This window comes from Perca fluviatilis, chromosome 2 (genome assembly GCF_010015445.1).
Source record: "Perca fluviatilis chromosome 2, GENO_Pfluv_1.0, whole genome shotgun sequence".
Lineage (NCBI taxonomy): Eukaryota > Metazoa > Chordata > Actinopteri > Perciformes > Percidae > Perca > Perca fluviatilis.
Genome location: NC_053113.1, coordinates 16,074,369 through 16,146,457, shown reverse-complemented (window position 1 = coordinate 16,146,457; position 72,089 = coordinate 16,074,369). Strand labels below are relative to the sequence as shown.

The following is a 72,089-nucleotide window of genomic DNA, read 5'->3' as shown; positions in this document are numbered from 1 at the left end:
ATAACTGTCAAGTAATGTGAGTAAAAACTATTCTGATGCTCATACTCACATCGATGAAGAACTGAATGACGTATTTATCACTGGTAGACAGAAAAATCTGCAAAAATTGTATGAATTTGGCATAATTTGGTTTTAGACGCACACAAGTTTTAATGTTACATAAAGTACAAGGTTCTGTGGCTCCATTACCACACCATGAACACACCGTAAGAAGGAAAAGAAAAACAAAAAGAAAAACACAGATCCTAACACAGCACTGTAGCCCTATTATCTTCTAATGATAGCTAGATAGATAGATAGAGTCGTTCAGGAAATGTTGATGTTATAACAGCTTAGAACATAAAAGACAAAGAAAACATACTTAAAAAGCACAAAAACAACACCAAAATACTATACAATACTTAAAGTGGCCATATTATGCTCATTTTCAGGTTCATAATTGTAATTTGAGATTGTATCAGAATAGGTTTACATTGTTTAATGTTCAAAAAACACCATCTTTTTGTTGTACTGCACATTGCTGCAGCTCCTCTTTTCACCCAGTGTCAGGTCTCTGTTTTAGCTACCTCTCAACTTCTGTCACATCTTTGTTGTCAGTCGCACATGTGCAGTAGCTATGTAAGGATTACATGAGCTAGCTAGCTGTTTCTCCAACTTCCTGAACAAGGCAGGATTAGCCGGGAGACTTCTTCTAAACGAGGGCGCACTTCCAACTTTGCGTGGAATACCTGCAGAAGAGGGACATGTAAGTAGTTCTATACAATTTATTTTGTAGATTAGGATGAATTTGTGTGTGTTGTAGCAGTGTTTTGCCATTGAGAACGAGCTAGCATGCTAACGGTTAGACCCCTAGGCCCCTCGTTTCGGCTAGTGACGTAGAAAGCCGTGCAGATATTGAACAGCTCACCCGGAGACTGAAGGCAGGACACATTCAGAAACCCGTATCTCACTCAAAACAGCATGGATGTTTTTTTTCAAAGTTTGTACGCGTGTGGAAGCACCAGAGACACAAAATAACACCCCAAATCCCAGAAAAAAAGTGATTTTTTCATAATATGGGCACTTTAACAACAACTTAAATAATATCATAATCATAATATGATATAATATAATAGTTCTAACATCTGTCATGAATAAAACAGAAAAAAATATTCTATTTTGGACTGTTTCAGGGTCACACTCAGGAGTTACAGAGGTGTAAAAATGGAAGAAGAGAATTTGGCTGCACTCACTTTCCCCTCAGATAATCTGTTCATATTTGTAATAGGCCTAATGATGAAAATACATTACTGCATGTGGATGGTGAAGATGAAATGAGCTCATGTTCTCTCTTTGAAATCTGAAAAACAAAGGACCCACAAGCATCTCTTTTATTTCACAAGCTGACTTCATCCATCTGGTATGTTGTTGTTTTTAATAAGATGCACCACTTTCGAGCCCACCTTGACTCAACACATGTCTAAAATCCTGTCGTCACCTGATACCCCATGAAACATTGTGTAAATGTTTTTCAAAGATGTTAACTGGAGGGCTAACATGTCCCTGGAGGAGACGATATAACGCTAACATTATGTCATCAGGGATGCATTAGCTCCATGTATTAGATTGACAGGAAGGACAAGAATGCACTGGAACACAATGTGCTCTACATTCTGCAGGTGTGTAATGTTATACTGGCCATTACCCATCCAACCAACAGCTCATCAAAATGTAATATCACCCATAATCCCTGTGTCTAACACGTATACTTATTGAAATTTCATCGGTTTCATCATTCAAGTTATCTGCTGTTTCAAATGATTGATTACGGCCCACTGATGTTTTCTTTATGTCCTACAACTGTGGCAGATTAGGTAACAAACATTTCTCAAAGAATCTCGCTGGCCAAAGAGGTAAAAGGAACTGTAGCTCAACACCTTGTCCGGGTCTGGACACATAATAACTGTCTGAATTGTTTCTTTAGGTGCACCATTCTATTGCTTTTAGGGTGATGAAGTCATAGTGTAACAGATCCACATTTAACCAGACTTGTTACACATTAGCCTCTCTTACAATTAACCATTGTGAAACTATTGGCCCAATATAATAACCTGACTCCACCAGATGGATTGCTTCGCATTAGCTCGGCATATCCATCTGGGAACTTTCCATTGGAGAACTTTTGGGAAGGGGCGAAAATACTGGTTAGCTGATTGGATAAACCATCTGTCTATCACCACCTGGTGATAGACAGGCCAAATCAACCATTCAGATCAAACTCTTGCCAAAACCAGTCAGGAGAAGAGCAAAAACATCTTTTCCTTCGAGAAGAGCCTCCAGTGCCGTTTTTTGCACTTCTTTCAATGAAGGAATATTTTCTAATTCGGATAAAACTTGCGCGATAGCTACGCTCATCTCATCCGTGGAAGCTGCCATGTTGTTTAGACTAACAGTCGCTTCTCGTTGCATCACACCTAAACCCTCCTCAAAACCAACGCTGATTGGTTGGTCTTTTGGCGAACGGCTCCAAATTTTCTCTATCTCAAGATGCCAGACTGATCTACGAGTGGAAAACTGGAGCTCGCAAGATCAGGACGGTCTCACGAGGCTACCAATATAAGGTCCTTTTTCAGATTTTTTTTTCTTCTGTTTTTTTATTTTATTTGAAGGAATACAGATGGGACCAACTAAAGGAATTAGAGTCTACAGCTATGCTATGAGGCTAAGGTTAGCATGCTAAAATACTCACAATGACTATAGGCTCATTCGAGATGAGCCAGGTCTGCGTAGAATCGATCACCGGCGATCGCCGCCCGTTGCATGCCGGTTAGATTTGTGTCCAACTTGATCCCGACCTGCTCTGACGTCATGCACACGTGGGCAATGATAACCTCACGAGATCAAGGCGGCCGCAGTTCTGAGACGCAGGCAGCGCAGTTGCTTTTCACTGACTGCAAGACCCAGGAGGACCCAGGGCATGCTGGGAAACGCCAGCCTCTCAGCTGATCTAACAGCTGATTGATTCAGAATCGACTCAACGTGATGACGTTTTATATAAACTTTTTATTGGGATTTTAACTGCTATTTGTCTGATTTAAAGGCTTATTCTGTACAAACCACGTGTGGCTGAGAGTTACATTTAGAAGTCAGAGAGACTAAATCCGTTCAGATTACAGATCATCTACAGTCTGTTAATTAACATCAGCAACATATCGCATGTAGAGCATTTTGGGAGCTACTCTGTCATAATAAAAACAACTGGAGACTGTGTACAAGCTGATATATGGGTCTGATAACATTTTATTAAATCAGAATCGACCCACAGTGTTTCTGTCACTTCCTGTTCAGCCTGAAGGCTGCTGGAATTGGCTGGAAACTATCCGACCTAACAGCGGATTTTTGTCACCGCCCCCTGTTGCTGTCGCCTGCTCTCGTCCACTTTACAGGCGAGGCGCAGTTCATCTCGAACGAGCCTAATGTTACCATGCTGATGCTAAGCAGGTATAATGTTTACCATCTTAGTTTTAGTTTTAGCCATCTTAACATTTGCTAATTTGCTGTTGACACATAGTACATCTGAGATTGATGGAAATGACATTAGTTTTGTATTCAGTCATGAATCAAAGTATTGGGTAAATTGAAATATAGACCTGATGAAGGTTCTTGATTAAAACTCCCCAAAAAGATCACCAAAGTCAGTAGGTTTCATCCTCAGGGACCCATCAATGTCCACACAAAATGTCAAGGCAGTCCATCTAGGGTTGATGAGCTATTTTGGTCTTCCATAACAGGATCAAAGCAATGGACCAACCAACTAATGATTAAATACATTAATAGTAAAATAATGAATCGTCCCGCAGCTGGAAATGTTAACAAGCTTGTTAATAAATTGATTTGGGTCCAGATGCACTACAGTTCTTTTCCAGACGGTAACTTGTCAAACTGATAAATCAAAGAGAAGTAAAAAGACAAAGTTAAGCTGAAGGAAGACATACAGCACAATCACAATCTGGCAACTCACAAGTTGTTAGATATGTATAATTTCTTGATAAAACACTGATAAAATGTTTGTTTTTAGAGCACTGATCAATGGTAACACATAAGGTGTATTTTATTAGGGGGTTCATGCGTTGCAGCTAATGACTTTATTATTGGGTAATAAATAACTTATTCAAGGATGAATGGAGCAGTGGATCTTGACAGTGTTTGCAGTGGCTGAACCATTTAAAGTATGAAAAGAAAGTTATTATAAGGGTGATGGGTTCAAGTTAATAGGTCAAAGGTTAAAGGCACTTATTATCTAGCAGTACTCTGTTGTGAACATGTCGAGTTCAGTGGAAAAGAACATGCACAGATCACTTTGTAATCAATCACATGATGTCATGCAGGAGAGAGGTTTCTAAATTAAGTCAGCTGTCTAAATACAAGTTAATGATGTTTTCCATATCTCAGCCACATGGTACTGAATTAGAAACATGAAGCTTTTACACCACCCTCTATTAAAAACACATCACAAATCAGATATACACACAGTTTTCAGTATGTGTAGTATTAGACACCTAATTAGCAAAATATTCACTCTGGTAATGAGCCACAGTGTGAAGTATTTACATTACCATCAGCTCGGCTGAATTCCACTTATACACCCTGATCAAATAAACATCCAATATTTCAGTGTCAATCACCGGAGAGGGAACATTGTTTGGACATGCTGAGGCTTTGTCCCAGGAAACATTGTGCAGTGCAAAACTTCCACCCAAAAAATCTAGAATTACCCTGAAATATGTTGATGTACAAACGAAAAAATACAACAAAGCAGCTGATCAATCAATATCGTCCGACATGATGGATCTGGTCCAGCTTGATTGACTACACCTCTGCAAAAAACATGTTTTGGCCATTGGTTTCAGGAAGATATCTCAAAAACATTCAGCTTTGGGTCTTTTCACCTTTAAGCCCATACTTGTCAAACCCTAACACACAACAAATGCTTCATTGTTTCTGGGAATACACTGTAGCTTACACGACAGTGACAGTTGTTTCCCTTCACTCCAGCTCTTGTAAAAATGTCTTTTCACATAGGCACAAGCCTCTAGGGGACCATGGGACTAGAGCAGGTTGTTACTGGACACTCTCCATGCCTCTATCCCTGTACAGCTGTAAAAACCTGCATCAGCCTCACATCTGGCAGCATCCGCAACCTGCAGCCACCGCTGCCACGTCACCCGGTCTGAGGTCACCGCTGCTGTCACCAAGAGTCACCCACCACCCAGCTGTCAATCACAGTCCAGGTGCAAACTGTGTGTGTATGGGTATATGCACTTATGTAATGGTAATGTAAATATGACATTTTGTTAAATTATAAATCTCAGCTGATGCTCGTCAAAAAGCAAATAATCATAGCAAAAATGAATCATAGTTTCAGGATGTTTATTTATACCACAATTAATCATAATTTTTATATTACTGTAATACTAGTCTCGCATTGCCAGACCTATCTCCACAGTGCTGTGGAGGAAGGTCTGGCAACTGGAGCATACACTCCTTCATGGGAGAAAAAAACGGTCAGGGACTGTTTGCATTTCTTTAAACCAATCACAATTGTCTTGGGCAGCGCTAAGCTCTGGACGCAGCGAGCGTGGCTCTTCACAATGATCTCAGGAAGGAACTTGTTTTGCTGGAACATTTGCACACCGCAAAAGAAAACGCCACATACAATATTACAGTAAATTAAGTTAACTGTTAACACAATACAGTAACGTAAGTTATATAAATGAGCTGGATACATAGTTTAAATGTAATTTGCTCTTACCAGTGTATCTCCGTTTTTGTCCATAGCAAATCCCTGTGAATCGGTCCCAAAGCGTCCCAGTTAGAGAGTAAATGCCGTAAACATATTCTTTGTAAATCTTTACAATCATTCCCTGAACGAACCAAGCAGGTCTGCAGGTTGCATGATCCAAATGTTCTTCAAAACTTGCCATTTTCAGCGTGTAACGTTGCTCAAAGGTTCCAGTCAATGTTGCTCGATGTGACCGGAGTTTAAAGTAAACTCCGGTCACGTCACAGAAAGCGGAAAGTGAGGGACATCCGGCAGAACTTCCAGCGGCACCGGAACTATAACTATCCAGACTATATTTACACTAAATGAAAATGACAATGTGTAATGCTATACAGAATCAGAATCAGAAAGGGCTTTATTGCCAAATACGTTTTTTACACATACAAGGACTTTGTCTTGGTGTTGTTGGTGCATGTCACATTCTCTAGATTTAAGAAGGATAAGAAGAATATAAAAAGGGTGGGAGGGGTCAGCCACAATCTTTCCAGCACGCTTCAGAGTCCTGGTGGCGTATAGGTCCTGGAGTGGCGGCAGATTGCAGCCAATCGCCTTTTCTGCAGACCGAATGACACGCTGCAGTCTGCCCTTGTCCTCGGCAGTGGCAGCAGCGTACCAGATGGTGATGGAGGATGTGAGGATGGACTCAATGATGGCTGTGTAGAAGGGCACCATCATTGTCTTTGGCAGGTTGAATTTCTTCAGCTGCCGCAGGAAGTACATCCTCTGTTGTGCTTTCTTGACGAGGGAGCTGATGTTCAGCTCCCACTTAAGGTCATGGGAGATGATAGTTCCCAGGAAGCGGAAAGACTCCACAGTGTCAGTTGTGGAGCCACAGAGGGTGATGGGGGCAGGTGGGGCTGGGTTCTTCCTGAAGTCCACAACCATCTCCATTGTCTTTAGAGCGTTGAGCTCTAGGTTGTTATGAAATGTACTGAATGTACTGTATTCATCTTACTCCAGCTTCTTCTTCAGTTTGTGCCTCATTGCACCAGGATTGTAATTGTTCACACCCTTGTGTGTGCACTCTGATTTTACAGTGCTTGTACAAAACCGTTTAATTTATATGGTTTAGTTTTCTATTCAATACATGTTCAAAAAGAAAAGGAAACATTTAGCATATAAATAGAAAATAAGACATTTAGTACTTTACACACGGGAGACATTTCTTGACCAACAGCTGGGCCCAGTGACTGCCACAACTAGCGCCGTGTCTACACAGTCCGTCCGTCTCACACGCATCTGATGGAACAGATGCGTTTCTATTTTAATCAATCCGGTTGTCTACACAGGCTATGTAATGCCTGGCATTTAACTCAAAGCATATTTTACAGTGATTTAGTGTTGCCACAACGCGGGTGACCTACACTCAGTGCTGTGCCAGAATGCATCATGTGTCGATCGTTGGATGCTGGTTTGTTGCTCACGCACTTCTCATAAGTTACGAACTTTGCACAGTTTCTTAATTCTAAACAAAACCCAGATTATTGGATAGTAGTGAACAAAATTCAACATACAGTATAAGTCTGGAAAGTTGTTTTTTATGCTTGACTGAGGCTAGCTATATCCACCTGCTTCGGGTCTTCTGCTATATGCTAAACAGGTCACAGACCTACATCTGTAACAAAGATTACATTTTTTTTTACACATTGTTTTCAGCTCATCAGGCAGCTGTACGCTACACCTACCTGTCCAGCACCAAAAGGCAATATCAATTTAGCAACTTGTCTCACAAAATAGGCTAGGCATTTTAGGTCCTTTGAATTTCCAGGCTTAATACACAGACGTTGGTTTTATTTTTAAAATTGTCTTTGGTTTAATTTTACTAGCAGCAGCAAAAGTACATTTTTATTTTAGACGTCTCACTGTGCGTCGTTCTGTACCCCCCAATGGGCTCTTTTTGTTTTTAATGCAATCAGCTAATAGTGTCAATCCTAGTATCACGGTGTGTTTTTTGTTTAATTCAATTCAATTCAATTTATTGTTTACTGTGGTTTACCGTGCAGCAGCTGGCACCCAGGAGAGAAGCACTGTGCATATACTGTAGGGTAGCTTCAGTTTTTAGAAAGTTAATAATGCTCCAGGTCTTATAGATGTGACTATAGGCAACTATTTGCTAACACGTTCACCATATCAGCTTCATACAGTAAGGTGATAGATATGTCAGTGATGTATTTACAATAAAAGAAATTTGTTTTACAGCCAGGGTTCACAGAAAAACAGCGAAAAACACCATGATGTGTGACTTCCAGTTTTTTATTATCAAACAGACACACGTTATAAAAAGTCTATTTATGGGGTGCCTGGGTAGCTCACCTTGCCACAGCGGACACAGGATCAACTCCGACCCTATGCTGCATGTCATTCCCCCGCTCTCTCCCTCTTTCCTGTCTTCAGCTGTCCCATGTAATAAAGGCCTAAAATCACCCAAAAATTAACTTGAAAAAGTCTATCTATTGTCTCACCATAATGGCTTACTGAACATACATTTGACACTACAATTACGACAATGACTGTGGCAAATTTACATTAAAGGATTAACTGGATTCACCTTCCGATTCTACACCCCTGATTTTGTGTGTATATGAGTAAGTGTGTACCATGTGTGTACCATGTGTATGAGAGAAGGAGCGAGAGAAAGAAATCTCCCCTCCAGGCCAGACCCACCACATTAGTTAGTAACCACAAAGCATGTTGGCCAACACTAACAGCTGCAACGCCTCGGTGAGTTTAATGCTCAGTTAGACACCATCATCCAACCGCCACACCCAAAGCTAAAGCAGCCCAAAATCCCCTATTTCTACCTCTCTCTCCATCTTGCTCTCATTCTCAATCTGCACGTTCCAGGTAACGCAACACTAACAAGGCACACATAGATCGAGAGTACTTCTTTTTTGCCACACTTTTTTGTCGCTTAGCGCTAAAAGCATCATCCACATTTATCATGACATGTCTGAGCTCTCCGGCTCTCCAAATATAGATGCAATACTCACAGCCCATTTGCACGCTTTTCTTTGGCGAAGTCAATTATGTCATAATGTTGTTTCCAATATGTTGGGAGCTGAACGCAGGACGTGAGCAATACAGATGTTCTGCATTAGCATCTCGGCTTGCTAGCGCTCTCAGTGGGTGGAAACACACTGTTGTCGAAGGTCCAATTAAAAAATATTATCTGTATATCACTGTATGTGGCCATGCTTTTTTTGCATTATATTATGTAAGTGAAGAGAGGATACATTTGATATAATCGGATGGTACTGTAACCACAGTGTGACCATTGTGGCGTAAAGTGAGCACAGTACAGCTTCAGGCTCATTATTAGTCTATACTGATATATAAGAAATACTGACATTACATACGTAGATGCAGTTACATAATGCTTATATTCATATACTCTACATGGCATGAGTATTCTGGAAATAGCTGGCCTTATGGGCAGAACACTGACAAAAGAACCTCTTCTTCCACCCTTGGACATTTCATTGTCATTGTGAGAAATTTCTCAGCCGATGTATTGACCAGAATCGATGGTGACAATCAAGTCAAACAGAAGAGGAATGTTAATCTCATGAGAGAAATACTACAATGACCAATCAGATAATCGGATTAATAGGGGGCAGGAAAGTGCTGCCCCGCATTAGCCCCTCGGTCTGAGCATGAACAAACGCACAACTGTTTGGAGACGTTATCATCAAAATCATATGCTTCCTCTATTCCTCCTCTGGCTTGTTGTCATGTGGCTTGAGCCCAAGCAAAGCATTAAACAAAGCTTCAGTATGGGCCAAAGCATGAACCTCTAAAGCAACCTTGAAAAGCATCTATATGAATAATTCTCAGAAACACAAATAGGTGATTTGAATATGCGCTTGAGCTATGTCATGCATGTGTTGAAACCGGGCTGTAGCCCGATTGAAGTGCTAACGTCTTCCAAATGGGCTGTGACACACTGAAGATGACATCATGAATGCATAAACCATTTTGTGTTGGAGCCCTCTACAGTGGAAAGTCCCTCTGTTTCTGGTGAGATGTGAAAGCAATGATCACAACACTGCGTATAACACTCGCCTCTGACCTCAGCTACCTCCAGAGAGGCTGACCAATCACACAGGCATGTTCCCACAAATCTGGATCTGTGTGGATGTTTTTGGCTGTCTGCTTTTGTGCGTGCTTATGTTTTTACATGCATATGGGTGTGTGGACATACCTACGCGTGTGTATGTGTGTGTGTGTGTGTGTGTGTGTGTGTGTGTGTGTGTGTGTGTGTGTGTGTGTGTGTGTGTGTGTGTGTGTGTGTGTGTGTGTGTGTGTGTTCCCACCAAGCGGTCCCAGAGTCTGCAACAGGTGCAGCTGATTAACTAATCCCCCTCTCTCTTAGAGGAATTTTGCAAGAGGAAAAACTCCACTCTGCTCCTCTCCCAGTGGGAACATTTGCTTTTCGTCCATTTGGCTTTGGTCCAGATAGAAAAGAGAGATCTCAGCTGCTCTCTGGATAGACGCTCCTCATCCATCAGCCTCCAGAACTCCAGGCGCAAAGTTAAAGTCCATAATTGATTTAAGTGTGGTCGTCACTCTGAGGATATTAAAGCTTTTCAATGAACCTGAGCAACGTATTCCAACAGACAGCGTTTTATGGTGCTTTACTAATAATATAAATCCTTATATTTGCCAAGGTTTGTTCAATAAGGTAAACCAGATTTTTTTATTGGCCCCAATGTTAAACAGTATCTTACCATTTCTTACCAAAATAAATCCAGTATTTGACACTTTACACTAAAACGCATGCAACGGTAATATGAATTATATCACTAATACAACCACTCTTGCTTGAACAAGTGCTACTAACAATAACAATAGCAAAACTATAATTCATGCTTTGATTTGACAAAAAACCTAAATCTTATGGTCCACTTAACACTTACTTACTTATTTTCCACTTACAGTCACATCTGTCTTCATCAGTCAGTGTATGTAGTTGCCATGGATATGTTATATCTTGCTTGTTTAATCCATTTTAAATGATGCATTGTGGTTTTATAGGGGAGTTATAAGTTAGACAATTTTTTGGCCAGGTGCAGTGACTTCCTGGAGTGTTGTCGGCAGTACAGAAGTGGCGCCAAGCCAAGAAGTAAGAAGTACATTTTGTATTTCCAAAACTGTCAAACTCTTCCTTTAATTATGTTGTGTTGTTACTTTATTACTGGACCGAGCCTATCCAGGAGCTGTCATGCGTAGATATCAACATTCTGTCAAGCATTTGGTTTGTTTTCTGGAATGTTCAGAGTCATGAGATGAGATGAAATGTAACTTAGATACAGTGGCATGTAATAATTCATCCTCTTGTAATTGACACAGGTAACAAATCACAGAGCAGTGTTGGCACAGCAAGGACTTAATCAACAATGGCATCATAAATATAAAAATTTGTGCTGAGATATCACATTCTATGAGAGTTCCTTAAAGAATAACAAAAGGTGAGAGGATATAGAGTGAAATTAATGACTTTGATGATAATCCTAGGCCTGGGAATGACCGGATAAGCAGGGTGCCTAAATATACAAATGGCTGTTAAATTAACCTACAGCCCTGTCATTTATCAAATGGGATATAAGGAGTGTTTTAGTGGACAGTTTTCCTCCTCCAGCTCCTCTTCTGTTTCCTTCTTCTCTTATCATAATAATGCCTCTCTTTGTTCCCTCCTCCCACTACTTCCTCCCCCTACTTCTTCCTTACTTGTCCTAGTACAACTGCTGGAAAAAATGTTACCTGAATCCAGCTGTGGTTCAAGAACACTCCCTCCATAAAGGGTAATATAAACATGTTCTTCTGATTACAACACTGGCCACAGGATGATAATATAATGTCTCCACGGTGATTAGCTGTAGCAGAGTAAAAAACTAAAGATGAAGTGGTCCTGTTGGCAAGCTATCCAGTGTTGATATGTGTAATATGACAGAAACTGCAACTTTCCCACAGATAACCGTCCACTGAGGGTTCATTGGCCCATTTACGAAAATGACATGTAAGACCAGCATCAGTTTGGCTCAATCGGTATCAGGTGTTTCATGTTGTAGGTGCCACATGGACAGCGTATCATCAGCATATAATTGTCAGCCCAATTGTAAAACCTTGATATGCTTGAAGTAAACATGGCAAACACAAATGGTAGTCTTTAATCTGCATTTATTGTTTTTTTTTACCAGCTGAGGACAGAAGAACAAGCTGACAGACGCACACATGACATAATGTAGTAAAACCATAATTTTTGTCAGTCCTCTAAAGCCCAGTTCAGACAAAATATGTGTGACAAGACAAGTTGAAACGTGCAACTACCTTACGTTCTAAAACCAGCCACTGGCGACTTGACAAGTTGAGTCGCCAGCGACACCATCAGCTGGCTTGAGACAAGCTGAGACAGACCAGTTCAGACCGCTGCAACTTTTCCCTGCAACGTTTTAAAACGGTTTTGTCTTGTCGCAACACTTTGGTCTGAACTGGGCTTTACTCTTAAGCTTGTGAAAAATAAAGTGTGTCAGTTTTAGTAGCTACACTCATTATTTCAATGTATCAGATAAATATTTAAAGAACATAAATATATGTAATTGGATTGGACTCTGTAATGGCAGATACCCATTGTTAAAAGAATCGGTTTAAAAATGCAACATGATGGAACTAAACAATTTAGACAATTTCTCTTGTGTGAGTACGTACTAAGTATATTAGAGCTTGTTTGCTTAAACATATCAGCAAATGGGATTGTTAAATGCACTTAGACTAAAGTATCCAGTAAATTTAAAACAAAAGAGGTAAATTAGGCTAGATAGTACTCAAGATAATTGTTTGCAAGTTCGTCACGACAAGTGCCCTCTTTAACCCTATACATAATCATTAAAATATATTATAAAACAATAGCAGTTGGACTTGCGCTGTTGTCTGGAAGACCTTAAACTCATCTAGTTCTTAGTTAAGGTGCGTCTCAGTCCTCCCCGTTTCCATCCTGACATACATGTGCAATAAATCCTAAACCACACGCCTCTTTCAAATCCTTACCTCCAAAGAGTATTTCTTGTTAGTGAGGTGTACTATGGAACTGATGAGTCTTGTCGTGAGATTTTAGCTCTGACTGGTTGTCTGGTCTCACCAGTGTTCCCACCTTTCAGCAGAAATCGACAAAACTTCTCAGATAAAAAGCAAGTCCACATGCTCTTGTTTTACGAAAAATGTCACATGACATGGAAGACTGAAAACCTCAAGACACCAGTGGCATTGTTAAAGCCAGTGTTTCTCGATATGATGTCCATTTTTAACATAGGCTCTGTCTCTTCCTGTTGCAAAGAGAATGTTGTTTCGTGCTCATGTTAGCTTCTAGTTGATTTGAATTATTTTTCAGCATCTGTTTTGTGCCACTAAACAAGCCAGCATTTTATGATTCATTTGCCCAAATCCTTGTCACCATTTTGCTTTTCAATATGCAGTGTGCACTGTGTACTGTTTACTGCTAGCAGCTGTACTTTTAGCAACAATGTAGAAAAAGGGTTTTCACATATGAAAACAGGAGTTTGTATTCATTCCAAAAAAAACATCCTTTAAATGAGTTTTTATTATCTTTCATCTGCTTTTGCACTTGAATGACAGAGTGCTTGGCTTTGCTAGCTGGACACATGTTGCAAATATTATGTGAGATAACTAAAAGTGCTTTCCGTATCTTTTAAAGCAGGACACATGCAAATATCTTAATCTTATAGAAGTTGTTTTCCATCAGTGAAAACCCCAGCAACCCTTTTACATAAACCTCTTACACCGGGCCTTTTGATTTTCCAAATGCAGGTGTAACTAATAACATTAATAAGAGCTACATTCTGATTCTCAAAAGCTAATGGAGAGGCTGGTATTGAATGGTAATCTTCTCAGGTATGGTCTTGTCTGTTTCATGGTCGTTAAGAATGACTGTGGCAGTGATTTATTGATACTGGAAGGTCATAAATGTATGAGTGTGTGGTCGAAAGTTGCCCCCCGGTCCTCAAGGTGATGTTTTCTGACTGAAGAAAAGAATGTTAGATGGCTTTACAATGACAATTTAAGGATGAGCAAGACCCTAAATCTAATGTTAGTGGTCAAAGAACAGCTGGTATGGATTTTGACAGCTGACACCAGTGGTACATTTTTAATTATCTCAACAGTTTTGGAAAATGACAAGTAATATGTCCACAGATTATTATTCTTGGAAGAGTGTAGCCTCTGAAATATACAATCTCCACCGACATCAATACTATTAACTCCTGTTCATGAACATACACCCCTACATTGGCTGCAGATGAAAACAATTGGCAGGATGAGAAAATCAGTGTGTCATTTCAATGATATAAGAAGAAATACTGCTGACGGACATCAACCCAAACACTCAGTGATGCATTTAACATCTGACCCACAGAGGCTATAAAACCTGTAACATCTGACAAATCACCTTGTCACTGATGGCAAGTTTGAAGCCGACAAGTGTTTATTACTGATCTCTGCAGATTGGTTCACTGCTCATGATCTTAACTCGGTTTATCTTTATTCCATACAAACTGCTGTTGCTGCTAGCAGAAACATAAATCACATCAAGTTTTCTGAGAAAGACAATATATCCTGGTGCTGACCCGCAGAAGTTGGATCATTATTGTGTTAAAGCAATGACTAATAGTATATAGTAATGAACTGAATATTAATTTAAATGAAAAGCATTGCATCACATAAAGTTGTCTATGTCTCCCAGTGTTTCCTGTTAAGGAAAATCTAGAACATCATGGGTTCAACAGACGCACACACACTTGAGGTCTGTTCCAGAAAAAAATACTTGTTGGATTACCAAACATTACAACATACAATTGTGATTACCTTAGACATTTTGTTTTGTAAGACTTTATCTGGTTTTCTGATGTGATTCATCATGTAGGGAAAGATAGCTTGTGAGAAATACGGTGGGGGAGAAAGAAATGCTAAAGTGGTATAAACTTAGCTATCATTCTTAAAGTCTGCTATGTGAAGATTTCCCTCGCTATCGAGTGCTAAGTCCCTAATGTCAAATTTTCCGTAATCACCTGTCTATATACCAAGATAAAGTAGCACCGCTTATTCCAGTAGGGTGAAGGCAGTCCGCTCTCAGCATGTTGGGGTGGCCCCAGAAAGACACACAGAGAAAACACACCATGCACTTGCAACACTGTTTTGCATCCCTTCCATTGAGATTATAAAGACGAGCAAAAGACACAGAATTCTGTTCGGAAGTATAGCAAGTATTACAAAAAAAATTCCTTCGACGTCAGAAACATACTAGGGCCCTGAGAAAAGTTTGCAGGGAAAGTTCAGCACTGAGTTTAAAGAGCATATTGTATTCTGCAGGATGATCACCACAGCGACTGCTACTTACTCTCCCAGAGGATTAAATGAGATTTCACTTCATTAGCTTTTGTTTGGAGAGAAGCAGATGGGCCACTTTCTGGCAGAACAACAACCTTGCATGTTTTGCATATATCACATCCACAGAGATTACACTGATGATTGGATGGAGATCTCACAAACTCTCAGTATATTCATTTGTGATTATAATAGGTAGAGGGATGAAAACAACTGCTTCAATACTGGATGGATGGATGGATGGATGGATGGATGAACGGGCGAACGCATGGAAGGACGGACAGACGGATGGAATTGTTATCTAATCTGCACATTTCAAATTAGGACCCTAACATGTTCTTTCCATCCCCCCTTGAATGATTAGATCTCAGAAACCAGCTGAGGCCTGAACGATGGTAAGTGTAGCCAGGCTGAAATGAGAATGCGTCTGGGAAAGGGGTGAGAAAACGAAAAGGAAGAAAGACAGGGAGACACACAGAGATGATCTATTAAAATGCAAATGAACATTCAGAAAGACAGGCAGCCTAACAATGTGCTAACCATCTTGAATTCAAATCATGGGTCACTGCAAAGTAGTTCTAGCTCTGCTGAACATCTTGGTCAACTCATGAACCACTGATGGAGATCATCCAATCAAACAACTCTGATTATAAGGTGATTACCCCCATACCTAATTTATATTAATTAAATTGGTAATAAGCCTTAAAATAACATTTGCAATGAAAGTAAGCATAAATAAGGCATGCCAGTTAAACCTAATATCATTTGCAGCCTTGTAAATCATAATCAGCTTAATAAGAATCAGTGCAAGTGCTAACTGTGTGCAAGTGCTAACTGTTGCACAGCCAGATTGACCCAATCTTCCTTTGTTCTACAAAGCTGACACCATCAAGTTTTAAAATACTTTTTCCACTGGTTAATAAAAAGTGTCCATGCCATTTAGTTTGGAACATAGTCTGTGTGTGATTGGCAGTACAAACAAATAAATCTAATACTGTATATTTCAATTCTCACTCTTCAGATCAATGAAATTACATCTTCATGTCTTGCTTGTAATCATAGATAGACAGCCGAACGGATCTTTTAGAAACTTGGGCTTAGCAGAAACAAGCTGGGAACACAACTTTAACGCAGCTGATTTGGTGAAATTAACTTGACTTGTTAACAGACATGGAGAAACATTATATCAATTATAGCCCCTTCGTGTAATTCAAATGACAATGTGCTAAAAGAAAGACTCTTTTTGTCAAAGTTTTTGTCGTTGGTAAATACAATCCTTTGCATTTGTAAAAGTGTCAGTTTTTTTCTAAAAACATATCACACTCCATATGTGACTGGAACGTCATGCCTCCAGAGAGACAGATTGCTGCTAATGCTCCACTCAATCTGCCTCATTGCACTGTATGTAAACATTAACCTGCAGAATGTGGGACCAGACTGTAGTCTGAGAGGTCACACGGGGTTCAAGCCTTTGATCATCCACCAATAGTAAGATCAGCACAGTCAGCTGCCAGCTAAAATAGTCTGAGGAGCTGCAGGTAGTCCTGTAAACAAAGAAACCCAGTAAAAACAGATCCATATAAGACCAAGAGAGGCCACTTTTTCAATAAACTGCTGATGCAAGACTGAGTTCATTTCTGCTCCAACATAAAAGACCAAATTAATTCAACTACCAATTACAGCACATGGCTGAACACTCACAGTGTGTCATGTTTTAAGAATCAATGTACAACTGTCCAATGAATTGTGATACCTTACTATAAATATAAACCAATGAGACTATAGTGGAGCAACATTTTCTTACTGAGATTCACTCTTCTTCTCCATCTTTCATCCTCCTTTCTGACTTTCTCACTGTAACTGTACCAGTGGCTGTAGTCTTTTCCTTTCCTTCCTTGCCTTTGTTTTTATCTTTCTATCTATCTTCTTATTTTTCTGTATCTTTTTGAGTTTGTTTCTTGTGCTGCTGCAACACCTAATTTACCCCATGAGGGAAATAAAGTGTTATCTTATGTTGTTTTCTACAAAAACATTTATTTAGATCATATAATATAAAAAATATATATTATTTCTCCTGACAATACTATGCTTTTATGATTTTTTTTCTTCATTTAAAAATGAAATTGCAGCCGTACCTTAGTTTTCTGTGTTTAAAGGAGAATTCCGGTCGATTTCAACACGTAGCTCTCTTGTTTGTAAATTTGGAGTGCTGTCAGTAGCGAGAAAAACGAAAACAATCGGTGTTGCCTACACCGTGTTATCCTCCTGCTAGTGTTAGCACCCAGGAGGCTCTCAACACCAGAACTAAACAGAGCTGAATTAGCACGACTTTTATGCATTTCTTTCACATCTACTGCAGTCAGATTCACTGTGTTCACTCGGAAGGAATCACTTCACATGGGTAGGCACTTGTAATGACATTTCGACCATGTTAAGAGGCTAAAAGCACGTTTAAAACTTGCCCTGTTTCAGTCTCCTGGGTGCTAACGCTAGCAGGAGGATAACACGGTGTAGGCAACATCGATTGTTTTCATTTTTCTTGCTACTGACAGCATTCCAAATTTACAAACAACACAGCTACGTGTTGAAATCGACCGGAATTCTCCTTTAACTTTCGTTTATGCAATTTTGGTTATGGTTAATCAAATTATTTTAGTGTTGCTCAGGTATTTCTGACTTGATCATTGCATATTTACTAAATTCTCTGTACACGGTCCACAGATTTTGCAAAACAACTTTTGTATTTTAATGGTCTTTAACTTACCCGTAATTTCCTTAAAATAGAACCATGTCATTTGTTGCTAAATATTAGGGGGAAAGAGACAGTGTTCAATTAGTGCACCTTCAATCAATTGATTCCAATTAACTGCTAATGTAAACTCCGGGAGTCTTTTAATCAGAGCACAGCAGGTTAGCTGCACATACAAAAATATGAAATGTGTCTACAGATAAGCATTTATTAGCATTCAATTTAACTTATATTGAGAAAAAAAAATATTTACTGTGGTTTAAATTGAGTTTTTCCCTTGAATTAATATCAAATTAAATGGAAAATGATGAGGAAATTAAAGGTGCTAAAAAGTGTTAACAATTAAAAAATAAGGTGGACACCAGCAGATAGCTTCGATTTTACACCTGTGGTATTAATAACACTAATACTTTACAATATTGTTAACTTTTTTTTTTTTTTTTTTTTAAAGAAAACCTGTCAATTCTATCACCATCTTTGGCTTAAACTGAAGAGAATATAGTTATGTATCTTCCATTGCCAGATTAAGCTGTGATATAATATTTGTATGAATTAATATCAAAATGTCTGATTGATATATTGATGTTGGAATGCTTTAAGATGCAATTGTAATCATGACAATTCACTTGTCTTAAAACTGTGAGTCATGATGTGAATTGATGTTGACCTCAGCTATGTGCTGTTAGCCCCTCAGGGCTTCAGTGGCATCAGGTCAGATCACTTCCCGGCCCTTAGGTTGACTGACTATCAGTTAACCTCCCATTCACCTCCTCTCTGCACCTTCCTCCACAATAAGAGAGAGCATTTTGGAAATGATTGTACAGTTCCTGGAGGTGTGTGTGTGTGTGTGTGTGTGTGTGTGTGTGTGTGTGTGTGTGTGTGTGTGTGTGTGTGTGTGTGTGTGTGTGTGTGTGTGTGTGTGTGTGTGTGTGTGTGTGTGTTTCTCTATCTGTGCAGATATCCCCATGTGATGAGCAGACAGTGTTCATTTGAAGTTCACACAGCATACACAGAGCCAAAGTGCATATTTCTTTCACAGTCAAAGACACACCACCAGCACTCTAACTGAGTGTGAAGGCGTGTCATATCAGTCCCATGTGTGCGTTTTCATTGCCAGCATTGTTTAGAGGTCTGCGGAATGGCAGGACACACTCACTATCGTCTTGGCAGGCAAGAATGTTATATTTCCTATTTGCTTCAGGAAATCAGCAACTGATGCAACAAAGATAACTCTATTGGCTTTATGTGGAGGCAAACAGAGAGTCATGTTGCTGAGGACAGCTGCACGTTAAGCGTTAAATTTGATGCAGGCACAATAATACAAGACGATTAGGAGGAAGGCCCTGAAACCTAGATGGAAGCATTGTTGGGATGAAGGCTGTTTTTTGTTTTGTTTGACTCTACACTACATCTTAGCAGTGGTATAGACTGTCTATTCATGTATATTGTGTTATTACCATATCACACAGGCTGCCTATTCATATATATTGCATTATAACTGATTCAACACCACTAACTAGATCATAATTTGCACTAACTGTCTATTCATGTCTATTGTGTTATTACCATATCACTTTCGCATATCCTTCGTCTTAGTTGCACCTCACTTTGCACCATCTTTGTAATGCCTACTTAATCTGCTCTTTATGTAGCCTTTTGTATTCTGTATTCCTGTATTTTATTGAAACTGTATGTTGTCCTGCACGCTTATGTTTTTCTTGGCGAGGTCGCCGTTGTAAATGAGAACCTGTTCTCAACGGCCTACCTGGTTAAATAAAGGTTAAATAGTATATATATAAAATATAAATATAAAATATGATGAAAATGTTGATTTCATTAACATTATCATTTAACTGTAAGACAGATATCTAATCGTATTAATAACAGACATATTAGAAAAAGGATCAACGACAGCACTTTTTATTTTTCTGAACAGTTCATATTTCTTTACTAAAAGGAGCTACGTTTATTTGTCTGAGATGTTTAAAAGAACTTGAGTGAATACGCTTTGCTTTCTTTCAGAGAGTTAGATGAGAAGATTGCTGCCACTCTCTCTGGAGCCTACATAAAGCTCTGCAAGGCAGGAGCAGCAGATACTCTGATAATTCAGCGTTGGTTCATTGCTACATGCGACACCTCTGACATTGCACATTATTGATTATAGACTTAAACACAGAGTATGAATACGCCCATTGAGCAATATACATGAACATAATACCCAGTTCAAAGTCAAGTTCAATGAGCTGATCCATACTGGGGCGGTGCGCCGGGCAGCTGAACAGAAATAGACACATGGCTCAGAAGGAACAGAAAAAGAAAAATATTGCAAGGTAACGCAGATTATTTTTGCGAAGGAACGGAAAACTTTGCGAAGTAATGCAAAAGTAGTCCCTAAAGTGCGGGGTTGATGAAAAATTGTATTACTTTTACTCGTGTCAATGTGAAAAGCCCCTTAAACATGAGGATAGGGCATGTTAACGGGAAAACAGCCTAAATTAATGTTTTTGTAGAAATAGCACAGATATTTAATCATATTTTGGCAGTTTTAGGTAATGATGCACACTGCTAGGATTTCATTGTTCCCCCACCTTTTTATGTTCACCATGACCTCACTGTCTGTAACAAAGTCTTAATGACATAATCCAGCACAGGCAGTACTGTTAAATTCCCCATTTAAAGAAGTTTGGTGTGGTTTGACAAATGGAGGCTTTTTTTCCCCCAGTCCCACACAGTTCAGCAGTGAAACAATAACAAATAGCCTACAGCACAAGCCAATTACACAGGCAGGAGAAATTAATTAGGCAGAGGAGGATTCTGGTTACAAATACAGCTGTGGAAGTTGTTTTGACTGCTCAACGGTTTAGCTGCATTGCGACAGCGAGGCGGAGAGCTGGTTACCAGCAAACAACTGGCTGGATTGGGAGTTAACCCCCTCCAGCTGTTGCTGCTCTTCTCTTCTCATTTGTTCCCCACATTCCTCAATCTGACTCGAGGTCACAGTGGATTTATATTATTTACTACCTTATTGTTTTACTCATCACATTTAAACTGATGCATTTCTTCAGCAGAACACACAAACTGTGTAATAGCAGTGATAGTGGCATTAAACATCATCATAAATATTCAACTCCGCAACGATGAACAAAAATAGTACATGTTTATCCCTTAACAGACCATCCTCCGTGTTTCAATGATGCAGCCCTATGCTATGATGAAGATACATCTAACCCTGGACAGAAGGAGCCCTGAATCTCTGCTTCATCCCTCCTTCCACAGCCTCCTTTTAGAAGTAACAGGTGGATCCCTGTTAGGTTACCATGTAGCGCCTCCCTGTGGTCTTTTTTACAAGTGGACACTAAATCAGCAGTTTGGTTGTGTTGCCATCTGGAGGTGAAGGATTCACAGATGTCACACAATCCCTGAAATGCCCTAAATCAATCGACCATACAGTTGGTTTGATATTTTGTGTGAGATATGTAAAGATAGAGCTATAACTGTAATTGTGTTCTAGATGTTATGACTACAATAATCATTAAAAACATATTAGACATCTCCAAATGACAAATACTTGACAATGCAGTAATACAAACTGACAGAAGAAACACCAGAGCCTAGCAACTTCCACTCACATGTAGTATTAGATCTATTATAGATATACCTGTAGATATATATATGCTTTATATATAGATATGCCTTGCCTATGAGCCACCAGAGGGCACTGTAGGGCAGTGTTACTGAACATTTGACAGTAGATTCCTTAATTTAGTTGTTCTAATAGATAAAAAAAAAAGGCTATATCTGCATGTGGTTAATATAATATATTCAGCTGCATTTTGTAACTCCAGAAACTTTAGAACAGGTAATATTTAGAGGCATAACATCAGTCTTAGGGACACCATTAAAAGAGAAAGGCTCTAAAAAATCGGCTTCTTGCCTTGTCAGAGAAAAGCAGTAGAATAACTTCATTGCAAAAAGCACAAAAAGTTCTTGTTTTTGTCCGTGTTATGGTATTACCAGAAATCTACCTTCGTGTGTGTGTGAGCAGGCATTTTAAAGAATTTGCATGAACTGATTTCATTACCTTGGACAGATTGATTTTGAAAAGGAGCCCACAGACTGTTGAGCTGTTTTTTTCTGGCCGATCACAGTGTCCCCAGTTGATTTTTCTAATGTTTTTGTTTTTATGTAAGATGTTACAACCATAATGAGGCTGTCAAAGGAACAACTCCAAATGTCTCATAAAAAAAGCAGATAATAAGGCCTCCAAATATAGATGAAACTGTTAAAGGTCAGCAAAAAACACCTTTTGGGGTTGCGTCTCAGGGCAGTCGGCTCAAATAGGTCTTCAGAGCTGCAGGCCAGTTTGTGTGTCTGCATTTTATTATGTAAGAGAGAAAAGAAAATAAGAGTTTGATGGGTATTGAAGGTGGAAAACTACCGGGGACCAAAGCATGTGTGTGGGGGCGGCATGAGAGGAGATTGCATAACATGTCGAGGAAGAAGAACATGTGGTTTCTATGTAAATCACCGGTGCTGCAGACTGATGCTGATGTCAAACTTTTAATTCATTTACTGCACACAAAAACTGTGGCTGAATGCTGCCAGTCAGAAGGGCATGTGGGTGCCGCAGCAAACACTTCTGATTAGCTCTGTGGTGTGGAACAAGATAGAGGTTTCCACTGCGTGTTGTCTGTTTATGTCATTATTTTAAGAAAGTGGTTATTTGAGGGATTCGTGTTCGATTGTTTCTACATACACAGATTGTAGCACAAAAGCAGTCGGTTTTGATTCATCTGACTGAGAAAACTATCTTGCCTCGAGTTCCATTTAGTAGCTCCTCTGCAGCTTTCAAACACATCAAATCGCATGCTCTTTATCAGTACATGGAAGTGTCCAGTTGTCATGGATATGTAGATGTTCAAGTTTAATTTTTTTTCAGAGCACTTTGAGTTGAGTTTTAAAAAGTGAGTGACATCATTCAAAAGCTCCAGAACAGCTACTGAATGGACCTTGAGGTGAGATTGCATTCAACTGCTGTTTAAAAAGATCAAGAATAAACTTTGAAACTCAATATTCGTGCATGTCATTTTGTTTGTATGTCAGTTTAATTTCAGCAAATGAACATTTCTTCAACTTGCAGTCTTCAATACCCTTCCCACACTCATTTCAATTTAAGTGGCTTTATTGGCATGACTGCATACAATGTAATGTTCCTTACAGGAAGGTATTAGTAATAAAGAAGCTAAACTGGGGAGGTTTTTCACCATAGCAACCTGTGACTTTCTCAAGACTATGTCAGCAGCACCACCCCCTCCTCCTCCTCCTCTGGGTGCGGTTGCTACAGCGACACTGTGAGTCGGTCTGGTCATGTGGGTGGGATGGCGGTAGCCCTGGCTTCGAACCCAAAACTGTCCGGAAGCACAAAGAGCGCTCAGCCGGGGGCAACCTGCCAGTGCCACCATCAGTGCGGATCATGCAAAGTCAATGCAGAGCAACTCTTCCAGTGATCCAGAAGTGATGCACATCTGTCTTCTTTCTGTTGCTCTGTTCCTTTGAATGTCTTCAAACTGCACATGAAGGAGGAGACGGTGCTGATGTCACTCAGTCTGTGCCATCTATGATGACAATGAGGCGCCTACTGAACCACAATTACATTAAACAGTCTGGGGATCTCGTAATTACATTTTATTTTAATTGGACATTGCATTCATTTATTTAAAAAAATGTTTGGCCCAAAATTGTTTTGGGGAATTATATTATTTCTTAATTTAAAGGCAGTTATGGATGTCAGAGGTCCACTGCTACTGAATCGTGGCCTGCCAAACCACCAAAGTAACATTTCAGTTTTAGTGTAGTGTGATGCATTTCAGCCTTTTCCTCCATAACTATAAAAACACAGAGACAACACAAACTTTTGTACATACAATTTGCTAAATAAATAAAGGCCATCAAATGTTTAAAACTACTTGTATCTGCGTTAATAGATCACTATTACTCTGTGGGTCACATCCCACCCACAGACCCCTGATCAGTAAGACACAGCTCTATGAATAGCCTTACAGGAATTGAGGCTCATCCACCACACAGTGTTTTTTACTGGCACTGTTACTCTTTTTGGCACTTTGACTCGTTAGAACTGGCTAATATGGAATCACTGTATTACATCATGGAGACAATAACGGATTATTCTCCATGAAAATAACTTCAGTGCTAAACAAATTGAGTCAATCAAATGGAATGGACTTAAAAGACTAAAGGTCTACAGCCATGCTAGCAGTGTGAGGCTCTACTTTGCTTTGAGGTAAATGCTGACAGAAGGCTAACATGCTCTCAAGTCTCAATGCTATTTTTTTTTACTTTTTATATTCACCATCTTAGTTTAGCATGTTAGCATGCTTACATTTACAGTACAAGTAGTGCAGAGGCTGATGGGAATGGCATTATTAACATATTTGATTATTGTTTATTCTAATTTGACAAGTATTACTGTATATAATCAACGTTTTGTGATTCATGAATTTTGTTGTAGAAAATGATGTTCTGTAGATTGGACTTTGAAAGATGCTATAAGCTGTTTTTCTTCTCTTTCTTTGCCGTTTGAATAAAGTTTACACAGCACTCTGGTCCTGGCTTGTATGAATTTATGGTGTAGGCCCACGCGGGCTGGGCAAAGTTGTATGTACGACACTATATTACAAATTGTATTTGTTTATTTAATTCAATTCCTATCCCTAATGTATGAAACTATACTCCTTAAGGTCCACTAACTTCCTTGTTGTAGAGCTTTTGGCCGTATTACAAGGTTGTCATCAGCATACATAGTTTGCTTAAGGAACTGTAGATGTTCAAACCTGCTATTCTTCCATTAGACTGCGTGATATGGTCGAACATCAACAGGTCCAGTTCCTTGAAAACTGAGCAAACTCCGTCTACTGATAAAGATGATCAAAAGCTCCACAACAATCAAGTAAGTGAACCTTGAGTGGAGAGTGTAGTCCTATACACTGTTTGTGGCTTTAGCTCCTGGTTACCTTACATTCTGATATGGGCTGATTGACAGTGGTAGAGAGTGGTAAATCAAATCTGAAAGAATTAAATCTAGAAAAAAAATCTAGATCTTGAAATTTAAACTGTAGGAAACACAGCCAAGGACTGATGTCCCAGGCAGTGAGACTTCAGGAGAGATTGTATTGGAGGTCAGGACAGGACTGAACTATCATATTTAACTAAAAGACATCCAATGTATTCAGTGTACATTTTCCTAAACAATAAAAGTACTATCAAAAGTGAGCTATGTAAAAGTTTTATCACATTTATTTATCTGTATCCCTCAGTGCTGGACTAATCCAAAGTGTTGCTTACAGTTTTATGTGTAAATCCGATTTAATAGGATTTCTCGGCACTGTGACGCCACCCTCCAACACCCCCGACTCCCCCTTTGTTGTTAGAGAAGTGGAGCTTAACAGAAACTGTTCCAAGAAATGTATCTGATCTTTATTACGGGGTACTGAAAAGGTTTTCATCCACACACTTTTTGTCCTTGTTGGATGTGAACCACGAGTCTGCAGGCTATACAAAATTTGCGGGGAGCTCATAGGGCATAGTGAATGTAAACGGTCCATACAAATGGGTAAGAAATGATGATATGGAATGCATACATCAGTGTTTCTCAACGGGGGCGGTACCGCCCCCCAGGGGGCGTTCAGAAGATGATGGGGGGCGTTGGAAGCAATATTTTGGAAAGGGGGGCGTTGAGGTGCTCTTGGGGGGCGTTTTTTTGAAAGCTAGTTTAAACCAAAGATTCACAATAACAATACATGTTTACACTTAAACTACTAAAGAATAAGTAGTCTGCAACATTAAAAGCTGCCAGTTTACAGCACTGCGACTGGACCAGACGGGTATCCTAACTTCTCTGTGCTTCTGTCAGCTTTGTTTAGCTCCGTGCTGCCTTCATGGAAACGGGACGTCAGAGCATCGTCTTAAATGAGCTCTGTAGCTACTACGTGAAGATAAAAAAAAAGCAATCGCTGTGACGTCCTGTTGTTTTCTGTAACCCCCCCCCCATGTAGCACAAGTAGACTTTATATTTAACCGTAACACTTTTTCGTCAGATGGTTTATTAAACACAACGTTTCCTACTGTACCTGAAAGCAGCTTCATTTCACGGAGAAAGAGAGAAAGAAAAGAGACGAGCGAGAGATATCGACTGTGCTTTGTTGTTGTTTGGCAAACAGTCAGCTGTTCCATAAACTCCCGGCCAGTTGAGGGCTTATATTTGGTGTTTTAAAACTTTCTTATGGAAGCGATAGAGGAAGTGATGTCACTGTTTACTGTACGGGACTCTCACACCTCCTCAAAACACAGCGCGATGTGGGGGGGCGTTTACTCCAAACGTTTATTTCTGCTATTTACTCGCAAGACAGGCGATAGCAAACATAGCTAGACTCTTCTAAGCATTAAAAAACGTCTCTCACTAACTTTCAAAGGTTGTAAACTTATTTCCATTCGGCAGTAGGTGTCGTTCTTCAAGTCGTTTGTCATCACCAAAATACTTGCGTGCGTGCGTGTGTGTGTGTGTGCGTGCGTGCGTGCTTGCGTGTGTGTGTGCGTGCGTGCGTGCTTGCGTGTGTGTGTGTGTGATCCTTCTGCTTTTACCCCTTGATAAGTGCCAGCTTGTTTTCCGTTGGTACAGTTCGATTTTAGATTTGAATGAAAACTAGATTTGAATGTTAAATTGCTAGCTGTTTCTGATTGGCTACTGTTAGTGTTTGTAATAATAATAATAATAATAATAATAATACATTTTATTTAAAGCTCATTTCATGACACCCAAGGTAACTTCACAAACAAAAAAGGACATTCAAATTATAGTCATCTTCTAAAGGTGCTGAGGTTCACACCATGCAGCAGGCCTTTTGATAATACCTAATTATAGTTTGAATGTTACATATCTAGTCGTTCTGATTGGCTGCTGTTATTTAATTTGAATGTCAAATGGTTGCATTTTTCTTTAAAACCTGTAAATATATATATTTTCTATTCACATGGCTTTTTGATACCTGGGAAACTAATACATGTGTTGTTTGTCATTCAATGATTTGATTTTTTTGATTATTTTTTATAACAATAGTAACAACAATAATAGGCCTATATTGGGGCATAATCATTAATATTCGGGGCATTTAGCCTACATAATATTTGATGGGGGGCGGTAGGGACCTGGATAATGGATAGGGGGGCGCTGGCACAAAAAAGGTTGAGAACCACTGGCATACATGAACTTGAAGAAGGCTGAGTACATTTGTGGTGAACCTCGAGACAGCTGCCTGGGATACATTTTAAGTAAAATCTCATAAAAGATAACAGAGCAGCTCTCCGGCCTCTTGTAAAATGTACCCACCTCAGGCCAAGAAAATAATGAGTGTGAACAACAGTTGACGATTTAATAAGTCATGTTTTGTAACTTTATTGTTTTTGCAAATATGCTCACGAACAACCAGCACGTGTTTACAATACTGTGACCCAATCTGTGCTAGCAAATGGAGACAGATTCACAGTGTTAACATGTAGCACAACACAACTCCACGTGTCTACAAGTGACAGTTTAGATAAACACAAGACTCAGGATCTGATAGAAAAGAAGACAAAAGGGTGAAAAAGAGTGCAAAGGTAATAGAGAACAGGATTACAGTGGACCTGTACAATGTCATATACTTCTCTAAAACAGACAAAGCTTTACGGTCTATATTGTAACCGTCTATAAAACACTGGCTGCTCTAATTAACATTTGGAATAAATGTGAGGTTCCAAAGAAAAACAGGACTGTGCATTTTTCCCCCATGAATACCATAACATCTACATCTATTAAAGCAGATAAGTACAGAAGCATATGTCTGCCATCATTACAAATTCATGTGATACTTTTTTTTTTTTATCTTGTTTTTTGCTTTTAAAAACATCCTGTTTATGTTTTTTTGTTCATTATTATGACAACTTTTTGCATACGTACCACAATTGTTTTTACAAGGAACTTCTCGTGCAACATCATCCTTTGTCTTGTTGTATCAAAACCACATTACACACAACAAAACATGTCTCATTAAAACAAAAAACGTGTCTCATTGCAACATGATAGGTTAGCTTATTACATATGCAACCATACAACATAATTGATGCAAACAGGATGTTTTATGTATCAGAGGTGGGAACTTTTCACAGTGCTTACTTTCCAGAAGTAAGAAAACATTCAAAATCACATTGACATTTGTAGGAATGTAGAATTTTTTGAGACCGCTGAGATTCCAGAGATATGATATGATATGATATGATATATATATATATATATATATATATATATATATATATATATAATAAATATTACAAATCAAGTTACATAAGGGGTGTTTCCATCCAGCTGTTTTTATGCACATTTTTAATTTGCGCATAAAAAACCCTGAGTGGAAACTCAAAAAAATCGAAATATCTCTAAAACGGTTTTTTTACGCTTAGTTGAGGTGGAAACGTTAGTGTATAGATAAAAACAAAATGCAACAATGTACAATGGAAACAGACTTGGCGAATTAATCATGGCGTACATGAAGCATGGGACTTAAATGTTTCTCCATAGATACACCACTTATAACAAGAAATATATCTTGAACACTTCTTTGAATGATACACTGATTTTGTTTAGTTTTTCTGACATAACAAGAAAAGAAAAATATAACATGAAAAATATCTTCTTACAACATAAACGTTAAAGCAAAATGTTCTGTTGACGTTATAATGACATATTTTATGTCAAGGTGGCAATCCACTGAGCAGTCGATAAGAGAACATGTATGGTGTAATTTGTCTGTTGCACATGGCAACATACATGTGATTCCTTCATCAGCAAGCCAAAGAAAATCTCTTCACAACAAATAACTGTAACAGCTTTAACATTCAGCATTCAATTTGACACAGTAACTAAACAATTTGACTACAGAGAGCTGGAACTGGGTGCTTATGTTCTACTAAGGCAGGGTCAGTGGCTGCGCTGCAGCTGCATTACTGCAGCACAGGCAGACCAAACTTCATCAAGTCACCTTGTAAGGCAAAATCCAATTAAAAGCACTTAGTAAGCGAGGTTGCTACTCTTTGTCACCATGGGCATCTTGAAAAAAATCATAAATTAGTAAATCAAGCAAATAAATAGGTTAATAAATAGGCTGAATCACAAATTTACACAATGAAAAGGGAAAAAGGGACGTTAAGACAAGGATGAGACCACTAAACCAGGATATAAGTGCAAAACACTGGAATGACAGAACATTAACTTCTTTTTTTTACTGAAGATGAAATGTAAAAATCTTCAAACTTGACATCAGACTCCCACAATTTAACTGAATATGCAGATTGCGACATATTTTGACATTTGATGCTTTTTAAATGAGAAAATACTGCATATCTGGACTCCATACTAATACAAAATTATGCAGTATTACAATTCACATAACAACTTCGCCAAATTAAAGTCATGCTGTAACATTTTGGAACTCTGATTTACTCTGGATGACATCGCCATTCTGGCCAGCTGCAAATGAAGATTAAGCAGTATTTTAAGACAGTCTGTGTTGAGACGTTAGGGCTACACTGTGATGGAGATATGAAGGATCATCTGTGTTGTGACATACTTTGGATATTTTCAGTTCGGTACAAAATATTTCTGTTCATTGTCTTTTTCCAACAGGGAAATAAGCGCTGATTGTTGTGTTAGACCATGAAGGCAGTAAGATGCCAAGGCAGATGTCCAAAAGTGCAAAAACCTTAAACCATATGTTTAAAATGACTGTAGACTGTGTGGTGACACCGCTAAAACTCTCTTCACGTGGTTTCTATGGTGAGTAGAGGATGAATGACCACAGTTATTGACTACATGGTCCTCAGGCAGCAAAGGTGGAGGCCCGGGATAATGTATTACATATATATATACACACATCAGAATCTAAATCAGCTCATCAGGTGGCAAGGACGACTGACTGATCATATTGCACATTCACTTTTGGGGTAATTCATTAAAACAGTTTGCAATGATGGGGAAAAAAAGGAAACCATCCTTTTACACGTTGTGAAAAGTTGAGGCAAATAACTCAATATGTGACTTTTCAGGTGGAGAAGAAAAATGTGAGAGGAAAAACGAAATGTGGCACTGCCAATCAGACAAAAAGGCTGAAAGGAATTTTGACAGTGACCAGCTGGTTTTACTAAATAGTGCCGGGTTCAAGTTGGTTTAAAGTTTGCATGACAGTAGCTCCATGTTGTTTGCATCAATCTCCGCTAACCAATTTACTGGGGGGAAACCTGTACTGGCCCATTAGCTGTCACACTGTCATGACTTACTGGGACACTTGAATAGAACAGAGCCATTGTTAATGTTATTAGTAACACGTGTCGCTTCTTCTACTGTATTAATCTACTGTGTTGATCCACACATAGGGACATTTTCCTCAGCAAAAGTAGTTCTAGTGAAAATTGTCCACAGTGAGGTCTGTGGATTTTCCAGAGGAACTGGGACACATTGCTACTGAATTTCTTTAACTTAATTCTGGAATGCTGTGATCACCACAAATTAAACAATATTGTTTTGGGGGTGGAGGCAGACATTTACAGAGACTGGAAAGCATAAACAGATACCACTAAAAGTAAGTGAGACTCCAGCAGTTCACTGTTTACGTTATTGAATGGACCTAGACCAACACCATAGGTCAATCCTTCATATACCTGTTTTTGTGGATCCCAGTTATTATATGATTTAGACATTAACTGCACAGATAATTCTCACAGGGGCCTGTTAAAGGAACTGTGACGCATCTGTGAAGCCAGTAAAATATGTTATGGCCAACTCTTCACCACACTACAGCAAGTATTTTTTCTACACCTGGACCATTTGCAGGTTAAAAATCACTGCCAGATACATGTGATCCCTCGGGAAGGCTCAGATTTAGGATGTATAGCTCACATTATGTCAGAATCGCATGTGTGGCTTGATACAAAGCCAGTGGGATGTTAAAGAATGGGTCAACAGAGAATAGAAACAGTGATGCTAAATCCCAATAAGGCATTTTGAGATTTAAGTTGAAGGAAAGGGCAAATCCTGCTTCTCCAGATTAGAACAACAGGTGTTTCTACCCAGAAACGGCGAGAGGGGATGAGGGCAGAGTGCGAAGACCATCTGAAGTGAGTTTAGTCAAAGCCGGAGAGTTTCGCAAGCAGGAAGAGGCCTGATGTGGAGATTGGAGAAGGCTTTGCCACATGTTTAGATCTGACCAGCACGTCAGACAACTTCTCAGACCAAACACAAACCAGGTTCTCTCATGTAATCAAAGCTGCTTCAAATGTAGTTTGTGTTAAAGTGTGTGTTAAAGTGTGTGTGTGTGTGTGTGTGTGTGTGTGTGTGTGTGTGTGTGTGTGTGTGTGTGTGTGTGTGTGTGTGTGTGTGTGTGTGTGTGTGTGTGTGTGTGTGTCTATACAGGACGCCGTGTTCAAGCAGCCTCATATGTCAACACATCAACACGCAATTAAAGACCGGCTTGAGGTAACTCAGGAATTTAAAGTGGGGACAGAGAATATTCAGTCTCGCATGAAACCTTCACTTACACTCTCATCGCAGAACATTAGTAGAACAGGAGCGGCCTCGCTGTCGCAGTGCTAAAACTGGGGGTTGCAGGGGCTGCTTTGGGGTTTCTTCTCATGCCAGCTGCTTTTCTGGGTTCTTGGAGAGGGTACGCAACAGGCTCCTCTGAAAATCTTCCTCAGGTATTTCAGGAACCAGGAACTCCAGCAGAAGATCAAATATGCAGTAGACCAGATGTCTGAGGGAACACCGGACCAGCAGTCAGCATCTTTTCTTCAGCAACTTAATGTGAATGAGACTGGGTGAAGAGATGCTATAAAAACTGATGTGAGGCCTCCTTGGTTAGACTCGGAGCTCTGTAACCTGTTTGAGTTTATCACACTATCTAGACCTACTCTATCTGTAAAGTGTCTTGAGATAACTCCTGTTATGATTTGATACTATAAATAAAATTGAACTGAACAGCTTGCCAATATATGACCAGTTTAGACTGAAGAGTAAAAGATGGCCGATAAAATGACACTTGATAAAATGCTGTCAAGTAAACTGGAAAGATAAGACAACATACATCAAATTACTAATGGTAACTTAAATGACTTAATGATTTAAGATTGTTAAATTATAAATTATGACTGTTTAATCCAATTTTGGTAGTGGTTCACCTAAACATTTGGTAATATGAAATTTTCCAAATGACAGAGTCCATATGTGACATATTAAACTAACTGGATATAATTTAGTAAGGCACATACCTGTCAATTTAATGTGCCTGAATTCACAGTCAATGTCAGGACAAGGTTCAGGAGGCTCTCACACAGAACTGAGAAAGCATTGCTCAACCAATGAGTACAAGGAGCTCCATCATTATCAATGGAACAAGTTGGAACCAGTGAGACTTCTTGAAGAGCTCGCTGTCTGGCAAAATTCAGTAACCATGTAAGAAAAGCCTTAAAGGAATACGTAATATTGGTTGTCGAGTAACCCAGAAACAGTGACTTTGCGCCGGCCGCAGAGCCCGCGGCTGCCTGCTGCGGAGCCCCGTGTAGCTCAGTTAGGGCAGTGGCATTTGGTTGTCCAGTAACCCAGAAACAGTGACTTTGCACCGGTCGTGGAGCTCCGCGGCCTCCGATATCTCTGTGCCCGAGTAGCAGTGCTTCAGCTGTAGCCTACTTCCACCCAATATAGTCCAAGTCAATATCTACCTAGGAAATTGTCTAGTCTTAATCTGCATTGCTATTTTTACTCATTGTGAATACGCAGGCCACAAGAAGTAGTTAGGTTTTGTTTTTGTTGGGTCACTTTTACTCACGACATGCTAACAGCAACAAAGGATTCCATTCATTACACTAAGCTAAGCTAGCGCCAGCGGACTAAGACAATGCATGCACTGAGACAAAAATGCATTTGCCCACCTATATAAATATAGAGGAGACGGTGAATAACCCTATTTCAACAAACAGTGGCGTATTCCTTTAATCAAAGCCGATATTTGAATGAAGTCTTTAACAAATTAAAGGAAAAAGTGAAGAGTTTTCAATATTTGCTTTTGTTCAGTGCATCCTGATGTTTGTCTGGGACTCCGTATATCAAATCATAACACCACATGAGGTGGAGCTAACGGATTTCAGCCACAGATTGTTTCTACATCTGTATCTCTTTTTATACGTCCTCTCCAGCTGTTTACACAACTGTCTGTTGTCTAGTATATAACTAATCCACACTGTATGATTCCCGGTGAGCTTTTTTCTGTGTCTGTGTGCAAGTAAGCACGTCCACTCCCTGGCCACTGGATTAGACATCCCTGCTTGTTAACAAAAACCAGCACCTCCAAACAGCAAACATGTGGCTGCACCCGAGTATACGTGCATGCAGTCAGATTCAAGAGGATCATCAGGTATTGTTTTAACATTAAAGTAGACATGACCTGTGAGCTCGGTGAATGGCATGATGCCATTATTGTTGCTAGATGCGCCATTATCAATAGAAACACACTTCCTCCGATTATTTTGCGGTTTGCTGAGAATGGGGTAAGCAAAAATAAGCACAGAGGGGCCAGAGAAGAATGGCCACACGTATTTAACAGCAGAAGAAGCACCTCTGTGAATGAATTGGTTACTGCATATAAAGACTGTGCCAGCTTTGATTTCTGTCAGCTAAGAACAAAATAAAAGGCTACAGTAATCACTAAACTAGAAGACTAAAGAGTGGAAATCATCACATGGTCTGAAATGTGGATTCATTTTGCCTAGTGTCAGAGAACAGCTGGGTGGTGGGGGGGGTGTGTGGAGGTACAAAGATTTACTTTAATCAGTGGCTGTCCTGGAGCACTACATTACATTTATTGTTGTATTTTCAGAATAGGCTGCGCTACTCAGCAATTTCTTTTAGAAAGAAAGTTGTCTTCAATTGTTTTCAACACAGGGCAATCATATGTATTCTACACTTTAAGCCCCATTTGTGTTGCCTATTTTTGTTAACAGTTTTTGAAGAATTTGCATCATGGAAAAACATGCTAAATGAGCAGTTCTGCCTTTTTATACTGCAACAATGTATATACAGACAACCACTGGATTGCTTTTGATCAGATTGGAAAGATCTTAAGTTATAAAAACATTTTTTCTCTATGATTTATAAGCAAATTAATGGACATTTATCAGTGATGAGACATATCCAAGTGTGTATGAAAAAGGGGTGCAAAGGGGCTGCTTCTCCCCCCCCCCCTTCTCTATGCATCCCCAAAGCACTGGTGTTCAGTGCTCTGGGCACCTAAAAAGGCAACTGAATGTAATTAAGTGGTCATTGAGTGTATAGTGTATGTTCACCTGTTAATGTTGGGGTCTTGAAGGGAGTCCAGTGCAGTCTGCCAGCTGAGTTTGTACTTCTCTGAGCCCAACATGTCTGAAATCAAATCTAGAAACACAAAGACACAGAGGACACTTATAACACTATAACCAGCTGTTTGCTGTGTGTGTCTATTCCTCTCTCATGATTATAAGATGAGGAACTCATTTTATTGCTAGAATTAGAGCATCATTTACAGTAGGGCCATACTAATGCTGGAGTTTTGAGGCTGATAGTGATATTAGAAAGCATGAAATCTGATAATATATATTGGCATGTACCTGGTAGGAGTCTCATCAGACAGTGTAAGGCTTGTTGCCTGGTACTGTCCTTCTGCTGCTGGCTGCGTTCAAGTTGAGGGGCCGTAGGCAGAGCTCCTCCTGGCCACACAGACTCCTGGATGACCTGCAGGTACACCACCCAGTATGCAGGGCATGTCAGGTTGGCTACGCTCACATCCAGCCATCTGAAATTAACAAACACACAAACAGTGGTTTTGAGTTAGCACAGTTTATTCTCAGTTGTATCTCATTTCAAAGTTCAATGACGTTGGCAACAGTTGGTTAACCTCCAGACTTTAAGGTCAGTCAATGTGTTGTGACCTTGTCATCATGCCTGACCTGAGCAGTACCGAATGATCCTGGCTTCAGACTAGCCAATCCCTTCAAATCTAACCTATGACTCATTGCATTCCCACGCGGATTTGAAACTCATTTGAAGCAGAGGAGTCTGACCTGGCACGGTCAAACTGGGCCCATTTTCCTCAAGTCTTTCACATAACTGCTGGATTTAAGGTCTTGTGATGAGGGAATTCAATAGGCTCTGTGTAGCTGGAGGATGTTGCACTTTCGTTTGGACCTGATCTTTTTCACGCCAAGATTTACCGTCTGAGGGGTGAAAACACAGCCAGTCATCATCCAGACGGGATAAGGGGATTATTTAAAGCGTAAAAGCTAAAAACAACATCTCAATTAGATTCAAGTATTTAAGCATTGTATGAGTCTAAGGCATTAACCTGTAGGAGATACTAGCAATTTGGAAGTAGTCTTAATGAAAACAATGTAACTAAGTGTATATAAAATTGTTGTGTTCAAGACCATAGACTGTATATAAAGATGGTTTAGGGGTCTCCACTCGCTCCCCCCAAAATATCCCAGATACTGATGGCGCCATCTTGTAATTTTGGAGCTAAAGTCTGCACAGTAGTTTATTTGTTGTTTATTTGAATAGGGACAGATACAAAAAAAAACATAGATTATTACATAAAGAACAATCCGATGCCTGTATCACAGTGTTCATAGCCATGGCTAATTCGCAACACCTGTCCTTAGAGTAGTGAACGAGCGGTGGAGCCGCTATGTCGAGGTCCCGCCAATACACCCGCGTGACCAATTGCGAGTCAATTGCAGCTGTCAATCAGGACTTTTCACCCTGTTTTTATAGCATCAAATAACTAATAAAAACCAAATCGATCCGAATAACGAACACTTGAACAAACATGAGAGTGATAAGACCGAAACCATCTTTGGGAAAATGTATTTGGTGTGTCCTTTGATTTTTTTTGTTTGGTCCATGTCCCATCCGCTAATATGGAGGGGGAGGGATTTATGACCTATAATGCAGCCAGCCACCAGGGGGTGATCGCGATGTTTTAAGCCCCTGACACACCAACCCGACGGCTGACCGTTGGCACAAAAGGCAGTCGGACCGATCAGTCAGCTCCCCGAGGTCCAAAAAGTGCCTTGGAACACACCGAAGCGACGCTGTCCTGAGCGTACGAGACGTAATACAACATATTTTAACCGGAAATGACAACGCGTCACGTGGGTCTTCTCCAGCCGATAGTAATGCCGGCTTCTTCAAAATACGATCTCGTATTTTACGAAAAAAGTTCACTGAAACGTGCTTCTGAAAACATGTGAAGCGAGAAATAGGCCATACATTTGCTGAATCTGTCTTCATTTCAGATCGACAAAGGTCAGTTTAAAAGATTTTAGTCAGATTTTGAGAGGCGTTTATCACTCGTTATTTCCAGGTTAGCATTCCATTGGTGGAGCGAGTCTGACTGCCCGCCCTCCGACCCAGCAAGTCAGGTCGGCCAAAATGAAGGCCGACAGCTCCTCCGACGGACGACGGCACGGAACACACCGAACAGACTCGAGTCACTGACATCGCCAGACTGTCCAACGGCCGATTATCGGGTTGGTGTGTCAGGGCCATTAAGTTCACTTATACAGTCTAAGCATCAACCCCTGTTTAAGACAATTTAAGGCCTTGAATAAGATCATTCCAGATACTGTGAGAGTTTTCCAGGACTAACAGACCCTAAAAATGTAACACCATGCAGACTTCTCGTGGCCCCTAATGAAGTTATTTTATTAGCTTGTTCTGGCCAGCTACCACACTGCTGCACTTAGAGAAGCTACGTATGGATGGACAAGTTGTGCCAACCACAATTTTTGGTTTCCACTATATTACATGTTTGTATCCCTTAGTATTTTATAACAGCGCATAAGTGATGCCAAATCCTTAATAAAGATGGTAAAGTATTTTACAATATGCGATTCCTCAAGTTGTACAACTGCAGTGGAAAAACACACTGAACTCAATTAATTATGTAATAATTAGGTAACGGGGCAACCCGTTTACAAATTCAATTTCAACAAACATAGGCAATTAACCAGCCGGGGCCCAGTATGGTCACACAAGTGCAACCGTAAAAGAGAGAGCGCTCACGCTAGCTCTGAGTGCCTGAGCTGCCGATGACTCAGCAGATGTTAAAACAACATTGGAATCAGTGCTAACGTTAGCAAGCTGGATTGCCAACATCTACCGTATTTTCAAAGCTGAATTATAAACCAGTGCTATTTGGGATTGCTAAAAAAGTGGGGGAAAACCATCTTGTATCAACATTCGTAGGATACATGGCTATAAGTCAGTAGCCAGTCAACTGCTGCCAGGGCAAACACTCATTCAGAGGCTCGAGTCTTAGACACTGTCGCCACAAATATGTAAACCAGTTTTATTCTCTTTTGAAAAAAATTTTTAATATATGCCCAATGCTGCAGCATAATTATAGTTAATTACAGTTTATTTGTTTGTTAAAGTTTATTTCCTTACGCAAAAGCATGAATTCAACTTTCATGTTGATTTTGACATTTGAGGGCATATCTAAGTTTAAAAGATTAAAAAGGGAAATAAATGAGGTTGTTATGAAAATAAATTCTACACACGCATGCACAAACACAGATAATGTTGCAAATTATGCAACTTTACCGTCCTTCCCACTGAAGTCTAGCCTCACCCCCAGTAACAAGAGTGTATTTTGGACAAGGCTGGTTAAAGCTCAGCAGGTGGACAATGAAGTTTGTCCCTTCACCAGCTCATACCAGTCAGAGACAAGCTCACTAAATCACACTGAGTTATGACTGGCCAACGCAAACAGGAATATATGGACACTGAGACCTACAGTCACTGACAGCCAGACACACTAAACGAGCTGAAGAAACCGAGACATTATTTGGACTAATATAGAGTTTGTCAGGGATTCCAGTCACTTTAGTGCTCCGACTGTAAATCTTTAGAATGATTAAATCTCCTGATGGTTACATGCTGTTGCAGAAGAAAAATGTTATCATTCCTTAAGGGCTTGCCGTGCTTCAGTGACTGCCACACATTCATTTTGACGTTTTAGATTTTGACTGGGAGACACTATTGAAGCAACAATTAGTGGAAAAAGTGACAGAGTCTGAGGAGTCAGGTTGGGTTGCTGTATGAGCTACGAGAAGGGAAGCCAATACACATTTGGACAAGTGAGTGACACAAATAATGAACTGTCTAAGTTGGCAGAGGAGGTTGATGAGCGACTGCTTTTCAGACTACAGCAGACTGGCCTTGGTTCAGATCAAATACACATTGTCATTTAATAAATGTGTGTTGGCTCGAGTTATGTTAGCGTGTCTCATTTGTCCAGAAGAAAGATAACATAACTGCTAGCTATAAGGCTGCCTAATATTTGATGAAGCTAAAATGCTACTTTAAATTAATTACACATGTGACATGGGCATGCACACACACACACACACATCCCTGTGTGACAAAAGTGCAGAGTTATAAATTTCAATGACTATTATTACGGGGCACAGTTACTATTTCACATGCAAATGAATGCTAAACAAAACCCTACCATAGCCTGTATGGCTTTAGCTATCAACACATAAAATGCACAATTTAATTCCCTTCAAAGCCTTGCACATGCCAAGCAAATAAAGATTATAGCTGTCATAAATACAAATAATCAACACCACAAAAAAAGACAACAGCAGACCATGAACGTGTCTTAAAGGACCATCAAGAAATGGGAGCAGATAAAAATAGTTTATTTTCCCGTAATGTTCGTCTGTGTTTATGGCAGGAATCATGCGCTATGTTCCTAAAAACAGAAACAAATTCACTGGTTAAAAACAGAGTGTCCTAATCATGCTTCACACTTCAGTCTAAATTAACATGCTGACACGATCTGCTCCGGGATCTGATTTAATTGAGGGCACGCAGCGGACGGACTACTCAAAATGTTCCAGGCTAAGTTTCCATCTGCTGAGGCCAATCAGAATATGATCAAGATAATGAAATAATGGTAATATCAAATACCAGGCAAGAATACCTGGCAGCAACTTGTCAAGGCAAAGCAGGAACTTTTCATTATAATCATGGCTGCACTGTAAGAGCAAGTTAAAAAGACGCAGATGTGCAGTTTTATTTTTCAACATTGATAGCTACAAAGTGGCAACCTCTATTGCTGCCGACCTTCCGAAGTGAAAGCCAACAACATGTCACTGTGGCACAATGACCTGCATACCAAATACCAAGGTAGAGGAACAAAGTAGGAAAACGTGCTTCATATCAGTATTATCTGTGGTTTTATTGTTCAGTAGTAATATTCTCTCTTTTTTTTATTTCAAGCAACTTATTTCAGAAGTTCCAAGGTCAAGGTACAAACTGTAGGGCGATCGCGCTTTGCAGTTGCTGACATTAGCCCTATTACAAATGTAGACCTTTTTTAAATGTAACCTCAATACGTATTTATTTAGAATAGCTTTTAATACATAGTAGCGCAGTGACATTTTTCTTTTCTTCCTCCTCCTGCTTTTATGTAACATTTTTACTGTATGTTATGTTTTATTCTTTTCTCATTTTACTGAATGTCTTGTTTTTAATCTTGGTCCTTGATGTATAGCACTTTGAATACCTGCTGGTTGCTGTAAAAGCCTATATAAATAAATGTTGATTAATTGATTATGCTGTCATGAATGTATCACTCAATTGTGCACATATGCATAATGAAATTCAAATCTGTGTAATAAACCAGGAAACACTGCGAATGCACCAATATTAAGTGGAGGTGATTCTTCAGATCAGATCAGTCTATGCACGTTTTTCACACTTGTGAGGACAAAAGAGGTAAACAGAAGTAATCAGACCAGCACTCCCTCCCTTCAGTATATTTACAATTTCCATTTGAACTGCATGGATGAATGAATAACAATCCAGCTACATGCTTTACATGCATGTGAGCAAATAGAATTTAAATGAGAGTCCCAAACTTAAAAGGTGCCCTGTGGAGTTTTCTTATAAATAAACAAGAGTTATGTTTACATTCACGGTTACTAACCAAACACATTGTGTGTATCCTTGAGCTCTAACAAACACGGCGAGCACACGTCCTTATAAATAAAAAGTTTGCAAAGCTTTTTATTTTTATTTTTTTTAAGTCTTTGAAATTCTGCATTGTAAACCAGCTTGCAGTCTTCTTCCCTGCCTTTGCTGCAGCCTATCCTGGCGTGGTACCGCCACCTGTAGATCAGTAGATCAGAATAGCGTGCGATTGGTTGGTGCATGTGTGTCCTCGTGCACGTGCACGAGAGAAACCGAGACCCACAGCACCATAGCGCTGCAACAAGAGGGGAGACCGTCAAGGCTTATATTTAGCATTAGCATTGCTAGCGTTAGCCTTAGCCAACTCCTTCACCACTAAAGGAGCGAGCTGGAAAATCTAACTTATCCCGAACCCCGTGGGGAGGAGGGTCACAACATCATGGCCACCAACACAACTCAGCAGAGATTGTTGTTGCTCGGGCTTTAACTTCTGGATATTCTGCGGCATTGCCACAACGGACCGAATGGCTTCGCTCGCATCTTTCTCCGCCGCAACTCTAGCGTACAGCCTCAACGTTATTGTTCTCAGCCACTCCCTCTGTTCGCTGATTGGACCTCCAAAAATTTGGCTGGAGAAAACCCAAGACTATACCGCGAACCCAGACGTAGTATTGAAGGGAAATGAAAATTGAGCGTAAGTACGTAGGAGGACGGAGCCAGGCTAATCATTGCTGCAGCCTGTAAGAAAACCCAATATTATCTTTCTCCTTGATAACGTTTGAACTCAACACGTTGTTGCAAACCCTCCCTCCTGCAGACCAGGTGCCAAATGTTGCACATATTGTGTGTATTATTCAGTAACTATGCTGTCGTGTCTAAATAAAATTGTAATGAGCATTTAGACATCACCAGTGTCTAAGGGACTAACAGATAAATGAGGACAGAAATGTTTCCTGTTCTATGTCCGTAAAGGGCTAAACACTTGCACCTCAACTTGCAATACAGTAAATGTCCATAGCTGCTGGTGGAAATTGTGAAATAATATTGGTTCAAAGAAAAAGCACAATGAATAAAATTTAATCTGAGATTTAATAATAATGTAACCGGTCAGAGAGGGGAAAACATAATAGACTGATACACCTTGTAGCTGGACGATAGGAAGGAAGCTACATGTTGCCTGTTTTATCTGACATTAATAAAAGCATTAATTTTCACTGGACACCATGTCTCTTCCAGGCATGTTTTCCCTCAAACTATCTACACTATAGGTTCAGAGTAGAGCCCAGCTGATAAAGGATTTTTTAGGCTAAATATCGATACAAATATTTGGTGATTTAAAAATCCGATATTCCGATATATCGGCAGATGTATATATTTTTTTTAAATCCAGAAACATGTAACAAAACATAAACAGATTTTCCTAACATTAGTTATTTGTAGTCATTTATGAGTCCTAACTAAAATAATATGATAATGCAGTTTAAAAATAAACTTGTTTGTTTTATTGTCACAACAGAACAGTTCTGATAAACAAAATGTATAAAAATACAAACTTAAGCTATGAAACTTAAAGGGTTAAACACGAGTGTTGCCAACAGGGACGTTGTAGAGCGCCCTCTCGTGGACACACTATGCAACGCCAACACTCATAACATGGTTGAAGGGTGTTTTCGTCCGTTTCTATTTTATTTTTTAAATATTCATTATAAATGCAGATACCGATAGTTTGGAAAATGCCTAATATTGGCTGATGATATCAGAACCCTGATATAAATCGGTCGGGCTCTAGTGCAGAGGGACACTTTTTTTAGGATTTAAAAGACATTTACTCAGACTGTAGTTATGCAGGCAGGATGTGGAGTCTAAAACAGCAAATAAACACATTTCCAATGGCTGTGGTCTGTGTGCATCACGCTCACATACACAGGTCTGTCTGTTATCTTAAATTACCTCCATATGTTTGAGCTCCAGGCAGAGTCTCTTGAGTAACAGACCTACAAATAAAATCCTTCTTTTCAGAGCTCAACAGGATGAACACACAAAAGCTTCTCTGAATTGGATCTGCAATCATTGTTGCTAGTATAAAGATTTATGTTAGTGCTGATACTGAACAACACATTTCACTCTACATGCCAATGGTCTGAACTTCTGTTGTAATGGCATCAAATGTGATGAAAACATTAAGTCCCTGGAAAGGTGTACTCCCTATCTGATAACTCAGTCTTTGTGCACCATCCACTTTTTTTTTTTTTTTATCTTACTATACTTAACGTATTGTGTGGTTCCCAGTAAGAAGGACAAAATTAAACTCATTGTTTAAATCATTGAGATGGCACATTGAACAAATCCATCTTTTTGCTTGCAGACTGGTAGTGGTACACTAAAATACCAGATCTCAACTGCAGAGTCCAGTACACAATCACTGTTATAACACACTAAAATGGAAGAAAACACGCTTGAAGCTTAAAAATACCCTCAGGATGCGTTTATGTGCATATACACGTATCATGAGTGAAACATGAGCTGTTACGTGACCTGTCTAGACAGCTGGATTGATTAAAATAGGAGCGTATTTGGGGCAACTTCTAGCACACCCGGTAGAGCGTGTGCCCCTTGTAGTCTGAGTCCTTGGCAGCAGCCCGGGTTTTAAATCTGAACCGTGGCCCTTTGCCGCGTGTCATCCGCTCTCTCTCACCCCACTTTCTAGCTGCTCTTTAATCTTAAATTAATATTAATATTCTATCATCCTAAATACAACATTCGCAGTTGGTTTAGTCCACATATTGTATCAACCCTCTATTCTATCTTTACTCAAGATCCAGGCACACAGGCTTGTATCTATTTAAATAGCTTTTTGTCAAATAATGCAATGTATCTTGGTTGATGATCTGAATAATCGATTTATAGAGGTGTAAATGAGCGCAGATTTCCATTAGGGAGAATGCAACCAACCGGTAGCGACTTTCTGCCACCGTACAAGAAACCTGCTTAACTGTGACCTCAGTCCTGAGGGGAGTCTGTAACGACTTGGAATTTGTACTGTTTACCCCGGTTCCCATTAAAAGTTCCACTGTCAGTAAATGTCTTACATCAAAGTCTTACATTAAAAGACAACAGCAGGAGAACATGGACATCATGAAAACAATTTACATCCTCCACAGATGAGATCATTTATCTGCAGCTTGTGAGCAATAAGGAGGAATCCCCAGTCATGAGGTGGACACGACAGTGAGGGCAGACAGGAGTCATGTGATGAGCTTTGCACATGACCGTGGCTAAAGAATTCCTGGGTAAAAGGACACCGCTGAGTTTCCTAATATGAACACACCATGACACAATATGATATCTTGAAACTAGAAGCTGTGCTAGTAGTGAATGAGAGCATGGCAAAAATGACAAGTGTCTGGGACTAATGGAAAGGCTCATTTTGTCCTTTATATTTTTGAATCTCAAGTCTTCAGGGTGCCCGAGCAAGTTATGCGTAAAGGTGCCATGTGGTGGTTTTCATGCCACAATGTACCTTTAGTTGTATCTTTTAAAGCGCAGGTCCCAGTTTTGTTTGCATCTCATGCTTGCGGACAACCACACCAGCAACAAAATAGACCTTCCTACCAGTGTTTTAACGCTATTCACCTGGCCTAACTAGATTTAAAAGAATCGGCTTTGCAAGTGATAAGAAAGGAATTTCATTCAATGTGTTTGTTAAACCTACACATAGAGCTGGGCAATATATCGAGATCGTGATATGAGACTAGCTATCGTCTTAGATTTTGGATATCGTAATATGGCATAAGTGTCATTTTCTGAACTTACCAGACTGTTGTAACGGTTATATGATTTGCCTTTACCCACTTAGTCATTATATCCACATTAATAATGGTTATTTATCAAAAATCTCATTGGGTAAATATTTTGTGAAAGCACCAACAGTCAACACTACAATATCGTTGCGGTATCGATGTCAAGGTATTTGGTCAAAAATATCGTGATATTTGATTTTCTCCATATCGCCCAGCCCTACCTACACACAATGTGTTTTGGTGAGAAACCCTGCCCCATCTAGTACCCTCTTTAAAGAGTAACTTGGTGACATAACTAGCTAATATTTTGACAAAGTAATACATTTGATTTCCCTGAAGCCCCATTTGGATGGGATTTATTTTTTCAGGGAGTTTGGTAAGGCATGCATCTTTTGACATAGTTTTCATCATTGAGGAGCAGCCGCATTAGTGTCAATGTATTTATTGCCAAATTAAAACACGTGGTTAGTAATTGAAGATGTGGTGCAGAAGTACCGCTTGACCCTTGTCTGTCCTGATGGGACTTGAATGTCCCAAAAACACTAGATATTTGGCACAGTAATTAATAAAGAAAACAGAGCATTCTGAGCAGGATTAGAACTGCTAATCCATTTTACTTTTCAGAAATAAATCCTGTCCAAATAGGGTTATCATTGCTAATAATTGGTTCAGGAGAAAGATGTAGTGATTGAGTAGGAATCCTGAGGTAACTGAGCACTGCAACAACAATAATTCATTCCAGACATTGCAACAAATTGTCTTTTTTCGTAACTACGTTGATAGATGCAGTTATCCTATGTCCATGATACAGCTTTTAAAATTATAGTACATTCCATTGTTTCTTTTAAAAGAAACCCTGGGTGGCAAAAATAAAGTCCGTGCCAGGTGCTCACCAAAACCAGCTCTGTTCAGTTTAAGAAGCAGGGGACAAAATTAGAGGTCAGTCAATATGATGAGGTGATAATTGTCCAGCATTAACAGCCAACCCGTACTCAGAACTGTTCTGACTGTCATGGCTATATACAGAAGCAGAGACTAAGATTAACTCTACATCTGTTTATATACAACATACACTATTTCTAGATATAGCAGCATGATGGTGTTTACTAAATGAAATTACCATGTGCTAAAACCACACCACCAGGTTTTTGTTGGGCATCCCACCCAAAAAGATTTTTTTTGATATTTGTTTTACCATTCAAATGTTTGCTGTGAAGCAATGTTAACAGAGAAAAAGAAGCCAGAATGGTGCATTAAAGTGTAATGGTTGGTTAACATGTAAATTTTACATGAAACAAAAATAAATAAATAAATCACACTGCTAATTTTAGTGTTTTGACACCCTCTTTACACTGAATGTGCTTCAGTCGTCTGTCTCACATTCTCAAACGCAACAGGTACGACTTAATTGTAGTCAATACAGCTGCTTACACTGGCTCCGTCATGGCTCACACTTAGTTTATTTGCACGCTGTCTTTTCTGCTTGTTGGAGGACCTGTTGCATGCCTCTCAAACTCCACAGACTGTGTGCAGCTCCTTGTTGATGACTGGCTTGTGGCCTGTGTGACCCACGGATGATTCGAAATGACTATTGGTTCTAATCCTTTGTCCAGCTCACATGGGAAAACCTTAAAAGGCAAACATATTTTATCAATCAGCTCATCACTAATTGTAATGGGGTCCTACATGATCACAACATGTTCTGCCAAGTTAGAACAATAAGGGGTATTTATCTTGAGTGGTTTTTTTTGTATTCTTTTGACTGGTTCTGTCTAATGTTGCCAGGTCAGTCAAATATGACCACACTCATGATGAAGCAGTTAACTGAATTATTTTTTTCCCAACTTTAACTTTTTCTTCTTATTTAGTCATGAATATATAATGTTGTATATAGAGAAACAGTTACTTTTTTTCCAGGGGCTTTAATATTTCTCTATTTGCCTAAATTAGTAAAAATTTGGATTTATAAAATATAACTATGCACTGTAAAAAACTATCTGTGGTGGGCTTCGGGTATGCTGTAAGGGCAAATTCAGTGAAGACAACGGCATGTACACGTCAATGATTGTGGCACTCCGCCGCAACAAGAGATGCAAAAACAGATGCAAAAGGCACGATGAGATCATTGGTCCCCAACACTAGGGGCCAAAAAGGCAAACACTTTAACAGGAAGGGTCGATTCATCCTCATCATCATTTCATATTCATTCATTCATCATACAGAAAGAGCCATTCCTGCAGACAGCAGAGGAAGAAAGAGACCGACCAAACTTCCAAACTATGCAGTTGTGGACACCACAGATGTCAGCAGTGAGCACAGTTGTTTTTACCTAACTGTGTGATGTGTCTGCTCCCAGCGAGGCATACACCTCAGTCCAGCCCTCTAGCACATGGCTCGTCACATAACTACCTCCATTCAGGCTATGGTGCCGTCTTACAGCTGTCTGCCCTGCTGTCTAAAGTCAGCTCTGTTTCTCTGTGTATGTTTGAGTGTGGCACGTACATGGCGGGGTTTGATTTTATTAGGACTGTCGTGGCGCCTTGTTCCCCATGGCTGGTCAAAACACAGACATGTGAAGTTACAGCCCTGAGCCAGAATGGAATCACACATGGTCCACAGAGGTTTACATTAACACCGTCTTGGTTCCACACTTGTCACATCTTAGCCCACAAGACAAACACTGAGATAGATCAGTGCGCACGCACGCACGCACACACACACACACACACACACACACACACACAGGTCAAGGTTCCTGCCTATGCTACAATTACATCCATCGAACTTAGTCTCTGCTTCCATCACCATTGCAGTCTTATGGCAATCACCAAAGAGATTACTTTTCCCCTTGGCCAATGCAACCACACACAGAAGCACACACACACACACAGAAGCACACACAGAAGCACACACACACACACACACACACACACACACACACACACACACACAGCTTTCAACCAATTAGAGCGGACAAATGCCAAGTAATTCTATATGAGAGATTTTGGTCTCAAAGAGTCTTAGACTGTACAGCATTATTGCTACCATGAAAACCACCAGTTGTTTTCCAGCTCTACTCTGTCAGAGAGATATTTTTCAAGCAAGAGGAGAGCGCCCAACCAATGTTCTGCTCTCTGCCTGTGGGCTTAATGTGGCTTAAATTAAACAAAATATGTAGTGTAACAGTATGAAGCTACACTGGATCATCTCAGGAGACGTTTGCAATATATGTGTATGTCACCAGTCTGTTCTATCAGCCTGCTAGTTTTAGAAACTTCTTGCAGATGTCGGTGCCCACTTTACTGGCATTTGTTTTAAAGTATACAGCAAGTCTATAGCACTGATTATAAAGAAAAGATAGAAAGAAAGATATAGAATATTACAACAATGCTGTTTTAATATGAACACAAACTCATGAGAGCAGAGACCTCGCCAGCTAGTCTCTGTGTTAGTGATTACTTCAAATGCTCTGTTGGTCCTGCCAGGAAAGAGACAGTGCAGGTGACATACTATAATCCTAGGAGGAAAATCCCCTAGAGCATTGCCCTTGACTTTGCTAACCCAATATGAGCTCGGAGGAAGACCCCTGAGAGAGTAAGAGACAGAACTCAGAATTCATCTGGACTGACTGGTAACCCATTTTCAGCAGACTGTGAAACTTACCTAAGCGTATAATAGCAACTGAATGTCAATCAGTGAGATAACTGACCAGATTTAGTGTAACATTATTGCTCAGAGAATTCTATAAAGCTACAGCCAAACTGGCATTTGAATTCTCCTCACTTTTTGTGTAAGGAAATATAAACTATTAGGGGTGGTACGGTTCATGAAAAAACACCCGAACCGCTCGGTTCGCTAGTCTCGGTTCGGAGCGTGTGTGTACCGCACGGTTCGTCAGTACACTGTTAATGTGCACTAACCTCTTACTGCCGTAGTGCCCACTTTCGACACCTATGTTAAAACAGTTACTGGAAATGACGAGAGGGATGGGCGTGACAAACGCAACCCATGGCAGCTGATTGGACGATGTGCGTCACACTGGGTCTGGCTGGTCCCAAATTTCAAAACAGACTGTCGCATGGGCGTTTCGTCAGAATACGATCTCACATTGTACTAAAATAGTTCACCGAAACGTGTTTCTGAAAACATTTTAAGCGAGAAATAGGCCATGCAGTTGCTGAATCTGTCTTCATTTCAGATCGACAAAGGTCGGTTTAAAAGATTTTCATCAGATTTAGAGAGACACCGAGCCGACCGCTCCTCAAGTGGAGTGGGGTGCCGCTGCAGGTCACGTCACGTCACCTGCAGAAATGTCAAGTGGGAGAGAGGCTGCCCAGAGCTGGAGGATGCGCGGGAACATTTTGGATTTCACGTTACCTATGATGAAATAAAACAATATAGAACTGCCACTGTGTGCACGTTTTGTGCAACATGCATTCAATATGCTAATTTTAGCTATATGCTGAAGTATATTCTGGAGTGTTAAAGAAAAAATAAGAACCGTACTGAACCGAAAACCGTGACCCTAAAACCGTGATACGAACCGAACCGTGGGTTTTGTGAACCGTACCACCCCTATAAACTATAATTATATATTATACTGCAGTTATTGTGCATGTTTTTCCTATTTTTTTAAATGAGCATAAAACTGTTAGGGCTTACATGGCAGTTTGACTGACATTTGAGGGCTGGCATTGCTTGGAGACACTGTCACCTTGTGGTGCACTACTGTGGTACAGTCATACTATATATCGTACAAACGTTGAAAAGAGCCAATTTTTCTTTTTCTCTTTCAACAAGTCAACATAGCATTAGATCAACCATTAGTGTTTTAACATATCTGTCCCTTTACAACCTTCCACATGTGGCAGGATCCATCGTGCGGTTAAGTTTGTATTTCACTGAGAAAGTGGAAGCTAGTTAACTTAGCTTGCTAACTGATTCCTACTAGCCTTGACTTTTCGTTTGTTTTATTTCAACACTACCTACTGAGTCATTGTCTCCTGCATGCTCAGAGCTGTGTTCATCCTGCATTATAGTAAGCATGGGGTCTAGCTTGCTGTCTCTGTCATTGGTACAGTTGCAGTGACAAATGAAGTTCAGTAACCTCACCACTCCGTACATCACTGTGTGATTTGAATCACAAAGCAGGAGTAATGCACAGTTGAATATGGAGTGCATAAATCTCTGATGGGACTACATGGCTCAGGCTCCAGCTGGTTAACTGCCTGTGATATTGAAAAATATGCACCATTCTCACTTCTACGTCTTGCTTGAAAATGTGCATAAAAACAGGTGCTGGCTAACACTGCGGGAACATAAATACAATTTAAATGTCTTTTATTGGTAATGACAATTATGACCAATTTTGAAATACACCAAGGATATACATGCAGATTTCTAAGCAAAACTGAACTAATTTAAGTTAGACTTTAATTCCAGTTACACTCACAAGCTCGAAGGTTTGAAACAACTGATTACATGAATAACTATTGGGCTCAACTCCAACAATCAACGACAATCAAGATAAAAGGTAGATGCTTCGAATACTTGGCAAGAACTCAACAAGCAGTGATGCAAGAGAATTCAAAAACACGTAAAACATCAGCTGACCTGACCAACAACTATGTATGTGTTGGACGCCAGTGGGATTCATTTTAGTTACCATTTATGGTAAACACAGACAAGCATAACCAGGTCCTGTTTGAGCTAAAATAAGCATACCGACAGTTAGACAGACAAGATGTCATTGCACAAGTATGTCTCTGGAGACAGAAGACGAACCATGACTTTGGAGCCACATCTCAGCCCCAGGCTCAGGTGAGTGGTGAAAACAGACACCAGAGATGTGAAGAGGCCAAATGGTCACTTATCAAGTTCATTTCGCAAACATCCCGGCAGCGTTTTAGCATGCAGCAATTCTCCGTCCTCCATCTAACTTTATCAAGTGTGTGGACAATAATGAGCCACATTATCTTTCATGTCCTTGGGAAGGAGGATTTCTGTGTCCCTACAACTCACTAACACTTAATAAGGATAAATGGACACAGAGGCTGGCAAGCTTTAACTGATGGCACACAGGGGCTGGGGATAAGTGTGTTTCATAACCTTTATGAGAAGTGACCTAGGTATTTGGCCTACAATGTCCCCTTGAGATGATTACATAGGTCTGTAGGAACTGGAAAGCAATTGCAGACTACTATTAGCCTGTAATAGAAGACAATATTTATATTTTAGAAAAGTCTGTCAATGTAAAAAGGGAATAATGCCCCGAGCAAACGTGATGGTGACATGACACAGGGCACACTTCCAACTGCAACACAGGGTGAGATATAAACCACTCAGCCTGATCCCACTATGGAGGAGTGCATCTGAATTTGTTTCATCTCAGGAACAGCCTGTCCAGGGACGTCACACCTCTTCCACTCTACAGTGCCTGATAGATAGCCTGCACCATTATGTAACAACATCTTTCCATCCAACACTCCCTCCTCTTCTTCCCACCAATACCAAATCTGTCATGTATAGCCCACCAGTCTGACCACCGGCACACTCAGCCTGAGAGTGAAGTCCTGCTGACAGGAGAAGCTTGGAGGTTCCAAGAAGGGCTTTCTGTTTATACCTCACGCCTGGCCCCAGGACCAATATGTCAAGGAACAGCACAAGAACAGAATAACAGCAGAGGACTCTGATATCACCTCCTCGCTGTGAAAACAACCAGCGGTGTCAAGAATCCTCCCGAGTTAAGGATGGATGGTTTTTGGGCCAATCCTTTTAGAAGAAAAAAAAGACTTAAATCACTGGATTCCCCACATCCCTGTCACTGAGAATCATTAGGTCTTCACAGTAACACAGCATGAGGTCTTATGTTATGTTAAGACATGATAAAAATCAAACTCTGACACTGTAAAGTCAGGCAGATGTGCCAAATGAAACACTATGTCCAAAAGAATTAATTATAGGACCAACAAGTTGGACCACAACTAGAAACTAGATTAAAAATAGTCTTGTCTTCAAATCCAGACACGTATGACTATTTTCTCATACTGTTAATAGCTCAACTAAATATCTGCTGATACATATTCAGACATGGTAATTTTAGACCAAAGTGCCTGAACCAATTAGTTTGAACTTTTTTTTCTTCTTCTCCGATTTAGATGGCAGAAAGCCTGCAGCAGACTACCAGGCAAACGAGCCGTTCGCCATAGGTAAACATCACTACATATGGATCTGCTCAACACATGCCAGCAGCATGGAGCTAGCTACAGTGACTGACATTTTATTTCTTAAACCTGATGAAGACTGTGAGATGTGACTAAAAGTGCAACAAAAAAATGAGTCAGTGGACCATGGGTTCATATGGTTTTTGTTTTACAGTGCCTTCAAAATCTAGTTGTTTGTGAAGTTAAGTTCTCTGGCTTGGTTACGACTTTTCATACAAATCTGTTTGATGACATGGTCTTCACAATTTCATCTATGTGAGCCTGAAGCGAAAACATCAAATTAGGAATGACTATAATGACCAGATTAATATTCAAATATGTTGTTATTGGATACAGCATGCCGCAATGCTCTAAAACAATCCATCCGCTCATACTCTGTGTTAACCTTCGGCATTCAAAGGCAAACTGCCAACACTTAAAATTGAAAAACAAGCAATTAAATGCAAGTAGACTCATGGTGAATAAAATGTACTACTTATGAAAGCCAGTGTTATATATTTTGTTAATGTTGGAGTTTCTGACCACATCTTGTTGAGTTCTCTCCAAATACCACAATGTGGTCACAAGCTAAATTGTGCAGCAATGAGACCGAAACCGCTTTCCCTGAAGCCAAACAACTTGTTATTCACCACCGGTGAAACCCAAGGAGGCCACTGTATGTCAGATGGAGATCCCTGGGTATTAATTAACAGTGTAGCTGAAGCAGAGACAGAGAGAGCAAAAAAAATAAAAAAGAAGATTGAGAGAGTGAGAGCGTTCTCTATGACAACTGTTGACAAGCTTTAAATCCTCCATACTCCCCTTCATCCTCACCTCCATCATCAAGCTGTCAGCGAGGACTTGTGGTACCATTTTATTTGTTTATGGAAGTATTAATACGCCGTTTTAGGAAGTAAAAATAAAGAATCATGTCACTGTGTGACAGGTGCAGAAAAAGACTGGCAGAACAGAGGTGCCACATGGAGTTTGGTGAGGTGAAAAGTGCAATCAGGAAACCCTTCAGACCAACAAGCCCCCATCTAACAAACATGCAACTGCATCAACATGGTAGTACAGGTGCACTGACAAAGTGGTAAAATGTCAGTCCATCCAGGCCGATGACGCGTGTCCTCTGGACTCGCAGGGGGAATATCTGAAACTTAGTGTGTTACTGATCACAGTCCAATAGCAAAACAACTTGCAGAGAAAAGCTGAACCATTTGATGCAATTAAATTAATTACAATCATTATACTGTATCGTCATTGCTACTAACACACTTTCTCCTCCAAACGACTGCAGCCAATGTTGCACATAAGTGAATATCAGAGTCTCAAAGGGCATATTTCGTTCTGTTATAGGACTTTCTTTGTATGTCTGGCACATATTGCAGAAAATGACAATAAAGTTGACTTGACTTGAAACCCACCTCAACACTCAAGTATGCATTTATGGAATTGACTTTACACATTTTAAAAGGCACTTCTGAAAGTGTAATTGACAGTTATTTGTATTGATGAAGCTTTGCCTCAAGATAATCACCAACTATACTCTCTCCTTTTTATTTGGCAAATAAAAGGGTGCATTATGTTTACATTTAATCAAACAAAACATGGAGTTTCCCTACTAATGCTTGTGATGTTGAGTGGCTGCGCTCTGCTACATCTACAGTACATCTAGACATTGACAACAATCTGGCTCCAGCTGGATTTTCCATCCAGACTGCTGTCTAAGAGAAAGAGACTATATTCATCTTAAACTGTCCCACTTTCCAGTCCATAAAAATCAGACATCTCCCAAACCAGAGCCTCGCCTTGGACCCCATTTATAGGAGCAAGGAGGCGGCTTTTCCAGCCAGACCTGTCACACACACACACACACACACACACACACACACACACACACACAGACCCAGATTTGGCTTGTTGAGTCTTGGTTTCATCTCCCACACACAAACACGTGCTTTCTCTATTCACTCGATATTACAAATTAAAATATGACGGACGTTCATCCACTACATCTGTAGACCGGTATGGATATGGTTTCTACTGCCGGCAACTCCTAATTGCCTCCCACCAAACACCTGTCAAATTATATTTCAGTCCCACTATAAAATGTTCTAAATAGGATTTTTAGACTGTTATTTAGATTTGTGGATCAATTTATAAGTAAGAATGACTGACCAAAACTGAAAAAAAGTTTTGATTACTAGGTAGGATCCAGTTAATTCAATACTTCCATGCACTTCAGTGGCTATTTGACTTACTAAAGTTTTTATATTTCTCGTCTGTACCGAATATGTCTTACACAGGTACATTACAGTAACCAATAGTGAGCACGAGGTGCCTTGCTTTAATAAAATGAACAAAGTGGAAGCATAGGCATTTTCCCCAGAGTTCATTAGTTTCTGCATATTACATCTCAGAGTGTCTTATCAAGCCTATAGCATGATGATAATTATAAAATGTTAATACTTTGTTGTCAGATCCAGATTATTTTTTGCATCACGGCAGCTCCATTTGCAAAATTAACAAAGACAACCATTAAAAAAAGTAAACAAGAATACACACATTTAACATAACATTACAATCGCCAAAGAAGACAACATATTCAAGACCTTTCAACGTACATTTGATCTGGGATTAAGCTCCATAGTTAATAAAAAAAATGTAGGATTGGTGCTCTGAACAAATTGTTATGTCAGCATTCAAACATGTTCACAATGACCATGTTTATATATATATATATATATATATATATATATATATATATATATATACTTTAAAGCTATAGTGCGTAGTTTCTGTCGCCCCCATAAGGAATTCAAAGTAATGACAACAAAACTGTGATACAAGCCTTCCGTGATCGCGCACCACCCCCACCCCTCCTTGCTAGTAGAAAAGGAGGACATGTAGGATTAAAAAAACATGATGGACTCTTCAGAAGAGGTAATTATCTTCACTCGAGTTTCTGCGCAGGAAAGTCACCGGACGACACAATCTTCTGAACATAGCCATAGTGAGAAATACAGAGAGAGTTGTGTGGAGCTGATACTCTTAATTAGCTTTGTAGCAACTCATTTGGCAATGGCTTGAATGTAATGGACGTTCAATAATATCAAAAAGTTATGCAATTAAGCTTTAATAAAATAATGGCACTAGATGAACAGTAAGGGGATCATCAAATTCATTAGGATTCATCCTCTGGGAGCAATGAGAAAAAAATGTCATGGCAATCCATCGATATTTCAGTCTGTACCAAAGTGGTAGATCAACCAACCATCATTGCCACCCCTAAAGTCATGCCGCAAGCATGGCTAAAAAGTATTTTTTGGTGGAGCTTTAAGGCTTGGCTAGGATTGGACACTAAAACTGCTACCTCTTTGTCTTTTGTATCTCAGATGGAGTGCATCCCAAAAGACACAGGCATGGTTCTGTTAACCATGTAAGTGAATGCTGCTTTACATTTGCATTTTACTCACTATGCAATACTTCATTTTCTATTCTACATCTACTTACTATTTACCACTTTGCATTTGTTTTTAACTCTGTTGAAAAAATGGTACATGGACAGAGCTATCTTAGTCACACAATTTCATAGGTAGGGTTTCTATCAACAGCCGTTCAGAGCATCTTGTCTCCTCTGCACAGAGAAACCAGTTGATGAGAGGAGATACCTGCCACACTGAGAGCTGTCACTGCAATGTTGACAGGCCACTGCTTAATATAGACGAGGCCAAACAAAAGCACAAGGCCTTTCATACTTGGCTGGTGGAACTTCTTAAAATAGAGGGCCTAGTATCAATATGAAGAAACGATATTCTGGTACTGACACCCCAGGGAACGTGAGGTCACAGCACTAACACCACAAACACTAGAACCTGAGAACATTGTCTGCATGTTCGGTTTACTGGCAGCAGGAGCTATACCTATCTGCGACAAATGTTTGGGGAGTTGATGTCAGGCATTCTATTGAGGGCCAAATAGTTGAGCATACATGCATGCACATAGACTATATTATACAACAAATGTAAAAGTGAAAATACTATATACTAATCAAAAAGGGGGAAAGCAAGCTTCTCTGATCAGCACATTTCTTTATGGTGTCTGTTTCCGTTAAGTGATTAATAGGCACATTGCATGGCAAGTGATGTCCCTGATTTTTTAAAACACGGACCACTGCAAAGGCTCGTCAACCCTTGTCTAAAATATCAACTCTCTTGACTAACGACTTCACATAAACCAGAGTTCCCTCTCTAGCTCATAAACAGCCATCTCTGTGGAATCTCCACTAGGAACCATGTGTTTTCATGCCCTGACCTGGCTGAGTCCACAGACTCAAAGTCCACAGACTCAGCCGCCCCCTACTATGTAGAAGTTTCCATCACTTCTTTGCTGCAGAAAAGCTCGTAAAGGCACTTTAAGAAGAAAAAGTCATCCAGAGGCAACCGTTGTTAAAGGGAGAGAAAAATGATTTGCATTGTTGTGGCAGCATCAGTCAGGTTTACTTGGAAATATCTATATAAGGTTGTTATAAAATGTAACAAGCATCTGCTACTGTAAAAAAATAATGGACAAAGCTTCTGGGTCTGAAAAGTGAAGCCAATGCGGAAGGGCCTCAAACCTGCATTCCATGTAATTTCCAGCAGGGGGCGACTCCACTAGTTGCAAAAAGAAGTCAGTTTCTATAGAAGTCTGTGGAAAAATGACCCTACTTCTCACTTTATTTATTACTTTAGTAAACATTTTCAGAATGAGTTTATGGTCTCAATCGCTAGTTTCAAGTCTTCTTCAATACAGCATGATGTTCATTTTGTAAATTATGGTCCCATTTATTTTAAAATTGACGATAAAGCAGGGGATGGTTTAGGGGCGTAGCTACACCTCAACCTGTCAATTATGACAAAGGCTTAGCAATGCATATCAATGGCATTGTGTACATTAAAAAAGTCTAAAGTGGTAAAAGGAATGAAAAGTCAAAAGCTGCAACATTCTAAACCCATACTGGTTTTGTACTACAAATACACTTTATATACTTAATCTAGTCACCAAAATCATTTGGGATCTCTGGGAACCAAGGCTGTCTGGCCCGTAGTCAAGAACCAAAAATTTGCTTGAATCTAAGGTGTACAAGGACAAACAAGCTAAACAATAAAAAGGTTGCTAGGATTTGAATGGGACATGTGAGCCTGCTGTTGATTTGGGGAGAGCAACGTACTGCTACGAGTAAAAAGAGTTTCATGTGCAAGACTCCCATTGACAACATGAGTTGATCTACAGTGGTGCAGGTGCAATGGCTGTTACTTTTGTAACTGGGGGCCCCAACAGGTCGATCTGAACCTCACTAAATAAGGGGCGTTTAGGGATATCACAGTTCAATTTGTAATGATATTTGACTGTCTGTCCAAAAGAGTTGGACAGACAGGTGGTCGATCAATCTGACAGACATACCAACACATCAGTGGGGTGGCTAAACCTTTGGACTTAAGTCTACAATTGGAGATTGATGGACTGGTTACTTGCCAACTTGTTTTTATTTTAATTTATTAGATTTAATTCACAATATGCATTGATCTAAACCATTTCATTTGAAGCATGTTTGTGGCATCCCACGACTGTTAAATGAATGTTGCGTGTCACCTGTTAATAAGGGTCCCAAACAGCAGCCTGACGGTCCTCTGAATGTTTTCAGTGCACAGCCAGCTCCACTGCTCCTTCATCAGCAGACACAGGATGTTGAGAGCCACCTCAGCCAGCGCCATCTCAGATGCTGTGCCGCAAAACACGCAAATAAAAAATAACTTAGTGTGTTATAGGCAAGATCAGAAACCTTATTCAAAATATACTGTACTGTATGTTGCTTTAGCATGCAAAAAGTAGCACTTGACAGACAGATGGAGGAACATGTATGTATATCTGAAACCAAACATTATAAATCGGTTTCAGAGAAATGGGTTTCTTCTGTGTGCATCTGATGAACATGCAGGTCCAGCAATCCCATCTGCACCCCACTTCATACATTCATTAACACTGCCCTCATGTGGTTAGACCTAGATGCTGCTGGTTCTTCATGGTGTCCTTTTTTTTTTCCTTCTAGCCAGGTGGCCGACTGGGACAAAAATTCAGCCCTGGTACTGTAGCCACACCAGCCCACATCACCACACCCATGCAGCCCCACCCACGTGCATTCCCAAATTACATTTGTGTACAGATGGTGAAATAATATAAGCAGTACCTTATGTAACAGATTTTTTAAACATGTAATGTAAGTAACTGTCAAACAATGCATACTACTTTTTAAGGAGCACACGTTTATAACAAATTTACAGATACTGCCTGTTTATGCCATTTGTATAAGGTCATTCTCTACAGTATGTTGGTCTTTGTTGTCACGGTCTGTTTGAATGTCCATGTTTCTCTCTGTTGACACTGTACATATTTCTTATATATATATATATATATATATATATATATATATATATATATATATATATATATATATATATAAATACACACATACATATATATATATATACACACACATATATACACACACACACACACACACACACACACACACACACACACACACACACACACACACACACACACACACACATACATACATATATAGTAATGCAATTATCTAATCAACCAATAACATGGCAGCAGCTTCAATGCATTTAGGGGTGTGGTCCAGGTCTAGACAATCTCCTGAACTCCAAACTGAATGTCAGAATGGGAAAGAAAGGTGATCTAAGCATCTTTGAGCGTGGCATGGTTGTTGGTGCCAGATGGGCTGGTCTGAGTATTTCACAATATCCTCAGCTACTGGGATTTTCACGCACAACCATTTCTAGGGTTTACAAAGAATGGTCTGAAAAAGGAAAAACATCCAGTATGTGGCAGTCCTGTGGGCGAAAATGCCTTGTTGATGCTAGAGGTCAGAGGAGAATGGGCCGACTGATTCCAGCTGACAGAAGATCAACTTTGACTCAAATAACCACTCGTTACAACCGAGGTATGCCGCAAAGCATTTGTGAAGCCACAACACGAACAACCTTGAGGCGGATGGGCTACACCAGCAGAAGACCACAACGGGTACCACTCATCTCCACTAAAAATAGGGAAATGAGGCTACAATTTGCACGAGCTCACCAAAATTGGACAGTTGAAGACTGGAAAAATGTTGCCTGGTCTGATGGGTCTTGATTTCTGTTGAGACATTCCAATGGTAGAGTCAGAATTTGGTGTAAACAGAATTTGAACATGGATCTGTCATGCCTTGTTACCACTGGGCAGGCTGCTGGTGGTGGTGTAATGGTGTGGGGGATGTTTTCTTGGCACACTTTAGGCCTCTTAGTACCAATTGGGCATTGTTTAAATGCCACAGCCTACCTGAGCATTGTTTCTGACCATGTCAATCCCTTTATGACCACCATGTACCCATCCTCTGATGGCTACTTCCAGCAGGATAATGCACCATGTCACAAAGCTCCAATCATTTCAAATTGGTTTCTTGAACATGACAATGAGTTCGCTGTACTAAAATGGCCCCCACAGTCACCAGATCTCAACCCAATAGAACATCTTTGGGATGTGGTGGAATGGGAGCTTCGTGCCCTGGATGTGCATCCCACAAATCTCCATCAAATGCAAGATTTGATTGATCCTATCAATATGGGCCAACATTTCTAAAGAATGCTTCCAGAACCTTGTTGAATCAATGCCACAAAGAATTAAGGCAGTTCTGAAGGTGAAAGGGGGTCAAACACGGTATTAGTAGGGTGTTCCTAATAATCCTTTAGGGGACAGTGTGTGTGTGTATATATATATATATTTTTTTTTTTTTTTCTCATTTTTAACCATCTATTTGAACCATCATGTGGTTTGAATTCCTCTCAGTGAATTATTATTATAAAAAAAAAACAAATGAAAAGGTTTGACATTTCAGAAAACATGTGTGATGATACATCATGAACATGATATTTTGACACATTCAGAAATTTCCAGGGGTTTCCAGCCACTCATCTGTACTTCTCTTTCTTTGATCATATGACTGACAGAACTTCACCTGACTGTACAGAGGTACATTTCATTCAAGCTTTATTACTTATTATAAATAAATTTCATAATTAGGTATTAGGTTGTTTATAAAGATTCAATGCACTGTGAACGGATACAACCTCAAAATATAACTTTATTGAAACACTGAGGTACTAAGAGATCTATATATCTGCTTTGAAAGTAGCATATTAGTTATCAATGAACTGTCAGTCTGGTAACTTTTATAGTGGAGCATTTCAGGGTCTGGTCAGAACGAGGCGCTTCATTCACCCTTCGTTCACCCTGACTGTCTGGAAAGAAAACTGTCCTTCAAAAAGACAATGAACAGATGCCTAAGAAAGAAGAAATGCAACTTGGATTCAACCAAACAAGGAATGTCTCATTCTAATGACAAGAGATAGTTTCCATATGATGTTAATGAGATCATCCATTTTTCCTATGGTGATTTCCTTTGACGGAGAAAGATGGAGCAGTGATGGTGGATGGCAAGAGACATTCCACTTAAGAATTAAGGACAGCTAAGCGTTAAGGGTTAGGACTAACACTAGGCATGGGTCCCTTCATCAGGCGAAGAGGAATGAGTGGAATAAAAAAAGATGATATCTCTGGTTCCGCTGCATTCATTTTGATCTTTTTTCGAGTGTTCGTCCTAAGTCCAACAATGTTATAGTAGTGCAATGTAAAATCAGCAGAATACTCTTTTAATGCTCCCTGTTAGTATGCAAGAATCAAATGGGATTTTTTTTCAGGAATATGATGAGATGTGGTGTGAATGTCCTGAAAAACCTAATCCCCCACTGGTATTGAGTGACGCAGAATACCCAGTTACATGAAGCACTGAAGTCTGCGTGGTCAGCAACAGCAAGCCATAACAGGTCAATTGCTGAGTCGCAGCCATGACATAGGCAAGACCAAAGGTAGTACTGAACAGGGGGTTCTATTTTACTGGTCCCTGAGTGTAATGCCGCTTTCACAGAGGGGAAGTGCATATAATGCAGGTGTACTGAACGCACATTTAATTCACATTCAACCCATTTATATAAGACTACTGTCATACTGTAGATTCATCTCATTGCCATCATTCACAGACTCCAGTCTATAACTGAAGCAGTGTTTGTTTCACTTTCAATTCAAGCTGTGCGTACTCACACTCGCCCACTCTCTCATATGGTCTTGCTGTCTCTCTCTCAGAGGAGTCAAGTTATATAACATTTAAACATCAACATGATTTAATTATGTTTCCATTCAACAGAGATAGCTCTTCACCAAAGCCAGACAAATTATGTTGACCCACATCACATTACCACAAACACAATTTTAACCCATGTCAGTGAATGGGGTGTAAATGGAAGCTTTTAGGTTTGGAAAGGAAAAATAAAAAGTGTCACATTAAGTCCCATTCATATGTTTAGGTTGCCAAAATATGAACCCGGTCGGCTGAATCTAATGAGTGACTGGAATAAGGAACAAGGTGGTTTCCATCAGATGGTCCCGTTGTAATCGTGGTGAGATACTGAATGGAAAGTGGTAGAGTAAAGCAGACAGGAAAGTATGGAAACAACAGTCAGTGAGTCAGAGAGTTGGTCAAACCAGACAAGACAAACCAGAGTCAGACAAGCAGACATGATGATTGCAGAGAAAATGATGACGAGAGGCTAGGAGGTTAAGATTCAAGTTCACAATTGGATTTAGCTAAATTAAAAATATTTGATTAAATCCATTTAAGATGATCCACCTAACTGCAGTACCAGCTTTGTTTGTAATATTAGCTTAACTGCTAGAGCCAACACTGGAATGATGATCCTTCCACTAGTTCTTGTTAAGAGACCAGCCTTTGATCTTTTTAAATGTACCTACAGCAGCTCTGAGACATCTACCCAGGGTTCAAAATTAACACCATTTACTAGCCAAACGCTGGTAAAATATGCAAGTGGCTGGTAGATTTGCTTTACTTACCAGCCAAAAAAAACAATGGTAAATCTTAGAGTGGTTGGTTTAAACTTTAAAGGAACACGCCGACTTATTGGGAATTTAGCTTATTCACCGTAACCCCCAGAGTTAGACAAGTCGATACATACCCTTCTCATCTCCGTGCGTGCTGTAAAGCTGTCTGGCGGCTCCAGCGGCATCAGCCCATAACAGAACAGGCAGGTGACTGGTTCCAGTAATCCTACTGCTCCGAATAAGTGACAAAATAAGTAACATGTTCCTATTTACATGTTGTGATTTGTAGAGTCGCAGCGGCAAAAAACAGCGTAACATGAGACACAGCCATCTTCTAAACGTAAAAACACGAAACTATATTCTCAGGTGGAAGAATATAGTAATTGAGCGTTGATATGCGCGCAAACACGCTTGTCTGAGAATATAGTTCCGGTTTGTTTACGGATAAAAGACGACTTGTCTCATGTTACGTTATTTTGTATACCGCTGATATCTACAAATCACAACATGTAAACAGGAACATGTTGGCGTGTATTTGTCACTGTGTGACACAGAGCAGTAGGCTAGTTGGAACCAGTTACCTGCAGGATCTGTGCTGGGCTAAGCTAATGCTGGAGCCGTCAGACAGCGTTACAGCACGCACGGAGATGAGAAGGGTATGTATCAACTTGTCTTACTCTGGGGGTCATGGTGAATAAGCTAAATTCCCAATAAGTTGGCGTGTTCCTTTAACATTCAATATCCATTTGGCTGGTAGACGAAAAAGTTAATTTTGAACCCTGCATGTACCAACTAGGCAAACCTGAGTGAACTTGAGCTCAAGCAGGGTGAATACATTATGTCACAATTTATCCCTTTAATGTCCCATTCTTACCAGGTTCCTGACTGTGCTTTCCTCTCAAGCTGTCATCCAGATAGCCTCCAAATTCTCTTATTACTGGACTGTCCTCCCTCTCTGACTCGACTCTGATGGCCACTTTTTCTTGTTTAGTGATAAAGGCTTGCAAATCTCCCAAAGACATCCCGTTGAACACCTTTGAGAATAGACAGGAGAAGGTAGGAAAACCAGGACAAACTTGAATCGGTCCTTAAAAGTAATTTGATTGATGAAGAAGCAAATATCAGTGGCTACAAAACACGTAAGGTACTTACGGTGTTAGTTTGCTCCCAACTGAACAAAACCTTTGGTCTGATGTCTGAGCCGTTCATAAAGGGGATGTTTTTACTGGAGAACTTCAGACGAGACCTGGGATCATACAAACAAATTATTATGCACACGCACATACACACAAAAACAAAAAGAACTATCATTTAGCATTGTGCAATAATTAAACCTGCGTTAAGACTGCATGAAGCGTGATTTATGGTCCTGCGGAGGCTCCAAGCGGGGCTTTTGACCTGTAGCCTACGTACAGGAAGTGGCCTGAAGTTTATATTTGTGCGTTGGTGAGTGCGTCGTTGGTGTGTGCATCAATCTCTTTAAGAGAATAGCAGGGCCTGCGTGCCTGCGTGCATGCGTGTGTGTGTGTGTGTGTGTGTGTGCGTGTGTGGTAGAGCAAGTGAGAGAGTGACGGCGATTAGTTTCGGAACAAGTGCAGACTCTAGAGTCATAGTGAGAGAAACAAAGTGTCTCCCCTGTGCTTTCTGACCACAGTGGGAAATCTGTAGCGGGAAAAGTTAATTTGTTGATTTAATGTTGTTTATGGAGAAGGATAACCAGGAAATAAGTAGGGGGAAATGCAAGGCTAACACGGCCGAGCAGCGCCACGACGTGTAGTTACATTTTTTGAGAGGTGCACGTCAGGCTACAGCGTAGGGTCCGCCGTAGGTCCATGTCTCCACGTACCTACGTACGTAGCTACGGCGTAGATTTAACACAGAAGCATAAATCATGCTTTAGTCTGATTTCACACTGTAACAATCATCAAGTATAGTATAATAATAAAACATAAGTTATAATACATAACCCTCTCTGCTACAAAGACAATGCTGCCTCTTTCCACCTGCCAGCAAGGAGCTTCTCCAGGAGGCTGTAATACACGCAGAGGTTCACGCTGTGCTCCTAAATCTGAGACCCCTCCATGGGGGTCATGGTCCCTCACAGGCTTCCCACCAACAGACACGGACAGTATTTCAGTTTCCTGAGACGACCTGAGACGATTTCCTGCATGTCTTCCCCCCCTCTCTCTCCCCTTTCTCACCTAGCTGTCCTATCAATTAAAGGCGGAGAAGCCCAAAAAAGAATCAAAAAAAAAAAAAAACACACAACTAGCAGCATTGCTACTGGGATTAAAACTGGCTCTCACAGATAGGCAAGCGCTAAGGGTGCAAAGGGGAAGCAGGGGCTTCTGCTTTTTTGCACATCTGCAAAAAATGCTGGCCACTTGCGTAACACCTGCCACTCCAACCAGAGTGTCTGTTTATTCTCTGTATTGGTTAGAATTTTTTGGCAAAAATATTTGTCTGGATCTCTGGAGTCATACTTGCTCTTCTTGTCAGCACCTATTTTCCCTCCATCTATCTCTGCCTCATTATCCTCTGTTGGGCTCGGAGGTTCGGAGCGAGGAAACGCTGTCTTCAGGGTGTCCACGATGGCATTCACAACAATCTAAACACGACAACACACAAAACACACGTACTGCATTACAAACTCACTATGAACACTATAGAGACTTAGTCATACTTATCTTAAGTTGAACATAATTTTACAACCATCAAAAAAATGTTGTCATGTAAATTGCATCACAGTCTGATTATAGTAATTACCCTGCACATACAATGTACTTATCAACTACTTAAAGTCAAAAATGAGTTTGAAATATTCAGGATCAAACCTTGTCTATTCGTGACACAATGAAAGGTTTCTTGACAAAGGCAATCCTGGCATCTGTATTGAGAGCCAGAAACTCCTGCATCTCTTCACTGTTGGCTATTTCAGGGATGGAACAGAGTTGCTGAAAAAGAGGACAGAATCCAGGTCTACAATCACAGAAAAACTACATACATTTTTTTTTACATTGTGCCTACAAATCCTAAATTATTGTATACAATATAAATCCACTGACCTTTAGAAAGGTCTCCAGAAGTCCTTTCCTGGCCTCTATTCTGTCACTGTCCATGTTTCCGAATGGCATGTCAGGAAATATTTTCTTTGGACCTTTCACACCTGAAACACAGTCAGATTACAATACAATATTGGGTGCTGGCCAAACAATCAAACTGGATATTTTAAGCAATGGCCAAGTTTTGAACCTGCAAATCCAGGTCTGTTTGTAGGCCATGCATGGATTTCTCCAAGACAGACTGAAGCTAACTAGGCCACTGGGCGGAGGTTCCACATAGCAACAAAGGGTTTCAAATGTTATCATCATACCTTTAATGAGTTTCCGTAGTTCAGTTTTTTCTTCCAGCCGTGTTTGCAGGTTGAGGAACTCGCTGTATCGTCTGTTGACCATGTGATAGGCTACCGGCTGAATGGCTGATGGATTCTCACAACCTGACGGTACAACTTCAGCATCCTCAGATCCTGGCTGAATGCTTTCTGGGTTCTCACAGCCCATTGCTGTCTCATACTGAAAACAAACACAACAAAGTATAAGGCTTGTCAAATGTTGCAGATTCCAGTCATAATTTATATTGTGTGTAACATGTTGCTGTTGGTGACATAGTTTGTAAAATGGCTTAAGGTCTGATGTTGATATTTGTGTATTTAAGCTACTGCCAGTTAATATATCATTGTGCCAATATTTATTATTATTATTATTATTATTATTATTATTATTATTATTATTATTATTATTATTATAATATATACTTTATTAAACAGAAAAAAGATGATGTTAAAGATCAACATCCAAAAATATTTTGAAAATGAAAAAAAAATTCAAAAGAGTTAAATCACTATTTTATAGATATTTTATTTCCATTTGGTAATCTTACATGTTTTATTTCTTAGAGCTGAATTTGAGTAATTGCAGTGATATGGGTCTTACAACAGTAGAGTCAAAAATGCTTCGCACATTGCTCCATAGTGCTGCTAGGAGTCAAAAACTATTTTTTTTTTTTTAAAGTTTTATTTGACTAAGTTTGTCTTTGGGTTGTAATCTCTGATCATCTTAGTGCCACTAGAAGCGCACACCACGGAACAACTGGACTACCAAGATAATCATGCTGACATGTTGCAGATGGAAAAGTAAAAAATCACACATGAACAAAAAAAAAATTAACTAAATGAACAGAAGAGGGAGAAGCGGCTATAGAATATTTCATCTCCTTACTTTGATAGTGTAAAGAGTGTAGGGGTGTGAGCCGGTGCCGCGGTGTTCCTTAGCTGTGATGGTACCACTGATGCGGAGGTTCTGGATGATGACTGGTCCATCAGGGCTGCTGAGGGGCTCAAAACTGAACGACGCTATAGGGGAAGACCCCTGCAACGGACTGCCTACGATCAGCTCATTAGGGTTTCCCAGCCCAGTCTGGTCTACTCCCAGAAGGAGCTCTCTGGCTGGATTTACTAAAGGGGAACTGCCCTCCCTCTCCAGGTCCTGGAAGCTAATGTTACTTGGAGTCCCCTCTGCTGTCCTTACGGATGTGAGGTCGCAGCCATTGGGCCCTACTGGTTCGGAATTCACCAGGACTTTAGGGCAGGAGCCATCCACCGGACTGGGGAAAACGTCCTCCAGGTCCACACCATTATTGCTGCTGTCGACAGATGTGGCACATTCCTTCCGTTTGTCATACAGGCCCTCCCCTTGGCCTATCATGACTAGGGAATCAATGGAACTTTGTTTATAGTCCCCCAAGGGAGAATCCAGGTCGGAGTCACTTTCCTGGTAAAATGGGTTTGTCTTGCTCTCTCTCATGAAATGCCTCAAAAAGGATCGAGTAGGTTCCTCTTCTTCGGTGTTGTTCTGTGGACAGTCCACCTCCTCGGAGTCAATCACATCATACGTGGCAAGCTCAGGCGTGGCCGTTTCTGTGTCAAGGACCATTTTGGTCACGGCTCTTAGCGGAGGGACTTCGTTATTCTTTTGAGCTACATGTGTTGTCTCTTGTAGTGAAGCGAGCTCTGACTCAGCAGGTGGTGGTGGTGGCATTAGTGGTGGTGATAAAGCCAGTGGCTCAGCTGTAATTGGCTCCTTTGGTTTGTTTGACTTGGCGAATATTTCGATCATGAGAATGTTTAACCAGTCAGGGTCAGACAGTTTAGCAATAAGAGGGAGCATGACGTTGCAGGTGATGAGCTCCCCGACAACGAATCGTCCGGTGCGGCTCTCCAGGTGCGGCGACGGCACCAAAACATGCAGCAACAAATCTACGACTGCTCTGGTGTAGTTGACTTCCACGGTGTCACTGGTCATTGCAAGATGAGGCGTGGTAACCCTGGAATACGCTTTCCACAACTGCTCGCTCTCACTGCTCCACTTTGCGGTCCGAGGCGTTTGCTGCTCGGTCACCAGCTCCTTGGCTCTGATGTAGTCCTGCAGGTGGCAGCCAAACAGATTCAGTATCCTCTGGGTCAGCTCCTGCAGTGATTCAAAAAGTTACCCATTTAATGTCCCATTAAAGACCATTCAAATCTGAATTTTGTTCTTTCACAAGCAGCAAACTGAGACAGTTTCTTTCAGTATCAGCATTACTATATACTGTACATATACTATTAAATAATTATTCTTCCTTGGCATTTTCAACCAAAAAACTATTTGCTAGTTTGCTGCAAAATATGTGAAACTCACACATTCTCTCAATAATGTTTGATGGCTATATGTTTTTCTTGATTTTTTTTTTGGAGGTGGTTATAAAATGTTGGCAGGGCGGGAATCAACACAATATATATGTCGATATGAGGTTATACTAAACCATCTTGCTGCACCTGCAAAGTGTGGATGGATAAAGTATGTCATAAAAGCAATACATATTTAATCACAAAAACAAATAATGCAATACATGGTGGCTTGTAAATAAGTATAATTGGGGTTCCCATCACATGCTGATGTAAAATAAAGAACTGTTTCATTTTTGTTCCAAACTATAGGCCTTTGCACACCAAGTCAATTATTATTTATTTTCATCCAAAAACGTTGAAATGAAACAACTTTAATTTTTTTCTCCAATTGTAGAGCTATAAGCCATAGCCATACTAAAGGACAGTAATTTACAAACTCAATGTGTCCCAAATATATATATCAGATGTTTTAAGGGATAAGAAAGAAAAATATATATACAAAAAGTTACAGAAAATTATGTTTCTTTCTTTTCTCTCCTCTCTAATTTTTGATTTTTCCTTGTGAAATACTAGAGATTATCAGCTCTTCCGGCCTCTAAAAATCTAAGAAAAAGAAAACCCTTTTTGGTTGGACAGATCACAGCTCATGTCCACATTGACACCAGAACCTGTGATGAATGGTCACAAGGTAAAGAGGCCATAGACAGAACAGACAGAAAGCTTCAACACTAATGTCTTTAAGTACCTTCCTGTTGAGCTGTCTTGCACGTATTTTCAGCCCCATGGCCATAGAGATCATGGCATCTTGAACCTCTGTTTCAAAACCACTCTCTGAGGACACAGTGGAGTACCAGGAGGTGACAAAGTCCCTGATGATTTTCTTCACTGTGTTGTAGATCTCCTGGTCCAAGTGATCCTCATCCTCCACAGATGGTGGAACCTTAAATTGAGTAATGACAAAATAAGTGTAAATTAAGTGATACAGGTGTGATATGGGCCCTTGTTTCCCAAAAGCAAGGAAGGATAAGATTATCTTACCCCAGAAACCTAATGAAACTGTTATGATCGTGTCTGTAAAATGTTAAGTGAATCTAACCACAGTTAAATGTACATGTACCTGTTGCAGGGTGATAAACCTCTCCAGGTGAACCACGCTATTGGACTCCAGGACGGCCTGCGAGCCGAGCCAGCCACCGAGCACTACCAGCAGACTGGTGAACACGCACAGCAGCCAGATGTTGACCAGCAGGTGGAATAGCAGCAGCCATGCCAACACCACACCAAAGCCCAACAAGCTCCTTTGTCCCAACACCTCAGCCATGGCACTGTGGGGTTTACTGTCTGGCTTGACACCCTCGGGAAGAGATGTGGAGATCATGCATGCCAAAGCAACATCACACCTTGAAAAACAAAACCAACGAAGGTGCATGGACGTCACTATGTTTATCAGTGTGAATTGAAGAAAATGCATGTTCAGATTAACCTGCACACTATATACTGGTGTTGCAATTACCCATGGAGGGGAGTGCTGCCTACACCTGTCAGCCTAATTATATGTAATTTTACCTTAGACCCCAGAAATCAACCACTGCTCATGCTGGCTCACATACACATATATGAAACTAGTTAATTAAAGACAGATGTAACGTCATTAGGAATATGCAACATCGAAAACCTAATATGTTATACTTAACTAGCGTTATTAAACACTTCATTTTTAACCGTAACTGCGGTTGACCTCAATGATGACAAACAACTAATTTAATTGGACACCATTTGCAAAGCCAAAACATATTCATGTTAGCTGCTAGTTTGCACGACGTCTCGGTGGTGCAAATGTTTACTAGCTTGATTATCTACCCAGCTAGTGTTCAGTCACACCATTATTATTTGTTTCTCTATATTTATCAATTCTAATAACCTCCACCAGCTAGGTAACGTGTTTTACTAAATATAGCCCTGATACCTAGCGTTATCTGCTCTGGTGATAAAGGCACCAAACCCCGCTCAGAAATTTAACAATTCACTGCTTTTTTGGTGCATCGAACGTACACGTCGGATCAACTTGATTTTTAAGAGCTTATTGACTCCATTACATGCAAGAGAAGAAAATTCGGCATACAGGTTATTCGACCTGGAGAAATATATTTCAACATAATATCTACTTTATGATTAAGTTGACGTTTTAATGACTTCCTCCGTATCCACCCTCGCTAATTCGCTAGTAGTGGAAGAGGACAAATAATGAAAGGCGGGGGCCTACAAGTCGAAATATCAATGACAAAATGTATTTTTGATGTACTGCATTCATGCCGAAATAAAGAGTCGATCATAGCCATTTGTTTGAGGTCTACAATAATGTCCTCTGACGTGTCACTCATCGCCAAAAATCATACTCACCTTAAATTGGTACATTATTGGCTAGAGGTATGTAGCGTGAGGCTAGGACCCAAGAATGGAAGTATCCTAGCTAGCTAACTACAACTTTACAGATAACATCGCGGGCACAGTGCAACATGTAAAATGTCGCCCTTTCGTATATAAACATTTAAGTAGCTACCTATTTAATAAAAGAAAAATATATTTAACCTGCACGAGCTGTCATGGCACGGACTAGGAGGTCTCTCGGTGACAACACTGCTTTGTCTGGTTTGTTTATTTCCTGTATCATGACGTCACTGTGTTATGTTCTAATAAGAGCGCCTCCTCGTGCCTCATACGTACCCTTGCTTTGGAAGGTTGAGGTTGTCAGAAAAATAAATGACATATTAGGACCTAAAAGTATGACCTTATGTCACTTCACAAATGTAAAACACGGATTGACATTCAACAACTACAGCTCCCATGAGGCTTTGTAAGCGGGCTCATGAGATGTGTTGTTTCATGAGGATAAAATGGTGGCGTTGAACAACTTTGTCTTTAAATTCAATTTACCAGTGATGTTAAATCATAGACCGTATAACATTGTGTGTAATTACTTACCAAGGGGTGCACTACATCTGATGGTTATGTTAATAAGGAAGAAAAGAAAAAGGGAAAGCATTTTCACCTTTAAAAAGCAGGCATTTTGACTTGTCAAACACAGATGCTGCAACATTATTAATTGCAGCTTTGCCTTGCAGTTATTGCTGGATGGAAGGAATCCTTAAATGCAATTAATTCCACCTGTCAAAATGCAAGTGCAAAGTTTTATGAAGATGCCGGACATAAGGTAAAGTCATTTAGAATGAGAAAATAACTTGACTAACTCTAATTGAAATGTTACCATAAACAAACATTTCCTGAGTGGATAAAGATGATACTTTACCTACATGAAAGTATGTAATATGGTGATTGTGTTGACAACAAGGTGACCATAATAGAAGCCAGTAACCGTATTGGAGGACGTGTGGAGACCTTCAGGAACAATAGAGAAGGCTGGTATGCAGAAGTGGGTGCCATGAGGATCCCTAGCTTTCATAAGTGAGTACAGTCTCTTCTAACTGTCTGCCGTGACATGAATGTACTGATAAACACACTTTGTTCCATCAACAAATAACTACAGTAACTAAGTACTGAAGTACTTCATTTAGTACCATATAGTATTACCTAGTAGAAGTACTTATACTTTTACTTTTACATTACAGAGGTAAGTATTGTACTTTTTAATCCACTAGATTTATTGACAGCTGTCCTTTGTGCAAACGTGACATGGTGATGTACTAATTAGCTGAATCATAATCTATTATAATAGATCATATACTTACTGACCTACCTGAGACTCGCATCGTCGGTCTATACGGGTCCTGCAAGTCCCATAATGTTACATTGTTCTACAAAGAAAAGATGACAGTTAAGATAGCTCCATTGAATAACGCATCACTCATCCTACACTGATTCCCAAGGCAAATTATCTGCTTTTTAACAAACCCTATCAAGGCATGCATTTACATATCTAATCAGAAATGACACAGGTCGGTACAGTGAGGCACACGCTTTCTTTTCCTTGTGTGCCACACACACACACACACACACAAACACACATTCACACACGCACGCGCACACACACACAGACACACACACGCACACACACACAAACACACATTCACACACGCACACACACACACACACACACACACACACATTGTAAGCAGCTAGACTCATGAGATATGTTGTTTCATGAGGATAAAATGGTGGCGTTGAACAACTTTGTCTTTAAAGGTCCCATGACATGGTGCTCTTTGCATGCTTTTATATAGACCTTAGTGGTCCCGTAATACTGTATCTGAAGTCTCTTTCCTGAAATTCAGCCTTGGTGCAGAATTACAGCCACTAGAGCCAGTCCCACAATGAGCTTTCCTTAGTATGTGCCATTTCTGTGTCTGTAGCTATTGAGGAGGAGAGAGGGGGGCAAGGTGGAGGGTGGGGGTGTGGCCTTGACCATCTGCCACTTTGCTCTTTTGAAAGCCATGATGTCTCTCTCTTTCTCATGGGCGGGCCAAATTCTCTGGGCGGGCAAAGCAGAGAAAGGGGAGGTAACCTCGCTCCTTATGACCTCATAAGGAGCAAGATTCCAGATCGGCCCATCTGAGCTTTCATTTTCTCAAAGGCAGAGCAGGATACCCAGGGCTCGGTTTACACCTATCACCATTTCTAGCCACTGGGGGACCATAGGCAGGCTGGGGGAACGCATATTAATGTTTAAAAACCTCATGAAGTGACATTTTTATGCCATGGGACCTTTAAATTCAATTTACCAGTGATGTTAAATCATAGACCGTATCAAATTGTGTGTAATTATTTATCAGGGGGGGGCACTACAACTGATGGTTATGTTACAGTAATAAGTAAGAAGAGAAAAAGGAAAAGGATTTTCACCTTTAAAAAGCAGGCATTTTGACTTGTCAAACACAGATGCTGCAACATTATTGTAATTGCAGCTTTGCCTTGCAGTTATTGCTGGATCGAAGGAATCATTAAATGCAATTAGTTTCACCTGTCAGTAATTCACAGTGCACATCTGTGCATTAAAGGTATAGTATAAGTAATGTTTATCCAATACACTTTTTTTCAAATTCAGCGAACATCTTCTCAACCTAGCTTTCATCTAGCCTGGTTGACACCAGACCCTTCTCAGCTGTAACTGAGAGTGGGTCTGGGCCTTCTTATATACTGTCTATGGTCTGGACAAGCTTCATTCGCAGCTCATTTCAAAAGGGGTGTCACCAACGGACGCCGCTCAAATGCCTCTGGGCGCAATTGGATAGTCCTTCAACTAATCAGACCAACGATCCGGGT

The 72,089-nt window shown here is 40.1% G+C and overlaps 1 protein-coding gene across 3 annotated transcripts; it reads right to left on the bottom strand.

Annotated features, from left to right (window-relative positions):
- Positions 1-27,400: 27,400 nt before the first annotated feature.
- snx19b (sorting nexin 19b) lies at positions 27,401-69,481 on the bottom strand. 3 transcript variants are annotated; one of them, XM_039780456.1, is made up of 14 exons: positions 69,402-69,481; positions 67,930-68,212; positions 67,558-67,752; positions 65,365-66,612; positions 64,461-64,659; positions 64,153-64,253; positions 63,922-64,041; positions 63,571-63,695; positions 62,240-62,333; positions 61,962-62,121; positions 56,717-56,846; positions 34,704-34,888; positions 34,404-34,491; positions 27,401-31,819 (listed from the first exon to the last, which is right to left on the bottom strand). In XM_039780456.1, exons 2-14 carry the CDS (start codon positions 68,188-68,190, stop codon positions 31,696-31,698), a joined length of 3,030 nt encoding a protein of 1,009 aa, XP_039636390.1. In that variant the 5' UTR covers positions 68,191-68,212; positions 69,402-69,481; the 3' UTR covers positions 27,401-31,695. The 3 variants fall into 3 exon arrangements, with proteins under 3 accessions (XP_039636390.1, XP_039636395.1, XP_039636402.1); XM_039780461.1 differs by lacking the exon at positions 69,402-69,481 and adding an exon at positions 69,213-69,383; XM_039780468.1 differs by lacking the exons at positions 27,401-31,819; positions 34,404-34,491; positions 34,704-34,888; positions 56,717-56,846 and adding an exon at positions 60,355-60,656.
- Between the last annotated feature and the right edge of the window lie 2,608 nt (positions 69,482-72,089).

Excerpts from the sequence above, each read along its gene's own strand:
- snx19b (XM_039780456.1), bottom strand. The coding sequence starts at position 68,190 with ATGATCTCCACATCTCTTCCCGAGGGTGTCAAGCCAGACAGTAAACCC. Across the intron at positions 66,613-67,557 it reads CAAGACAGCTCAACAGGAAG|GAGCTGACCCAGAGGATACT; the intron begins GTACTTAAAGAC and ends GAATCACTGCAG. Across the intron at positions 62,334-63,570 it reads GGTGCTGACAAGAAGAGCAA|GTCTCGTCTGAAGTTCTCCA; the intron begins GTATGACTCCAG and ends GTATGATCCCAG.